This window comes from Teleopsis dalmanni, chromosome X (genome assembly GCF_002237135.1).
Source record: "Teleopsis dalmanni isolate 2A chromosome X, ASM223713v2, whole genome shotgun sequence".
Lineage (NCBI taxonomy): Eukaryota > Metazoa > Arthropoda > Insecta > Diptera > Diopsidae > Teleopsis > Teleopsis dalmanni.
The window spans coordinates 48,593,987-48,666,075 of record NC_051848.1 but is presented as its reverse complement, the minus strand read 5'-3'; the positions used below and the strand labels follow the sequence as shown (position 1 = coordinate 48,666,075).

The 72,089-nt window shown below is 29.1% G+C and overlaps 6 protein-coding genes across 9 annotated transcripts in view; 2 read left to right on the top strand and 4 right to left on the bottom strand.

Annotated features, from left to right (window-relative positions):
- The window catches only part of LOC119690283 (deoxyribonuclease-2-alpha), a 3,086-nt gene extending 1,551 nt beyond the window's left edge, over window positions 1–1,535 (bottom strand). The window contains exon 1 of the mRNA XM_038071283.1: window positions 1–1,535. This exon is cut by the window's left edge and continues 328 nt beyond it. The gene's annotated coding sequence lies outside the window, so the exon portion shown is untranslated.
- A 1,700-nt stretch (window positions 1,536–3,235) lies between these two features.
- On the bottom strand, window positions 3,236–4,772 carry LOC119689140 (UPF0428 protein CG16865). The gene is made up of 4 exons (XM_038103892.1): window positions 4,587–4,772; window positions 3,818–3,966; window positions 3,505–3,759; window positions 3,236–3,435 (listed from the first exon to the last, which is right to left on the bottom strand). Exons 1-4 carry the CDS (start codon window positions 4,705–4,707, stop codon window positions 3,304–3,306), a joined length of 657 nt encoding a protein of 218 aa, XP_037959820.1. The 5' UTR covers window positions 4,708–4,772; the 3' UTR covers window positions 3,236–3,303.
- A 3,370-nt stretch (window positions 4,773–8,142) lies between these two features.
- LOC119687637 (retinal-specific phospholipid-transporting ATPase ABCA4) lies at window positions 8,143–21,215 on the bottom strand. Its single transcript, XM_038102038.1, has 21 exons — window positions 20,980–21,215; window positions 20,752–20,875; window positions 20,495–20,692; window positions 19,359–19,612; window positions 17,442–17,664; window positions 17,222–17,365; window positions 16,977–17,155; window positions 16,704–16,920; window positions 14,946–15,091; window positions 14,724–14,878; window positions 14,346–14,658; window positions 14,128–14,279; window positions 13,886–14,066; window positions 11,896–12,133; window positions 11,615–11,837; window positions 11,495–11,553; window positions 10,881–11,431; window positions 10,656–10,821; window positions 9,125–9,588; window positions 8,942–9,072; window positions 8,143–8,753 (listed from the first exon to the last, which is right to left on the bottom strand). The coding sequence occupies exons 1-21, from the start codon at window positions 21,154–21,156 to the stop codon at window positions 8,333–8,335; spliced, it is 4,716 nt and encodes a 1,571-aa protein (XP_037957966.1). The 5' UTR covers window positions 21,157–21,215; the 3' UTR covers window positions 8,143–8,332.
- Window positions 21,216–22,821: 1,606 nt separating this feature from the next.
- On the top strand, window positions 22,822–24,133 carry LOC119662514 (mitogen-activated protein kinase p38b). Its single transcript, XM_038072146.1, has one exon. It carries the CDS (start codon window positions 22,952–22,954, stop codon window positions 24,035–24,037), a length of 1,086 nt encoding a protein of 361 aa, XP_037928074.1. The 5' UTR covers window positions 22,822–22,951; the 3' UTR covers window positions 24,038–24,133.
- A 3,505-nt stretch (window positions 24,134–27,638) lies between these two features.
- LOC119662516 (protein FRA10AC1) lies at window positions 27,639–29,072 on the bottom strand. 2 transcript variants are annotated; one of them, XM_038072149.1, is made up of 3 exons: window positions 28,975–29,072; window positions 28,739–28,887; window positions 27,639–28,563 (listed from the first exon to the last, which is right to left on the bottom strand). In XM_038072149.1, the coding sequence occupies exon 3, from the start codon at window positions 28,470–28,472 to the stop codon at window positions 27,723–27,725; it is 750 nt and encodes a 249-aa protein (XP_037928077.1). In that variant the 5' UTR covers window positions 28,473–28,563; window positions 28,739–28,887; window positions 28,975–29,072; the 3' UTR covers window positions 27,639–27,722. The 2 variants fall into 2 exon arrangements, with proteins under 2 accessions (XP_037928077.1, XP_037928078.1); XM_038072150.1 differs by having other exon boundaries at window positions 28,778–28,887.
- Window positions 29,073–31,106: 2,034 nt separating this feature from the next.
- LOC119662515 (glucose-6-phosphate 1-epimerase) lies at window positions 31,107–64,412 on the top strand. 3 transcript variants are annotated; one of them, XR_005250795.1, is made up of 9 exons: window positions 31,107–31,907; window positions 46,157–46,208; window positions 60,645–60,703; window positions 60,787–60,943; window positions 61,003–61,183; window positions 61,240–61,396; window positions 62,449–62,600; window positions 64,033–64,134; window positions 64,187–64,412. XR_005250795.1 is itself a non-coding variant. In XM_038072148.1 (8 exons), the coding sequence occupies exons 1-8, from the start codon at window positions 31,832–31,834 to the stop codon at window positions 64,078–64,080; spliced, it is 882 nt and encodes a 293-aa protein (XP_037928076.1). In that variant the 5' UTR covers window positions 31,107–31,831; the 3' UTR covers window positions 64,081–64,410. The 3 variants fall into 3 exon arrangements, 2 of the variants coding, with proteins under 2 accessions (XP_037928076.1, XP_037928075.1); XM_038072148.1 differs by having other exon boundaries at window positions 64,033–64,410; XM_038072147.1 differs by lacking the exons at window positions 64,033–64,134; window positions 64,187–64,412 and adding an exon at window positions 63,789–63,927.
- Window positions 64,413–72,089: the final 7,677 nt, after the last annotated feature.

Genomic DNA, 72,089 nt, shown 5'->3' with positions numbered 1-72,089 from the left:
TACATACATACATACTTATATGTACAAAGTACGGGAACAACAAACATCGACCGAAATAAGTATTGACACACACATTGTTTAAAAAGAAACCGGGTTCGAGATATGATTTGTGAAATGTTTTTTTTTTTTTGTTTAAGATAAAGGACCTAGTACTGGAGAACCTGTATATTTATAAGATACAATAAAGTGTAAAAACATAAATAAGTTGCATACATATATGCGAGTTACATTATAGAAGGTTATACCAACGAACCCACCATGTATTAGTTTTTTCACTTATGACACTGCAAAGCAGTATTTTTTATCTTCTAGGGTCAGGTCACTATTTACATTTTAAACCTAATAATGAAAACATACTAACATGTCGTTGAAAATTACTTTATTGTTTCTCGAAGTATTCTCTTTTATGATTAATACTTGTACATGTTTGCATGCGTTCGAACCATTTGTCAAAGCATTTTTTCTAATCTACTTCAGACACTTTCAAAACATGGTTTTTAAATGCAACAACGGCTTCTGCTTGCTCCGCAGACAAAAATTAACAATCGTTGTCCACGCAATTTATTCTTAACGTTCGGGAACAAGAAGGTTGTTAAAAGTCATTGAGTGCCAAATCGGGACTGTATGTAAATCAGCCGGATGACCCATCAATTCGATTTTTAGAATAATCAAATAGTTGGTTGTTAGATGAAATGTGTGAACACTCGCATTGTATTTATTGAGATTGAGAATGATCTGACGGCGGTAGTTTGTTTTCCGTATTTCACTGAAAACTTCCGTTGAACAAATAATTGCGACCATTTGTTTGGATGTGCTTCGAGCACAAAAAACTTTTGTTGGATTTGGTTCATCTTGAAGCATTCATACAGTCAACTGTTGTTTACGTTCCGGCTCATACACATACGAGTATATCCATGATTCGTCACCTGTTACAATCATATACTCGTATACATCATTTGAAGCACTACCATTGTACTTCTTGAGCATTTGTGTGCTGTGTGTACCAATCGACACGAGCAGTTTTTTGAGATTTTGTCAAATGATCAATGATGGGGGATTCATCGAGAACGAAAACCTTTTTCACGTCAAAATGATTGTGCAATATTTTATATATGCGGATTGAACTAATGCTTTAATCATTCAATCTCACACTATGTCGCGCGACGATATTCCATTATGAGTATCAGCATCAATGTCTAGCACAACAACTGATTTTGGCATAACAACGCCCTTCTCGGATTTTGTCAGTGAGTGAAATACGGTCACGATTAAAATCATTGTACCAGCGTTTCACAGTGACAAAGGATGGAGTTTCATCGTCAATTGTAACAATAAGTTGATCGATGTACTCTTGTCTTGCTAATCCATGTTGAAGGTGTGATAATAATTTTCTCGCGTTAATTCCATTTTTTCGCGAACACACAATTTACAAATCACTGCAAATAACACAAATGACGCACTTTTGACAAAAAGTCTAAAGTATGTTTAATAATGTCAAACTTTCGTATGGAAGCGTTGGATGACACCTGACAACAATCAGTGTTGCCAAGGCTCAAAATATAAGTAGTGACTCTCGTATTTATGAGTCGATGTTACGGTTCAGTTGTACCAGAGGTGCAGTGGGATAAAACACGCTAATGCTATTGTGAGACAGATAGGTAAAGTGCCCATATATTCATATATCCAAATCCTTGCAGTTTATTGTGTTTAGCTATAGTATTACTTTGTTGCACTTTTTATTATAAAGATTATAAAGAAACTCACGTTTATAGCCCTAGATTGAACCGTAGAAACTTTGTTAAGTCTACATAACCCAATAGATTGTGACAATATCGTTTTCCAGGCTAGTGTTCTAATTAAATTGTTTAGCTAGCTTAACCCTTAAATATACAACTTCTTTGGAGCTCTCGACATCTGGTTATACATACTTACTAATAATAATAATTAGCGTATCATATATTGTATTATCAATGGCATTTAACCAGACAACTACAGTTTAACTGGTAGTTTATTGACTATTTGTATACTTAGCTGTGCCAAAAAAATCCAGTTTTGATGACAGCCTCGTATGGCAGTGATTGTAATAGACTCTACTCTACGATTATAACATATTGGACAAAAATTGTAATAATAGTTAAAACAATATCTACCATAGTTTAGTCATAGTCATCTTACTCTGCCAAAGAGTAAGATTATATTTCATTACTTTATAGAAGATCGCATTTCTGAGAGAATTAATTTATCACAGATCTTCAATAAATGAAAAAAGGCGTATTCTCATATTTATAACTAGCAAATAAGTGTTTAGTACATGACTACATCTTTATACATGAGGATGTCGTTTTTTATATCTAGAGATTTCAGTCGAAAGGTAGTTTAAAATTTTTTTGCTATACAGAAATGGTAACGAGGAAGGCATTACTTCGGCATGGTGTTCAGTTAATCCTCGTTTATATTCTACTGCACTCGTGCTGTTTCTAGTGTAATAGGTGCCAATGCATTCATAACACAAAGACAATCTAAAGATTCTTCTGATCGCAGTGCCACTTGGATATATCTGCTTGGCTCGCATAGATATTGCTAGATAGCAGTTGGTATATTCTTTCACGTTAAACATTTTAGACTCAACATGAAGTTGGTCAACATGTGACATGCGATCACAGTCAGTTAAATGTCGTGTGGTTGAGTTTTGATATATTATTTTATTCTTTAATCGGTGTATTTATTGAATCTTTCTAAATAAAAATTGACAATAATTTTGCGAATCTTAAAAAACTAACATGTATGCTATTGAGCTAGGGTGTTCATATTTATCAATGATTTTCTTTTAAGGCGATTTAGTGCAATTGCAGAAGATAAGTGTCGAATATGAGGATTTAGATACGACTTGAGTCTCTCTCGGAATTAAAGTGTATATTGGCGAATTAGTTTTGAAATATGCAATTTAAAATGTTGTGGAAATCTTTTTTAGTGCAGCAAGTACGTACATTAACTAGTTTTGATAGGCTTGCTTTTTTAATGGAAACAATTCAAGTTTTTGAATGTAATGTAATGTAAAACTATTGACTTTTAACCGACCACATTTTCTAATTTTAGTTATTGATAAATGTAATTTGATGAATATTTTAGATTTCATCTTATTTTACCATATGCTAAGTCGCACTGATTAATTACGTATTGATTATTAAGTAGAATTAAATATCTACAAGAATTTAAAATAAGAAATTAATTTTTATATGTTAATATAGTGATTTATTAATGTCAAAGAAGTATAATAATTTTGCTATTCAATTTTATTTCACCTCACAAAAGAGTCCCCCTTGCCTTTTTTGGTGCTGGATATTCTTCTGTTACTGTTTCACTTTTCGCGTGCTTTCGTTGCAGTTGTTTTTCAATAATTCGTGCATTATTCGCATAACTGTCCGCAATTTCACGCTAAAAATATATTAATATTATTGATAAAATATAAATAAAGTTCTAAATGTTAGTGCCATTTGAACTTACCGCTTCAATTTCATCTTCTTCCTCATCGATTGTGGATACTGTCACAGAACTAAATTTACCCATATTTTTTGTATGTTTCGTGACCACTATTTTTTTATTTCCAGCGATACTATTAAACGTAACACCATTTGGATCAGCTTCACCGGTACTTGAAACAGTATCTTTTTTATTTGCGACCAGTGCATCTTCAATAATAAACGTTACGTTCACTTCTTTACTGTGGCGATAAAATAGTGGCAATTCACAGGATTTGCACTTAATGAAAAAATTTTCAGTTACACTTCAAATTAAAACATTAAATAATTTTACCTACATTCAGACGATACTGCCTTTCTATGCCTTCGTCACGTTTAATATAAACAGTGCTACCCTCGTTATATGTAATCTTGTGTGCACGATATTCGCTGTCAATAACGCGAGCACCATCTCGCTGACGTAAGGGCAATTTCTCAATACTGCAGTCTACAAAAAAAAAAAATAACGACTAAGTAACGAAAAAAGTAAGTTTCAATTTTTCGAATGTAAAAACAAACTTTTTAAAAATAAATAATAATTAACTAATGTTATCCAAATGAAGCAGTTGCATGTCCACACTGCATTAACAACAATATTGGATAATCTCTGAAATACCCTTATGAAATCGAATGTCTGATATTTAGAATTCCTTGGATTACGTTTTTGTACAAAGCCATTTTGTAAATAATTTTTAAATGAACTCAACTGTTTATGACAATAATTAAATAATTTTTTTATAAACTAATTTCACACACTCGTTTTTTTTTTATTGTATTCAAATTGTAGACAGTATAATTCAGGCAGTATATCTTTTTCAAGATGGTGTTAAACTTATGTTTGGATAGCGCATTGTGACCAGCAGCAACTGGTCCAGAATCAACCCGTCTGCACTTCGACTCCACTCTTATACCATCACTCCCAACAGGGACTATATCAGCAAATTATCGTGGAATACAATAAAAATTTTAATATTCTATATTTAAATAAGACATCAAACATATGAACAAAAACGATGACTACCACAGAATTTTGGTTTTGAATCGAAAATATGTACATATGTATCATACCTAAAATCAATGACAGTTTCCCGCAAATACAGTAATATATATGCAATGGTTTTTCCTCGTTATATTCTTCTTGGTCTTTTGAATCTGAGCACACAATACTTCGAGATACAACCTTTGGCATTTTTTAATATAATCAATAAAGTATATTATTATAAATATTAAAACTTTTAAAACAACTGGGTTTAAAATCAGAATTTATTTAATATAAAGAAAACGTTAATTCACAATAGCTAACCGGCAGAGAATACATTATAAGAATGGAAAACTTATGATGCAAGAAAATTTCCTTGTTAATAACAATTCACCAGTCAACAGGGGGTCGATTCCACAACTGTGAAAAAAATTGTGTGTACACGCAAACGAAAAATTTATACCTCACCACAGTTTACGCTTTCTTGTAAAATGCTATTCCTCAAGTACTAGTGAGTTTTTCCTGCTGAATCTCAAATAAAGACGTGCTAAATGCGTATTCAATTTACATTGAATAAATTCAGTTATTGAAAATAAATAAGTAAACAAAATGGTATACATTATACTAATGATAATGCAATTTTATTATAATTCTTATATTAAAAATTTTTATTTTATATTTTTATAATTTTTTTACAGTTCTTATATTATAAATTTTAAAATTTTACTATATGCAAAGAATTCTATGTTGATATTTAAGTACAAATTTTTGCTTACTTTTTACATTTTTTCCATTTTTGAAATCTGTAAAAAAATAATAATACAAATTTATATTTAATTTTACACAAAATTTTCTATTTTTTTAAAAACTCACCACCAAATTTACAGTGAAAAAAATTTGACAAAAGTATACACTTTTTGACAGAAAAATTCTCTATTCACAGTTGAGGAATAGTAAAATCAAAATAGGACTGTTCCACGAGTTACTCGTAGTAACTGAGTAACTCTGTGTATATAAAAGTGCCTTCCACCAGTAAATGTTCGTGTAAATGAGATCATCTGAGAGAGCATAACATCCCTGTCAAAACTTGTAAATGCTACACAGACTTTAGTCGTACATTTTATTCCAAGTAAAATTTGTGTGATGTGTGAATCAGCTGTTTTGGTTTGAATTTAAATTTTTGTTTTATTTATTTGCACGACACTTGATGTTCTCACTAGACTTTACCCAAAGCTGTTCCATTAAAATCTGTGTAAAGAGCGAAATTTGGCACTTCCTTTGTGTTACGCTCTCAGTTTGTACTTTACTTCTGTTGTACTTGAACTTTACTACGAATAGCTCGTCGAACAGACCTAATAAACATCATATCATTTATATTTGACTTGATCAAGGATATTAAATGAAGATTTGTTTCTCCTATTTTTTCAATAAAGTTTTTGGTCTAAAATGATTTATTTATTTTTTTTTTTTATTATTTGAAACACAATATGTACAATAATATAAATACATGTTTCATTTGACTACGACTAGTACAAGTACAAAGAACTATCAAGCAGTTTTGTTTTATTTCAGAATACGTTTTAAAATTGTCAAGTTGTCAAAGACTTATAGCATTGACAGACGAGCGCACTAAATTATCATTAAACAGCCTTAAATGATCATTTTAAAAATACCCTGAAAGACGGTATAAATTATCATTAAGAAGTTGCGCCGTCCATGCGTGGCGCTTGAGTTTATTAATTTGAGTCATCTAAAATCAAAAGAAATATAAAATATATAAAAAAATATAAAATATATAAAAAAAATATAAAATATATAAAAAAAATATAAAATATAAAAAAATACATATAAAATATATAAAAATATTACGAGTACTTACATTTACCAATGTTTCCAAATATGTTTTGTTTACATACATAAATGATCATTTAAAACTGCTAAATGAGCAAATAAATTATAATTTAGCCCCTTAATGATAATTTAGCTCCCGTTTGTCAATGTTATTAGCGCTAATAGAGTAGTAATCTAAATTATTATTAGACTACTAATTCGGGAGTAGATCTGTAGGCTTTGTTCGTTTAAGTTTCCTCAGCAGGCCAGATGTATTAGTCAGATGGTTGACTGCCTCGTTTGGATGCTGTTGTAATGATTTATAATTTTATTATCAATTTATATTGTTATCACTACTTAATTAGCAAAGCAATTATTATTTCCAACGGACTCTCATGCTTTGGTCGTAATACCAATGTATTAGGGGCATATAAAACTAAGGGTTTTTTACAAATGATATACGTAATTGTTTTTTTTTCTCTTACAGCTTGCTGAATATTTCTTATTAGAAAAACTCAATCACTTCAGTTTTTCTGGTGACCACTGAGCTTCAGTTGTTATGTATCTTTTTAACATAAAAAGTTGCATAGTATGATTTTCACCTGTACGAGACTGAAAGCTGTTAAATAAATATATTATTATTGTGATTATAAAATGATAGGAAGGGGATAAAAGTTGTAAAAACCTCAGCGATTAAGTTCAAAACATTTCATGAAATTTTTGTTTGAGATTTAACCCATATGTTTGTTTTACTCTTGCACAATGTTGACTGAAAGCTTACTTCATTACTTAGTCATTTACCACTTTTGAGATTGCCACAAATATTGGATTCACACAAGAGTTTTGTTTGTAATTTGAGCTGCCAAAAATGTTCATTTTGCATTGAAAGCAACAATAGTTGACAGCTAAAATTAGAAACAAATCTCTCGTATGAATTCAAATATAAGGCAACTTTGATTTATTGTTTTTACATGCAAATCTCCAACGTGCGGCGAAGATTGTTGCACATTCTTCACATAATATTCATAACTTAATTATTTTTAAGTTATTTTTGTTGTCATTTGAATAACAAATTTGTTCATCCACTTAGCAAATATTGTAATGATTCGGTAATTTGTCTTAATTTTTGATTTAGTTTAGGCCCCAATATAAACATATCCATGCCTATTCGCCTAATCTATCGCTCAATTCAGAAGTATTCAAATATAACACAAAGAAACAAATACTTACTGAATAATTGCAAATATGAATCTAACGGATATGATATTTGTAAATGAGAATCGGACGAGGCTGTAAAGAGTTCCAACATGAGAAAATAGGTGTGAAAATTAAAAACACCATCAAATTTTTGAATTTTTTTTTGTGTTTTTCTTCCAAAATGAGCTTGCAAGTCCACACATAACAAGTTGAGCATGCGGATGAAAATGTAAATTCCAAAAAGAATTTGGATGTGAATTGGAATATTAAAGTTCATCAGTATGATCCGTATTTGAGAATGCGGATGTAAACAATCGGCCCTAACTCCAAATGCAATGTCTGACTTTGTAAACATGAAGTCTAATAAAATAACTAAGAATAACCCGTTGTCTCAATAAAAGAGTTCGACTTAAGAGAACAAATCAACTGTGTAAATACTTATTAAAATCATAATAAACTTAAATAAAATATGTATCCATTACATCTACAATAAAAAATAATATAGCGACTCATTTAAAAATATAAATATATTATTTTATTATAATACTTTGATATAAACTTAATTTATTATATATATGTAATTGTATAAAAATAAATGATTATGACAATACACGCACGTTTATATTAATGAAAACCAATGTACAATATGTAGTGTAAATGTTGCTTTCTGAATAAATATTGAGTAAATATAAAATGAAGATTAATAGTTAGTTTAGATATACATACTAAAAAAATTTAAATAAGGAATTACAATATTCGAGACATTGTATATCTTATAATTTATCCTAACGATAGATCGATAGATGTTTTAAACATCTTCAACATGTGAATGTGATGGTTTTTTACGTTTCGTCGAAGTTTCGAACTTCAAAAAGATGTCTTCCAGCGATGGTTCATTTACAGAATAATCTTCAATTAAATCTTTGCATTCAGTGAAAAATCTCTCCGTACAATCAAAAACATTTGACCAACTAATCTGCTGGATATTCTTAATATAATAGGTCAACATGCCTGCATGGTTTTCCCTTAAGTCACTATCCGGAAATTGATTAGAAATTTTCGTCGTTATTTTTCTTACATTTACTTCGCAATCATCAACTTTCATTTTTATTTTAATCGTAAATCCACTTCCATATCGCACTTTCAAATCAGGAACATATCCTATACATTTAAATCTTCCATCAGCCATTATAGCCAAACGATTGCATAGCTGCTCACATTCATCCATGCTGAAAAAAAACGAAATAATAAAAGAACCACTTCTTGAAATTTTATTTAAGATAGGTGCGTCACAAAGAATAAACTTATACAGATTAACATGAGAGTTCTAAACCATCATCTTAATTTATATAAAACTAGTAACAAATATTTTTGTTATTTGTAGATAAAAAAAAAACAAATTATACACATAACTTACCTATGAGATGTAAGTACAATTGTCTTATCACGCTTTTGAAAATCTTGTATACACTTCCAAAGGAACCGACGCGATACTGGATCTACTCCAGTAGTTGGCTCATCTAATAATACCAATGATGGACTACCAATCTAAAATAAAAATTATTTGAAGACTTTCTAGTTTAGGTTTTACTCTACTTACCATTGCCAATGCTGCATTTAGTTTTCTTTTAGTACCGCCAGAATAGTGCCGTACTTTCACGTTGGTGTATTTATCTAAATCAAGTTGTTCTATCCAGAACATTACTTCATTATGTAAATTCTCCTCGCCACTTATATTGCGTAGCTGCGCCATATACTTAAGTAATTGATATGCAGTCATAAAATTATTTAAGCAATCATTTTGAGGACAATAGCCGAATCGATATTTATATTGAATTTCATTGTCCAAAATGTCGACACCATCGATTTTTATTGTTCCATGGGTTATTGTTGTGTTTGCCGAAATCATTTGGAATGTAGTTGTTTTTCCGGCTCCATTTACACCGAGTAATCCAAAACATTCTTGTTTTCTGACCACAAAATTTAAATCACAGACCGCTGCTTTGCGATCGTAAGATTTGGATAAGTTACAGACTAACAATGGAATATCGCTTTCAACTTTTTCTTAAAAGAAAAAATAATACATTTTTTTAAAAAAATTCATTTAAGATTGGATGTTTACTTATAATTAGCAATAATAACTTTTTTTAATTATCATTATTATTAATTATTATAATATATCTACCCATGGATATATCATCATTGTAACAAAGAAACGGATGATGTATCCATGGGCGACGATTAAAACGCCGCCCAAAACAATATATAATAATTATTTAAACCGATTTGTGATATGCGGTTATTATATTTGTAAGGATCTGACCAAAACAGATTAGTTGTAAACCATTTACCTTGAGCTGATGATAACAAAATATTGATTTTTAAAAGACATTTGAATAATGACGCTTTATACAGTTTTAGCAACCTCATATTTCAAAAATACGATAGATTCAAAGTGCTAACCCTGACACTTTCTGGATATAAAATTATATATAGATTATTAATCCAAAAAACAACTATTGTTAAAGACAACTTTGGATAGGTATTTGGCAACACTCGAAACAGCTGTATGACTATTAAAAAAATTTAACTAATTCAAAGTAACAGTTGTTCCAATTCATCAGTATTTGATTTTGTATCTGATTATTCTATATAGTCCTTATTCGGTAGCACTGATGCAGTGATATTCGGGTGCCGATTTTAACATCGACTTTTCTTTATTGGAAAAAAAAAACACAAGCAACTGTGAAACGACCATTGCATTAACAGAAACGCACTAAATGATATGGATTTTGGTCTGGAGGTGTGACAGACCCGTAATTTTATGGAAAATTAAATGGCGTTAAATTAAAAATGAGGATATTATGTGGTTTCAAAAATATGTGGTTTGTCGCAAACCACACCACATGCCCTGTTTTAATTTAATTATCTTAGAAATTTTTTATATTTATTATTGCACAGTTTGGTGAGATGAATTGATAGATTTGCATAAGTGATTTGTCATCAGTGGACTTTTTCGAAAGTAACAGTATAATATAAATAAATAATATCAGATTATTGCATTCATTGTGCTTTTATAATTTTATTTGCACATAGTAAGGCAAATAAATATATACTTGTATTATAATTACCTTTTAATATATCCTGAACAGTTGCTTTTTCGATTTGTACCAAGTTTTCCTCTTCCTCTGGACATAATGGATTACTCGCTGCTGTTACTTGCCTGCAAGTATAACAGCTAAAAAGCCTCTGTAAGGCTTGTCGTTTTTCCTTGTTTTCAAAAATGATAAATAAAATCTGCAAAATATAATAGAACCACAATGAAATGTATATATAGAATATTTATATTTTTTTACCATCATAATAATAGTTATAAAGATTGCATATGTAAAAAAAGTAGCTATATTAAGATCTGGAACTGAGCCCTGATTGCGACGTTCTATAAAAAACAACTCATTAATTACACGTAACTGATGATTTAGATTGAAGTCCGGTAATATTGAGAGAAAGAATATTTTTGTTTCATGATATTTCATTGATTGTATGTTGCCAGAGGTAATAAGCGGTGCAATAGCTGATATAATGAGCATAAAGAGTAAATAAGTTGAGATTGTTGAAATTGAACGGAAGCTATTGGCAAAGCAATACAGAATGGGTAAATAACTGATGCCATAGAAAAATATTGATGCAACTATTGTGTACTGTTCAGCCGGTGTGTACAGTTGTTGTGGCATGAGCAAAAATTGATATCCAAAGAATAGCAAACAGACGAGCATGTGTAACAGCACATCATATATAAATACTGAAACCCAATATGTTACATGTGGTATGGGTTGCAAGTTCTTAAATCCTGATTTATTTTCTCGAAATGGTAGCGAAACGTAGAAAAACATGCAAAAGAACATACCTAATGGTTAAATAAAAACATGTTTAAGATTAATTTTTTAATAAAACCGATTTTAATACATACCAATTGGTACAATAACAGCATAATATTCCAAACGTGTCGGACTCACATCGGTTATAAAGCTGTAAATGTATATAAATTATAGATTACAATTCAATGCTTTTACATAATGTTCATAAATACCGTTTTATTGGAACATAATTAGTCTCAATTGTACTTTTTTCACTTGTTTGTTGCTTTAGGACAGCATTATCTATTAGATTCATAAGAATCACTGAGCTGTGGTAAATATTACCAGAAAAGAATATGTTAAATTTTAATCCATTTTCATCCGTTTTAAGTTCTATAGCACCGATAACATTTTGCAAAAAATAAGCCAATTCTTTTTGTTGTAAACTTATTAACTCTACAAATAAAATAAATTTGAAACACGTTATTTTTATAATAATAATCAAGTTTAATACCTTCTGCCAGTGAATTGTTTTCTTGCAGTTCAAGTTTGCTTGCTGTTATCCCAAATTCCTCAATATGCTTCGTTAGAAGATTTTCAATAGCTTTGTTAGTGCCAAGTGGATTGCTAATGTATATAAGACCTTCTTTGATTTGCGCTAAATTCAGCGTTAACACATCCTCGCTTTTTAAGAGAGCCATTGAATGCATCAATAACATTGCCAAACTAACAGCAACAAAAGGAAACAAAAGCTGTAAGCAAAAAATTTTTATAAAAAAAAGATTATTCGATAATAATACTATATCATAGATGATTTAAATAGCTTAATAATACGACAAATTCCAATATGTATAGATAGTATAAATACTTTAGAAAAAAAAAATCGACCTTATGGACGCACATTATTAGCAAGCCTTAACCTTGCAAATGTGATTACCAGCGTATCTTGTTTAACGAAATAGCTCAAATATTTATCTCTAACCGTGCAAAATTAGCAGAAAAAGCAAGATTTGTTGATTTTAGAGGTTGAATTTCCAAGGCCGGAACACTCTACCCTAAATCCACACGTTCAAGCACCCAAAGTCATAACATATGCCAATGATTGCACAATCTTGCACACGGGCCAGTATCGCTATTGTGCATATTTTAAACGCAAAAGTCCTTTTACCTAAAACTACACCTACCAACATCAAAATTCTTGGCTATTATCTTAACCTGCAGGAGTAAAGAGTCCACCCATTTTTTATTAGTTGGACTCTACGGTATGAACACCATAGCTTTGCGAAAGGCAACATAATAAAGACCATATATTTCAAAAGTCAACGCTGCTAACACATTCATACAGAGTCTAAAATATTTCTTGTGAAAGAATACAACTTGCTGGTGTCCAAGCAGTTTCTTATTGCTTGACACAAATATGAACATCCCAATCGCGGTACGATGTACGTTACATATGTCGATGCTTTCTGTGTATGATAACAGCGAAGCCAACAAGTAATATCGAATATAAATGAAAGTTAACTGACCTGCATACCGAAGCAGTGTCTCTTCATACTTTCATACATTAATATTGTAACAAAGTTCTCCACAGACCTGCGCGTGAAATCGATAGGAATGAAAGACGCTTTCATGTAGGAAGAACTGTTTTCGCCTTATTGAGGTCAGGATATAACCACGTAAAAATTGGTAACTTGTCATATACCAATATGTCTATTCTCAGTATATACTCGAAAATCCACTCTAGCCCTCATGACGTCGCCCACTCTAACTCTAACTTAAACACTATTGATTTGAGTCCATCCCATTAAAATTGTAAGGACGCAAGCTAGGTAGATACCTACACCATCATCTTTTCCCTTCATCACACACAACCCTTTCCCTTTGTTTTACAATCCTTTCATGTTTTTTGCACTATGGGGTTTCTGGATCCCAACAATAAAATTTTATTTGAAAACAGATTTAATACCGAGTAATTATTCTTTTCTCTCGGGATAGGTCGAAAGTTGTGGCAAAATTTTCTCGATTCTGTTAACAACGTATTTTTTAAGTCGTACTCTGTCTGTAGCAATTGTTGTTGTCGTTGTAGTAACTCGCTGGGACCTGCCTGAGTAGTCCCCTTGGGGGGTGCTGAACGGCACTTGCTCGTCGAGGTCGACAAGTAACTCCGGGACGTAGACCCGACAGTTCTTGCAACCAAGCAATCTGTAATCTTAGTTTTATTCCACTTTTAAGGGTAATAAAAATAAAAAGATTTAAATGTTTTGCCATGTTCATATTCAATTAATGTAAAAGTTAAGTTCCTTTATAAATCATAAAGTAAATAAAATATTTTTCTACAATGGCACCAAACAAATAAATCTATTGATATTGATATGATTAACTAATTATGACTTTTCTTTTTACTGTCTATCTTTAAATATTTTGGTTTTAATTTTGGTTTTGACAGACTATAACACTTAATATATTTTCTTGTTTTATCAAATCCTTTGCTTTTGAAAGCTTACCATAAAAGTAGTATATTTCCATCCACTTTTCAAGAAAATAGATTTTTTGTAAGCAATTGCCTTAAAATGCTGCATCCAATGAATTTGTGTAGTCGGTTCGAGGCATTTGTAAGGTACACGCATTTTCGCATCACCATTACTGGAAACGTGGCAGTCGACTTGATCAATTTCTGGTACACAACTACAAATCAAGTTAAAATTCAGTATATTTTGTAGCTTATACTTTATTATAAAAGAATTACTTCAAAAAGACATCTTCCAACGACGTGTCAGTTACCGAAATCGAATTTATACCCAAGTGTTGTTGTGCTTCTTCTAAATGCCGCAAGAGTTCGCTGTACTTCACTTTATATTCGTAAGACAATCCAATAAGTACAGTGGGTGGCACAATATTCTAAATTAATTTAGCATAAATAATTATTTATAGCATAAATAATTCATAATAAGTGTTTAGTCTTACCAATATTTGTGCGCCAGGTATAAATCGGTGGATTAATTCCATTGTCTGTTGTTCTTTAAATAAACTTTTACGCGTAGATAACTTAAGTATGTAACCACTACCAACTTTTCGTTTTAATTCCAATGGTGAACCAGTACGCTGCAAGCGCCCAGATGATAATATGCAAATGGTATCACCCAAAACTTCAGCTTCTTCCATGTGATGAGTAGTTACTAGAACAGCTTTCGTTTTACGTAATTGCAACAAAATATCCCAAAATTCACGTCGTGACTCTATATCCAAACCTGAAGATGGCTCATCCAAAACAATAACTCTGATAGTGTTAAGATATTATTTAAGTTTGTAAATGGTTAAGTTTTTGAAAAATTGATGACTAACTTTGTATTTCCGGCTATTGCAATACCTAAAGAGAGTCGGCGTTTCATGCCTCCAGAAAGATTTTTGCCATATTCATCAGCTTTATCCTCAAGTTTTAATTGATTAAGTAGACTATTAGATAGAGTTTTTGCTTCCTTGGTAGTCATATCACGTAACTAACAATTAAAAATAAATGTAACATATTTGTTTATATTAACTACAAGAAATGTTTGATAAGCTTACCTGCGCAAAGAACTGCAAGTGTTGTGAACAAGTCATATACTGCATAAACACACTATGTTGTGGACAGAATCCAATCAAATGTCGATAGGATGAAACATCACGCTCGCTACACACTGTTATACTGCCTGCGTCTTTTCGTGCCGAACCTAAGTAAAAACAAAAATTAGTTCACAATTCAAGATCTTTTCTTACATCGATTCATTAATTTGGTTTATGAATTCTTGGTTCAAAAAAAATCTGAATCGGCGGATATAAATGCAATGCCTTTGTCTTTAATAGTAACCGAAACATATAGTGTTTAAAGCCATAACCAATAAAAACTTTAAAATACAAAATGTTAATGTGTTAATAGAATTGAATTACATTGAATTGAAAACATAACTGACACAGTTTGAAACACTGAATATTTAATCGTTTTATAAAACTTTATTATTGTTGTTGTTGTTAATATTTTCTATCTACGGAACTAAAGTGGCTTTGTCACAATAATCCTCAAAGGATGCAGTGATGTGGTGAAAAGTTCTCAACCCGTTTAAAATCTAATCTAATATAATGCTTTCTGTCTCAGTTAGTCATCAGAACACCTTCACTCACTTGGTGAGTGAGAGAATTTGATATCTGAGTCCACCGACAGACAATAGTGTTTTTCAAGTTTTAATCGAATATTATAGTATACGAATGTCTACCAGTAGTGATAGAGTTTGCATTAAGCAAAAAGTGGGTAGTGTTCGGTTATGAGTCATGGTATTATAAAATTCCAGTCTTGTCGCCTATATATATGGATTAGCTCTTACCACGGAAATCTTCTTGTAAGTCTGTTGTACCATTAAGCAATCATGATCTTTTCGTCAGCTTGATATTAGCATTCTAGTTGTCCTTATATGCTATATGAATGTTACAGACCTATAATCTTGGTGAATATTGATTGCATTTCCTAGTGATAAAGATCGCATGTGTTTTATTCTGTTTAATGTATATATTCTACTATATAATCGGACAGAATGCACTAGTGCGTCGATATGATTCTGAAGTGTTTGTTTTTGGCTACGTTTTCCGAGCATAATATGTAAGTACCATTAAAATATTTTATAAACAATGCCGTTTTTATACTGAATATGTCAGACGTGAATGGTGGAAAACGCTGAAAAACATTTACTTCATGTGAAATTTTGTATTTTTGATGAAGATACAAATCATTTATGTATCGGTCGAGTTTTTTTAATTAACATTGCAATGAGACGAAATCTATTCTTAAATTAGATGCCTTTTATATTCTTCTTAAAGTTGTCAGAATCAGAGACTTTTACTAATTGTAGCTAATTGTAAATCAGGAGGATAACTTATAGAACGTTAGTTTTGAAATTATGTGGTTAATTTTTTTAAACGTTCTTTATTGGATATGAATAGTACAATCTTGACTAATTGTGAATTTATTACTATTGCTGAATTGTACTTAATAGATATTAAGTAATACGTGTGCGGGTTTACTGAACCAGTGTCCAGCTCCCATAATTATATGAAATAAATTTTATAAAAACACCATTTATATGAGTTTTTAAGTAATTGCAGAGTATTATTTGATATATTATATCAAAGAATCACTTAATGAATCGATTGAACTACGAATTCAACATTAATATTAAATAATGTGAATAAAGTTTTACTTAATAGTAAAATAATATTACAAAATAACTTTTAAAATAAAAACCTTACTTTTCTTTCGAAAAGAAATTATCAATATATTCTTTATATACTAACCTATGATCATGTTCAATGTTGTGGTTTTACCGACTCCATTATGGCCCAGTAACACAGTAATTTGCTTATTTTTTATTGTCATATTCAAATGATCAGCAATCACTATATCTCGCCTGGGTGTTTGAAATTTTTTGCATAAATCTTGTATAATAATAGCGTCTGTTGTACCGTCAGTTGTAGTATAGACATTTCGATGTGGCTTCTTATAAAACGAACGCTAGATAAAACTTAATTTATTGTCAATTTTTAATCAAATAATACAATTTTGCATACCTTAAATATAAAATTATATGGTTTTTTAATACCTCCTTTGCCAGGAAACACACACGATAAATAGTTGTAAATGAGGGCGTAAAATAGACATTGCATTATTAAGAGAATATAAATGGAAATTATACTAAAAGATGAATCTGTTATGTTAGCAAAAAGATCATGCGCACTGAAGGATCGGTCTATTAACAAATAAAATTAAAAATTATTAATTTTAATATTTATATATACAAATTATGAATACAAACGTTTGTTAGTGAAAGTTTGAAATATTTTTATTCCATCCATAAACGCTTTTGTACTAAATAAGTAAGTAGCAAACGTGCCTTTGACCAAATAAAATATATACGGCATTACAAGTAGAATAAGGCCACCAACTTTAGCGTAGAAAACTGTAAATATGAACAGATATATACGTATATAAATTTGAAATAAATATGTAAATATTGTTTTGCTTATATTTCTTACCCGAATTAAAGCAGACTGATATTAAGTATGTGTAGGACATAGCCGATAACATGTAAAGCACAAAGAGTAATACAATGTAGCACATTGGCCCAATGCCTAAAGCATTGTAGATCCAAGCAGTTATAATAACTGCAGTGAAAAATATTAGATAAATTACCAAACGCAATACAAAGAATGTAACACCATTCAAGAAATTAAGAGGAGTTGCAAGAAGGAGAAATTCCTGAAATAAAAAAGGCAACATTATAAAAAATATATTATATTTGGTCTCCAATTATTTGGTACATCAAATATTGAATTCTTATGAAGAGATCCGTTGGGAATACTAAGAGTATATTTACAAAGCTCTATAGATTCCAATTGAAAAATTTGAAAAATTTTTTTCTAATCGAAAAAATTAGAACAAAATATATTCAGAAGCATATAGCTTTAGTAAACCTCTCAGCCAGAACACCTCTTTACTATAACGACGAAGCAGATTCGGTTAAATATTATTTTTAAAACTAATTGAAAGAATTATGTATTAAATTGCATGTACAAAAATATTTTAAACTAATTTGGTTTATACAACAGGTTTTGTTTTAAATGAAAAAAATGAATATTTTTGACTTCACCAAAAATTTCAATCTGTTAAGTTGGTAAGAGAGATTCAGCAGAGAGTCACACTAGCCAACAGATGTTACGTTAGGTTAAGTAGGCAATTCAAAATAAAGCACTCTCTCAACAAACACAAATCATGCTCTGCAAGTCTCTAATCATATCTGTTCTGCTGTATGATGCCGAAGTTTGAACAATTTCCAACAGTGATGGAAAGGGGTTAAAAGCATTCGAGAGAAAAATACTGCGGAAGATCTATGGTACCTAATGCGTTGGTAACGATAAAATAATGAGCTGTACGAGCTATACTGCGACATTAACATAGTTTAGCGCATAAAAATTCAGCTGATTTGCTGGCTTCATTTCATGCGAATTAAAGAAAGTGCTTTGGCTAGAAAGATTTTTGATTTGATATCCATTGATCAAAACCGCGGTAAAGGATGTCCGCATCTTCGGTAGAAGAACCAAGTGACCAGCGATATGAAGGTACTCAGTACACCATGCCGAATGTATGATAAACAACTACCGATCATTTTTCCCGCTTAAGTTTGGGTATTAACCGCAGCCATTACGATTCTGCTAACCGTCACTTGGCTAGGCCAAAGCTGCAGGCACCTGACACCCGTAGTAAATTCATTAGAATTTCCAATGGGGCGTTTATCGGCGCATTATATTGATACATTTATTTGTAGACACCGTGGTCTTAAGCCTTTATAGCAGGTACCCACACTAAACAACACTGTTACTATTACTGTATTCTGCTTGTGTAGTTTTTTTTTTTGAAAGTGCTAGTGCTAAACGACATGTGGCTTCGGGACGTTCGCAACCTAACTGTTCTAAGAATCTCAAATAACTGATTTTAATTTTAATTTATTAATCAAAGCGTGTGCAAAGGGTAGCACATCTTATCCCTACTTTACAATTGATTTTTTGTTTTCTATATAAGAAAAGCTATAAAAGTTTATTTAATAAAGAAACTAAATGAAACATGCATACAACACTTCATTCCTTTTGAACTCAATAATGAAAATGATAATTTTTCTTGTAATCTTGAACACCGGTAAGAATACCCCATCGGAAAAAGATCATTATTAAAGTATCAAAAGCCTAAAAATACATACTTAAAAACTAAAGCTATTAAGAACAGATCTAATCTGTTCGCAGTGCATCTTGGTTTTTAACAATAATATAATTGTTAAAATTATAGAATATAATCTATAATTCATTAACTGTTACTGTTTTAAATATATAGCTCTTATAAATTACTCTAAATTTATTCTAATACATAGAGTAAAAAAAATGTTTGAAATAATAACATACCTTTAATCCATCCTGTTTCTCTTCAACAAGAGGCACTAAAAACGTACTAAGCAGAAGCACACTGAAAAGTATACTAAAAAGTGAACCGAATAGAATAAGGCGTTGTGAGTCCAGTACTTCTTGAGCAATGGTTGGTATTGAAGATAATTCCATTTCATAGTTTAAATTATTTGTTGTGCTACGTTTTCTTATATAATTTTTGTCAATAATATGTTGTAAGGTGAGAAATCCACTTCGTATATAATCATCATCATCTAAAAAATTGATTAAGAGAAAATAATAGAGTTATTTTCAGTTTCGATTATTTTATATTAAATATATATATATAAATAATATATATTCATATTATTTTAAATACAAATAAATATATTTATAATAATAAAAGATAATGATTTAATGACTTTTTGGTAAAAACAGAGAAAATATATTTATGTAAGTATATGTACAGTGTATGTTTTTTATACCTAAGCAAAAGTGTATTAAATTACGTTTATTTTTATTTTTATATGACTCTACACATATATATGCTCATGTATGGACTTAATAGTACAAACAGTCATACAAATTTGTTAATGGTCTACGATATTATTTTTCATACTGCAGATGGCAAACAAAATAAAAAATGCTGCATTAGCGAATATGCAGAAAAAGCAAACAATAGCGTACAATAGCAAACAGCGATAAAATTAGATTTTTGCAATTTAAGGTATGAATATTTAAATACAATATATGAAACTAAATCCCCTCACGTGTGAGTAAAATTATCTGTTATTCTTTTTTTGCAGACAATATTTAGTTATATTGCTCGCAAAAGTAACGAAATGCAAATACACACATTTCGTGTGAATTGAAAGCATTATTTCTGCCTTGACATAATTAATAGCAAAACCTTATGAATATTAGGAAATTTGCTAGTGGTAAGTAAAATTCTACTGCTTTTGTTTAAATAAATACCACTGAAAAAAATTATCAGCAACCGCTAAAAGAACGTTTTTTCTAATCAGTGTTAATTATATTTACTCAATTCAATATGGTTTGTTTTCGTTAGAAATTTGATAACGTATATCAACAAAATTCTAATTAGAACAAATCAAAAGCGTTCTGAGAACACTTTATTTTTAACAATTTTCTTTTACCTTTAATTCCACTCACTTCTTCATCATTAACATAACGTTTCTTTGGTGATATTTTTAGTGCTGTTGAACTAATGGAATAACTTAAATTTCCATTGACATCGTCACTAATTGTTTTAAATTCTATTGCGAAGCAGTTTCCTTTACATTCCTCCTCTAGTTTAACCCTAAATTCCGATGCATTTGCAATTGGCTTCACAACTGTTAAATAATATGTTTTAATCACTATTCTAAAAAATTTCAATATATGTTATAAATACTTTCATATGAAATTTCCATCTGCTGCCGTACGTCTTCCATAAGGTCGTCAATAAATGGTGTTGTTGGCGAATAATAAAGAAAGTCACCATCATTAGCGTGAAAGTAGTCAGCAACAAGCGATTCCTATAAGAAAACAAATCAATAAAGTTGTAATCGTCACGAAATATATATTAAAGTTGATATTTTCAAGATATGTATTGGAAAATGTATTAGAAAAACAATCTTACTGTGTTCTTCGCAGAATATATGATATTGGGCGTATTTAGATTCTGATACGTCGATTTTAAATAAAGCACCAATATACCATAGCATCCAACTAATATAACAGCTAACGACACGCAATTAAATATTAAAAATAATACATTTTTCCACAAAAAAACGCGAAATAACGACCAAAATTTCATTTTTTATTTAAAATGTATTTCCCTAACCACTTTATTTCTGTCATCAGATAAAAAGCAAACAATACTACAAAGACCTCAACAATCTCGCTAATTTTCCCTGCGAAATAAGCAAAACACAGTGTCGCATTCAAAGTTAATTTTTGTTAAAAGTAGACATAAAACACTAACTAAGCGGAGCAAATGAATTTATGATATTTAGATACTAAGGGCGTGTGCGAGTTCGAGTAAATTGAGGTAAAGTAAATTGAAATTTCCTAGAGAATTTTTACACTGCACTTATGTAAATAATTATTTATTTATTTATTGCACTTATTTTTTATTTTTGATTTAAAAAAAATTTTCACAGTGGTAACACCTAATTTGCTGCCATACCAACATAATTTACTATTTCCCTCAATTTACCATCAATATACTCGAACTCGCTCACAGCCTTAGATACTGTATATTCTGCATTAAAAGAAGCCAATATATATTTTTCTCACATTTGCAATGCCCCAAAATGTATATAATAATTAGAATTTCTATATAAAGCATTTTAATACTACAACGTAGATATATATTCGAAGAAAAAATGGATTCATTAGAAATTATTAACAATTGCAATCATTTATTTATTATACAATAAAAAAAATGCTAGCATTATGCTATTTTTGCTAATTGTCAGAACATGACACTTGATAGGTTGCAACAGTGATACCAATGCCACTCGGAACGAATATAGACCAGCATGCGAGCCACCGAAAAGGCCTACTATAATAGTTTACGTACACTGTTATATGCACACACTTAATGTGAAATATTTATGAAAATTTATTTATCAGCTGTAAAGCTGTCAATAAATTATGCAGCACAAAATCAATGCTCAGCTACTCAAATGCTCAGCTGTAAAACTATAAAGTAAAATCGAAACTTAAAAATATATAAAAAGATATTTGTAAAATTTTTTTATTTTAATCTTAGTTCTTCCATTGTTTTATAAAATTTGGGAATATACACGCACAATCAGCTGTTGTTATTCGGTGAAATTGTCATCTAAATTTATTTAGTTTGTATAAACGAATTTTCATACAAAATTTGACACTTCATTTACCAAGCTAATAAATTTATACGTTTACACGGCATTAAGCAGTTTAAATGAGTACCCCTAATATTTCAGTTCAAAATATTTTAATATTATGAGGTATATATAAACAGAAAATAGATTAACAAGGAACTACTTTATAACATCAATTTATAAAAATATTTATCACTGTCTTCATATCCAGATTCCATAACTACGTCTTTAATGTAGAAACAAATATAATTTTGAGATCTTGTAAAATTTTATTAATATAATATTGAAAGATTTCACTTGTTTTACTGAATTCGAACAGTGATCTAGGGCTAGATAGCGATCTGGAATGGAGTGTACATTTAAATATTGATAACCACTGAATAGTCTTTAAGTTTAATAGGGCTCCTTTCTTTTCTATAATTTTTATGTGTACTATGAAAAAAATGTAGAGCGTATGATCTGATACTCATATCTTGTTATAATCTAGCCAGTGTAAAGGCAGTGTAAAACAATATATTACGCTGACGTAAAAATTAGCAAATTATTAAAATGTACTTTAGTACTTTTTATAATATGGAATATTGATGACATGGTCACCCAGTTTCAGTGTCATTCTATGACTATTTTGCTCAATAACATTTTTTGTTATTTCTTTGAAAAGAAAAGCATTTAAACGAAGAAAGTGTGGAATAAATAATTTGATTTTTACATACAAAAGTGTACCAATATTAATTGATAATTATGTCAACATTTTATAGTTTGGACATCAATCGCACTGAATGGGAAATTCCTGTTACATATCAACAACTTCAACCTGTGGGATCTGGTGCTTATGGGCAAGTGTGTAAAGCTCTAGTGGGAAATTCTGGGAATAAAGTTGCTATTAAGAAATTAGCACGACCGTTTCAATCTGCAGTGCATGCAAAACGCACATATCGCGAGATACGTTTACTAAAACACATGGATCATGATAATGTTATTGGATTATTAGATTGTTTTCATCCTGGACAACCACCTAGCTCATTAGAGAACTTTCAACAAGTTTACCTTGTAACGCATTTAATGGATGCTGATTTAAATAACATAATACGAACACAAAAACTATCTGATGATCATGTACAATTTTTGGTGTATCAAATACTACGCGGACTTAAATACATACACAGTGCTGGTATAATTCATCGCGATTTGAAACCTTCTAATATAGGTGTTAATAAAGATTGTGAACTACGTATATTAGATTTTGGTTTAGCCAGACCTGCTGAAAGTGAAATGACTGGTTATGTGGCGACGCGTTGGTACCGTGCACCTGAAATAATGCTTAATTGGATGCACTACAATCAAACTGTAGACATATGGTCTGTTGGTTGCATTATGGCTGAATTACTAACTGGGCGAACACTTTTCCCTGGAACTGATCACATACATCAACTTAACTTAATAATAGAATTACTTGGCACGCCAGATGATGATTTCATGCAAAAGATATCGTCAGAAAGCGCCCGCAACTATATACGATCACTACCACATACGGTAAGACGAAACTTTATAGATGTATTTCGAGGTGCAAATCCGCTGGCTATAGGTCTACTTGAAAAAATGCTTGAACTTGATGCAGAAAAACGCATTACAGCCGAACAAGCGTTGGCACACCCATATATGGAAACGTATCACGATCTTAGTGATGAGCAAACATCACCACTGTATGATCAAAGTTTTGAGGATATGGATTTGCCTGTTGATAAATGGACACAATTAGTTTTTACCGAAGTACTAAGCTTTAAACCACCACAAGCCTTTGCTGAAATTCTACAACAAAGTAATTAATCTTACGATGGTACTCATTTATATTGGTTGTTTGAACATTTGTAGGTAAAAATTATACATATGTATGACATGTATGATAAAATTTAGTAATATAAAATAAAATAAGTATAAAATAAAAAAATAAAACACAAATGCTTATAAATAATATGGCTATATACACACTTATATAAAGATGTGTTTTGATATATAAGAAATATTGATTAATACCAAATAGATTATTCAGATTAACGTACTTAAATTTCATAAGCATTATAAATAAAATAATTTAAGTTTTTTTTAAATTACTAACAATTTAGAGGTTTTTGGCTTTAAATTTATAAACAAAATGTAACGAATATTTTTAATGCTATTTTTGTACACTTATGCTTTTTATATTAATATTAATATCAGTTAAGCGAATAAAATCCACGAAATTGTTTCCCTCTGGATTCTAAATCTAAGAAGTATGTTAAACAATTCTGTTAGATTAAAATTTTAAAAAGTGCTATTAAATATGTATGTGAAGAAAAAATAAACAAAATTATGTACATTATTTAATGGATAATTTTTTAAACTGTATGTAAATTACTCATTCTTATGTAATAAGAAATTAATACTAAATTAATAAGAAAACTACTTAACATTACAATATTTTAATGGTTATATGAATTAAAATCCGAATAGTTTAGTATAATAAAATTATACTTGCTTTAGTATTAGCGCGCCTTTAAATTTATAATTTATAAAAATATTTCTATTTTTAAATAAACTATAATAAAATAAATTATGCTAATAAAACACTTATTACAAATAAAAAAAACGTATTTTATTGTTGGAAATTCAGATTTTATTGTTTATTCAAACAATATTTATCTATTTATGATCAGCTCCAATATGTAACATATAAAATTGGTATGTTAACAAATTGATATTTAATTTGATTTGTTTGCACTGTTTTCAATAGTGATTTACATTCTGAAACAATGCATTAGGGATTTATACCAACCTAAGCACATTGGAAAAGGGCAAGTAATGACCAGTTTCTCGTTAAAATTCTACTATTGTACTTAATAATTGTGATTTGCCAGACAAATGTACTACCATGACAAAACCTTTCATCATAGGAACGTTGTATATAATTTCGTAAACTAAAAGTTTTACATTAATTTATATTACTTTATTTATAATATATTTTTTATGCTTTTCCACGAATACAAAAAAATTTTATTAATTTCACATTTAATCGGAAGAAAAAATGAATCTAAACAGCGCTTTGAGAAATAAAAATGTACTGAATATATTGAAAGGTGAATTAAATGTTGAAGCAACAGAAGAATATATAAGACTTTGCTTTAAAATATATTCGATCGAGGTATTACATAAAATCCAAAATTAATTATTCAAAAGTATTATTGAATAATATTAATATTAAAATTAATATCAAACTATTAAATTTAAGAATGTACAATTGAAAAAAGTTCAATCCAATTTATATAATATCAAGGGTTTATTATTGTAATAATATTAGTGGTTTATATATAATATACACTTCTGTCAATTTATAAACTTCAATAACACAGACTTGAGACGAACTAAATTTATCCAGAAATAATATAATTCAATGCATTAAAATCGAAATCAGCATTTAACTTTCTGTTGGAAGAATTTATGAACAAAAAATATTTAATTAAATGAGAATTATAATACGAATTATTGTACATTGAACATTGTAAATTGTACATTAATAAATTTTTAATAACTTAAAAATAATAAAAGACACATTAATAAATATTACTAAATTCAATTTACTTTAACAAAAAAGTTATTCGTTGAAAATATGGGTATAACATATGTATGTGCTTTAATATGTGCATCTAAAGTTGGTCATTGAAAGTAGTTGACATATTGAATGTAATAATAAATCTAAAAGAAAATTTGTATATAATAAAATAAAACAAAATAATTTTTCATTTATAAAAATAAACTTAACAGCTCTTATAAATAATGCACATTAATTAAATTGTTAATTATCAGTTTTAATTAGTTTTACAAGCAAATTCATATATTATTTAAAATATCAAATAAATAATAGTTTTACAATCAAATTTATATATTCTTTTAAATATCAATTTAAGCAATATTACTCATAGCGTTTGTATAATAGTCCTTATAAATAATACACATTAATAAAATTGTTGATTATCAGTTTTACTTTATTTTACAAGCTAATTTATGTATTCTTCAAAATACCAATTAAGCAATAGTTTTACAATCAAATTCATATATTCTTTAAAATATCAATTTAAATAATACTACTTGTTACGTTTGTATAATAGTTCTTATAAACAATGTGCATTAATGAAGTTGTTAATTATCAATTTCATTTAATTTTAGAAACAAATTCATATATTATTTAAAATATCAGACAATAGTTTTACAATTAAATATATATATTTTTTAAAACACCAATTAAAAAAATTCTTCTTATTACGTGTGTATAATAATACTTATAAACGTTGCACATTAAAAACATCAAAATAAATAAAAAAACATCAAAATGTTAAATTTTTGTGGTCATAAAAATATTAAACAAAACACTTATAACAGAATTTTCAGGTCTTCGTAATAACATATTTTCGATCTATGTTTCAAATGAAATTGAAAAATCAATTACATCAAAGTTTTGTTGAATAATATTAACAAATTGATATTGTAATGATTGTTTAATTTTTTTTATGTTTTTATTTCATTTTCAATGTTTTATTTCTGTTTATAAATCAATATCTTGTACCGAAGTGTGATTATGTATGTTTGGTTTAGCTGCTCTAAATGCAACCAAATCCGCTTCTGTGTTTTGTGCTACAGAATCCTTAACCTTCTGATGAAACAAGCCATCTGTCACCACACATCTGTGTCGTCACTTATAACATTTTCGCCAAGGGTTAATTTCGTAAATGCTTCAACACTTATTAATAACCCAGTGCCACTAGGGTTGATGTGATTAATAATGCAGAAATCGACTCGCAAGTTATACAGAGGTTTGATCAATGAAACGATTTGCAGGTGTAGTTTTTTCTTCTGTCTACCAATAATTGACCGATTAAAAGAGCGTTATATAATTATGACATGCGGTCCTTGAATTCAGCTCGTATCAGTATTGTCAACACTATTCGTAATGCTCATACAATCATACAATTTTACTTATTGCTCCGATAAATGCCTTAAGATGATTTTTGTAACTAACGTACACTTTTTTAAGAATGATACAGAGCGAATCAAGTAAAAGGGTGAAAAGCATTACTTTCAGGATTCAAATTTTAATTTTGTCACGACATTTAGTTATATTCTCATAATTGTTTTGAAAAAGGTAGTTTTACAACTCTTCCGTAAGGGTTTCATCAGCTGTTATGTGTCATCAGCTGATATTTCTGACTACTGTGTCTGTCGCTACATTGGCTGGTAAAGGGTCTATTAATGTTTTAACAGGATGAAAAACTGAGGTCGAAAAAAATATCAGAAACTAATATATGTCTATAAGATTAATTGCTATTACATAATGGTTAATTTACAAAACTTTTATTGTTTTTACTATTACTATCTACATAACCATACCATTTAAATTTATTAGTTTTTTTTATTGGATATGTGTGCAACACTTTTTTAATTTTTAACACTTTTATAGTAAATCAAATAAATTAACTACAGTTTAGAATATCATATCTTCCAAAAAACGTTCAAATTCAGTTACAAGTGAAGGTTCTTCTAAAATTTCTAGTTTTTTAGACCAAATTTCGTTTCCACTGTCGTTTTCTTCATCCTTTTTGGTTTCCAAATTTGTGTTCTCAACGGTCGCTGAAGTCTTAACACTATGATTTTCTTCATTGATATCATGGTGCCTAACTTTGTGTGATTTAAAGTTCTCATTGTCATGTTTTGAGTTATCTTTGGATTTCTTTTTTTTCTTTTTATGTGATTCGGTACGCTTAAATCGTTTTATTTCTCGCTTTCGCGTTGTGTAATTAAGTTGTGTTGAGTGCTGAGGACACAGGCGAATCTTAATCAATGTGTTTTTCTTCTCACCTCTTTCCAAGTAAGCAAAGTTTACTTCCCAAGTACGCAATTCTGTACGTTCCTCACATTTTACACAGGCGCATTGAAATTGACCCTTTCCAGATATTACCTCAGACTCTGTACGCCAACGCAAACCAATTTTATTATTTTTATAATACGTTAAATCACCAATACAATATTCTTTAAATAATTTGTTGTAATATTTTCGCACCAGTCGCTCTTCCCATGATTGCGGTTTAGACTCGTCATCCCATAGAAAACGGTGACCCTCTCGAATTATATCGATATCACGTTTTTGATTTGAAGTTTGACTATTAAGAATATATTTTTTTAATACATAATCATGTCTTTGTTGATCAGTATAAGTTCTAAGCGTATTCAACATCCTAAGATTTAATTTATCTGTCCAATTTGTTTATATTGACAATTTCGCAACCAGTGTTCATTAGTGCAATATTTTCAACAACGTAAGAAAACTGTATGAAACGTAAGCTTAGTATATATTAGGTCTGTTCCACGAGCTACTCATAGTGAAATATGAGTAAAACAGAAGAAAATTTACACAAAAATACTTGAAAATTTGCTGGTGGAACGCGCTTGTGTATACACAGTGTTTACTCAAAGTTACTATGAGTAGCTCGTGAAACAGACCTATTATGTTATAGTGAGTTCAAATTTTTACGTTCTCACCAAAGAAGAAGTCTTCTTTTGAGAGTAAAATCTAACTCTGAAGATTTTAAGAACATTGTTGGTGCTTCACACGTTTTCTTTGGTAAGTTGCGAGTATTTTTTTTGCTACTCTGAAAGAAAAAATTACAGCTATTATTTCAAATAACACTGAAACACTGGAATACGTTCTAGTTATTGAACAAGAATAGCCACCTTACCCCATATGCAGATTATCTGCACATAATTTTTGCGTGGGATATTATGTTCTAGGATAATAAATATGACTAATTATTTAAATAAAATATGCACTTCTTACCAATTTTAAGCAAAACTTTGCAGATATCAGTATTTGAATATATCTAGAAAATTTTCATATATTAAAATTTAATAAAAATGTGACTGTATTTCAAGTGTCTATTTGATGTTGTCTTTTTGTAACATACTCATAAAATATAGGGACTAATATAGTTATAAATTTATCAATCTGAAATCAGTGTTAATCTAATTTAAATTACTTTGGTTTAATTTTAACTGTTATCATAATCATAAAAATTTAATCAGGGTTTTTTGTTTTTCCTCGATTTTTTCAAAAAACTTTGTAAAATATTATTAAAAAATTAATTTTTTCTAAAATTTGTTTTAAATTCACGTGTAATGGCTTTCAACAAGTCTATAACTTTGTAAATTCACCAGAGTTTCTATTTGCCCACTAATGAGCAGCTCAAACTCATGATCAAGATCCAATTATGACATGAGTACAAAATTTGTTTATGAGCATGAACACATATTTTGCTCATATTGATGTGCTCATTAACGTGATCCTTCAATTTGTTTATATTAAAGAGCTCATGAGATCTCAGAAGCCGAGAGCTCAACTAAAAAGCCAGCATACTGACAATAGTTTTTCATTACATATAAGATATGTAAAATTTATTACACTTATATTTTCAATTCTAAGCAAACTGCTTTACACACTCATGTAAAACTGTGAAATATTTTTATTTTTTAATTCTGCGAAACACATTATAATAAGTTTGTTTCAAGAGTAAAGTACAAACTTAGACCGTAACACAAATAAAGTGCCAAATTATTCACTTTACACAGATTTTCATGGAACAGTTTTGTGTAAAATCTAGTGAAAACACCAGTGCCGCGCAAATAAACAACACAAAAATTTAAATTCAAACCAAAACAGCTGATTCACATATCAACACAAATTTTATTTGAAATAATAGATCTGTTCCACGAGCTACTCATAGTAACTTTGAGTAAACACTGTGTATACACAAGCGCGTTCCACCAGCAAATTTTCAAGTATTTTTGTGTAAATTTTACTTCTGTTTTACTCATGTTTTACTATGAGTAGCTCGTGGAACAGACCTAAAGTGTACGAGTAAAGTCTGTGTAGCCAAAGACAATTTAAATACTCATTGGTGTAGTATTTTCAAATTTCGACAGGCATATTACGCTCTTTCTCATGCTCTCATTTAGTCGAAAATTTGCTGGTGGAACGCACTTGTATATTACGTACTTTCTACAGTTCTAATATAGTTAATATAAAACGACAAATTAAGTAAACACACAAATTTGTCACGTGCCAAATTGGACAACGAAAACCATAACCATTCACAACAGCACAATTGTATAGTGATATTGTAAATAGTTTTTATAAATCAATATAAAACAAAATGAAATATTATTGCGTTTATTATTTTTGTATACGAGTGGAACTACAAAAACAAAAATGACAATCAAAATTAAAATAAAATCATGATATGTTGTGTTAGCGAAGTGTTAACAGAATAACAGAATATTTTTCGTGTTAACAGAATATAACAGAATTGAATGTAAAACGAGAAAAATTTGCATAATTTTAATTTATTAAACAAAATTGGCTCTTACATATTGTATTTACTTACATATTGAATATATTTGTACATATGTTGACCGTATGCTAGTTCGAGTAAATTGGTGGTAAATTGAGGGAAATAGTAAATTATGTCGGTATGGGAGCGAATGTTGGTATTTACCAGAATTTCGAGTAAAGTGAATTTCATAAAAATTTTATAAGATGTTTAATAAATAAATTAATAAATTTGAAAACTTTTAATCAAAAATAATAGATAATTGCAATAAATAAATATTTACATTAGTGTAGTGCAAAAAATCTCTAGGAAATTTCAATTTACTTTATCTCATTCAATATTAACGTGATGCACGTAAAAGAACATGTGTTATGAAACTACGAATGTTACGTTTTTACGTTGTTACGTTAGTACAGTTTTTGTGTTGAAGAGTACATTTTCGGGCAGCCCTCTTTTGTTTTCCTTTGCGTTTGAACATTAGATTGGCAACTGTAAAAGATGTTTGGAAATTTTAATGATTGTCTTGCATGTCATTTCTAATTGGACAATTGAGTAGATTTCTCGTGTCGCGGGTCTTGTTTGTGTGGGTTTCTCGTTTGAACGTGTTTAGTGAAATACGCAAAAATTTTTTTTAATACTAACAGTTGTATAAAAATAGAAAGAGTAAAATAATTGTAAAGATAATAATAACATGATGGAACATATTCAGTAAATTCGAATTCACTTAAAGACAATTGTACGAATAACAAATAAAATATCGTTTAGTTATCTTATGTGAGCTTCATGTACTGTTTTGCGCTATTTGGATTTGAATGCGGGGTACTTACACTTGGCGGCTTACCGCTAAGTAGAATAGACATCAGTCATTGCAGTTAGCAAGAATTGTCAATTTCGTTTCATATAACTTCAAATTTTAATTTAATTTTTTTTTTAACAAATGTTTTCGATTGTTATGTTTGTAAATATAAAAACGGAAAGCAAACGGAATATATTTTTTATTTGAGTGGGGGACGCAACAAATAGTTATTTGGCAAATCTTCAAGGCTAGCAAGTTGTGCCTTAGTTTCTTGCGTTACTGCTGCGTTTAAGAACAAAGTATAACTTTAGTTTGAAGCCAAGCAGCAAATCATAAGCCTGCTCTTCGGGTATATTGGAATTATCATATACAGTTACCTTGCCTCGCCGAAGTCAGTGCGGCGCCTCTACAACCATGGCAGCAGCAGCGGCTACGAGTGTCGTGGTATTGGATCGCGGCAACAACACAACCTGCACGATAAATCTGCATGGTGAGCTTTTTAACAATTAATCATAATTAATGAACATTTTGCAAATTTTAAATTAACTTTTTTCTTTTGCTTTAGAGTGGTTTTTTATTTTTTGTGTTCGCTTCTACTTTTATGTTTTTGTAGTATTTAATTATAAATTAATTTTTTTATCAAATTGCGGGAAAGGCCTTTTGTTAGTACAATGCTTACAAAGTGTTAATAGTCTGCCGCTAACGCTTGTTAGTTAACAAACAAATCGAATTGAGTTGCGCTATTTATTTCGACCAAATAGCCAAATGGTGAAATATCAAAGAACCAAATGGTGAATGGGATATTCTCAATTGTGTAGCTTAGATCACATTATTTATAATTATATTATTCATTTTATTTATATGTATAAATGAAATATAATATATTTATGATTATTGCAGCCATTCTATTTGCAATTACATTTTATTTTTCTACCTATAATACACATAATATTAATATATCCTAAAATATATGTATGAGTTCTAACTCGCTAGGTACTAAGTCTATTTTTTTTTCTCTCTCCCCTGTTTACTGGAATAAAGTTTTCACAATGCTGTGGAAATCTTCTCCATTCATTCTTAAGAAGTGATTTAGTGGATTCAAGTCTTTGTATGAGTTGAGATATATATAGTATTTTACATTATTTATGATTATATTATTCATTTTATTTATATGTATAAATAAAATTTATATAATAATAATTATTGCAGCTACTCTATTTGTAATTATATTTAATTTTTTTATCTATAATACACTTATTATAAATATATCCCAAGATATATGTTTTGAGATATATAATATAATGAAGGAGATTTTCCAAAATCTCTAAATAGTCAAATTTCCATAACAAATACCATTTTGCAAAAAAAAGGTTCGACTTATAGAGAGAGACTTCAAGTTAGAAAATATTTTTATTTTATATTTAAACTAAACTAGAATCACATTTTAAGATATTTATTTATTTATTTATATCAAATACAAATATAAAAATAAAATATTCAAAAATTAGGGTTTGGGATTTCAATTTTTTTCTTCTTATTTTTAATAAAAAGAGATTCCCATTTATTTAAAGCCTTATAGTGATCATCAGTTATAGTATCATTCATTTGCAAAAATAAAAAAATTAAGAATTTTGAATAAGTCCTCTACTTTATTCTTGGAACGCTGATTAACAATTTCATCCGAACCCTCACTTTTCGTTGTACTTAGAATTGGATCCACTCTAATGAGATATATACAAAGCTATAATGCTCAATAATATCGTCATCTGTAGGAAAGCTTGATGAACAAATTTCATTGTCAAGGTCAATATAATATAATTGTTAAGAGTAACATTGAAAGTTATTTTATTTACTTTATTTTTACTTTACTTTTACATCAATTCACGGTCTTCATCAATGTTATTCAAGAAAACTAAAAGAATGTCATCCTGTTCGTCCTATGTTAAAAATTTGCCAAATCCAGTTTTTTTAAAGCAGTCCGCTATCGTTTGAGTAACAATATCTCAATATATCAAGCTTTTGCTACATGATTTATAGAATCCATACTTCTATACGCTTTAGTGCTTACTCCCTGATCAAACAGTTCAATTTAGAGGTCATATTCAGCGGAAGAAATGCCAATTCTATGAACTTGCTCAAAAGCCAGCTACTGGCATTTAGACAAAGGAGCAGTATAAAAAGAAAAAATTAAACATTTGGTTTGGTAAAAGGGACTTTTTCTAACATCAAAAGGATTCATACTTAAAATAAAAGTTCGACTTTCCCATTTATAGAGAAATTCGAGTTATAGAAGTTCGAGTTATATGAGTTTGACTTATTTTATTGAAAATCTAGCTTAACAAATCAATCCATCCATAATTGATTGTCTGTTGTTGTTATTGTAGCCCGCAAGGATCTATAAAGCAGATAACATGAAAGCGGGGGATAGTTGTGGATAGGTATTGGTAGTGTGTGACTAAAGGGGATTTTTTAGAAGTGAGAATGGATTATGGGATGGGTAAAATGTAAGCTTATCTGTGTCTATAACTGTTGTGTTGTTAGAAATAACTGAGACTAAAAATAGATGAATTATAAATAACACATAGAATTATATTTCTGGGAACGGTATCGTTGAATATTTTCATAGAAATAAATCATAGAAAAAAATTTCTTAAAGTAAATTTAGAGAAACATTCCATCCTATTCCAAAACCATAAGGTTAAGGTTCAACAGTTACCTTAAAAATAAACTATTTATGAAAGTACTTAAAACTGCAAATGTTCTATATTATGGGAAATATGTAGTTAATAGCAATCAAATAAGTGGATTCCACAGGTTTCAAGAATGGCCGGGTCTACATACCGGAGCCATTCGTCGACCTCGAAGATCAAGGGCCGTTCAACACTTCCCAAATAAACTACATAAGCAGGTCTCAGTGGGTTACTCTACAACAACAACATTTAAATGTAACTAGTACATTAAAATAGTACTAAGTAATTTCAGAAACATCAATTAATGTTTTTATTTTGTCGCTGTTACCATTAATTGACGTTCTAGAACATGATGCTACTTCAATATTTTTGCAGTAAATTGAAGTATCCGATTAATCGGATAGTAAACAAAGTCTCCGGAGAGGAAAATAAAATCGGATGTTTTTGTAAATCCGGAGTCTTCCAAGTTTCCGGAGTATGTATACAGACCAATCTGATTGTTAAAATGATTGTTCTACTTGATTTTTAAACGATCTTTAACGATTCCAGAGCCTGTATTACATGTTAAAAAAATTATATTTGAAGATCATTCTTAGCTTCCCAGTACTTTTGCATTTATTGCAATCTACAATTTCTCTTGAACATTTGTTTTGGATACTCGTAAACCCACAAATAATAACATAAATAATGCTCGAACGTAAGTCTTTGCGTTTGATATTCTAAACATTATTTAATAAAAAAATACTTGCTTACAGAATAGTTACTATAATGGAACTCTGTTATATTGAAAATAATACCTACTAAAATAGATCCTTTATTGCTGGGGGAAAAAAAATAAACAAAAACGTTCTAATTTATTTTCACTGACTTAATTAATTTAATAATTGAGCATTTTTTTTTAGATGAATTTTTAAATACAATAAGCTCTTTAATTTACATATATCAACAGCTATTAGTAATACTTTATCTCAGTTAATTATTTATTCTTGCATTAAAAAAACTTTTTATTGTATCTTGAGTCTAATAACCTATCAAGTGTTCAGTCAGAGAAAATTTAGTAAAGCGATTGCACATCTATTCCAACTAAATTTATCTTTTTAAAACCAATTTTTAAAATAAATCATTTTTTAAAAAGTGGAATACACATAAGAAATAATTATTGTCATTGCTAAACATTGATAGCAACCATAGATTAATATTTACATTCTCCCAAGAAGGATTGACAATTAACTATCTTCTCAAAAGTAATTAAGTAAGTGATATTCGATACCATTTTATCTTAATACCGCGCGAGACTGAGAGGAAAACTAATATGTATAATATAAATAAAATCTGTGAGATAATAAAAAAATTAATTAAATAATAAAGTATCAGGAATTAACACCTGGAAATTATAAGAGATATATTCCGGTTTTTAAACATAAATATGGGGAAGTGAGTTCATACAAAAAATAGTTGAAAAATTGGAGTAATTTGGACAAAAGCTTTATAAGCGAGAAACTCATATATTGGAATTAAGGAGAAAACTTTGTCTTAACAAAGTGCTTAACTTTTAAAGCTGAGAAAGTTCTTAGAGAAAAATGTTGGGACTCATGCCCAAATCGCTCTTCAACCGATCAAAACGTCGTGCTAAAACAAATGTTATAAATGTGGAGTTGATATTTACTATATATATTGTTTGCCGATTTCTAACAAGTTATCGAAGAGCGTCAACTGAAGTAAAATTCTTGCTGCGTTTGTGACCCTCAGTATCAGCTGTAAACTGGCCGTGCTAACTATAACAATAGAAAGTACATGCTAATTTCTTCTAATTAGTAACGTAGATCATTTAATATAAAAATTGGTTAATATTTATTTTAACATGCTTACAATATATAGTATATCTGACTGCATGTATAATAGCAAGAAATAGGTTGTACTTTACATATCTCAACGTTTTTAATTCAGAACTGTTGTCTTGAAAAATCAAACTCAACGTATATAACATAATTGTTGGACCAACAATCACATATAGCTGTAAAGCTTGAACCAGAATTTAACTCAATTAGAATTTATTGAAATAGGCATGTAGCGAGATAAAACCTATCCATAAGAAACAAAATGCTAATCACACGATAAAAGCTTCTTCCAGGAAAGCGTTGTATTTATGGAGAACGGAGCATGATGTTAAACATTACAGTTGAAAAATCGTTACTCAATTAACATTACTCAATTGTTCATAAAAAACAATCTTACTATAAATTTAAATAAATAAATAATTTGCAACATAAATAAATTTCTTTAACTAGAACGTATAACTTATTTACTTATTTTAGTCATAATAACCCGTTATTGGGTTTCGGCCTAACGCGGCATGTCTCTGCAGGCACCTCTGCTGCGTGCGTACCTGTTCTCGTATCGTACATCAAATTCGGTTAGTGCTCCCTCAACTTGATTACTCCACCGAAAACACGGTCTACTTTCACGTCTTCTTTCTCCAGCTACTGCTTCAAATACGCTTTTCGCTGGAGCGTCTTCATTCAATCTCACGAGATGACCAAACAAGCGAAGCTGTTGGATGTTAATTCGCTAAATTATATCAATATCGTGATAAAGCTGATACAACTCGTTATATATTCGTATGCGGTAGTCGTTGCTAACTTGTAGAGGACCAAGGATCTTACGAAGAACTTTTCTCTCATACACGCCCAGTAGTACTTCATCATTCTGTGATAATGTTTATGCTTCTGTGCCATACACAAGAAGAGCGTAAGTTTTTTTTATCGAGAGAGAGAGAGAGAGAGAGAGAGCTCTACATCCCAACTGCTTACTACTGAACCCATAGTAGCAGCTATTAGGAATGGTGATTCTTCGTCTGATTTCTAGGTTGACATCATTATTGTGTGTTACGGCGGCGCCAATGTAAATGAAATCGTTGACAGATTCAAAAGTATAGTCACTAGTTACTAGCTCGGCGTTCGAGCAACGCACATTTCCAGTAGTCGACATATACTTCGTTTTGCCCGAACGTATAACTACTCAAATAATATATGCTGTTCAGGCTAGATTTTGGCAAGGTTTTTGCATACACTTGCTTTTTTAGTGTCGCAGCCAAAATTCGAAAATAATACGTATTAGCATTCAAACATAAAAATCTTGCCAAAGTCTAGCCAGTGTAAACGCCGAGTAAGATTTTTATGTATATTTACATTTACATACATTATTAAAAGTAGATAAGGCTTTTAATTTTAAACATAGTTAACGTTGTTATTGTAGCCCGCAATGAGTTTCAACAAGGAGTAGTTTCTTTTAGGAGTACAGGTTCTAATATTTCCAATCTTTGTCTGCAATACAAAATTAACATCGCAGTCCTGGAAACGTTTGTATGTCACTAGTCAAAGAATATTTTTTTTTTTGCAGTAGGTGGAAAGCATCGAAACTACAGTGTGAGACGCACTAAAAGCACCTCTTAAGGTCAGCGCACCTTAACCACCTAACCCAAAGCCGTACTTAACTTTTATGTTCGCAATTTTTTCTGCGCTGACTCTGAGCTTTAAATTTGGTAGGACACGAGTTCGATTCCTGATACTTGTAGTCTCAAAAAATTACTTACGAATAATTAAATATAAAAATTATTTCTAAGACCACTGATGATGGATATTTGGCAATACTCGAAACAGCTGTATGGTCAGCCAAAAATTCAGTTAATTAAAATAATATAGAAATTAATTTTTGTTGTTGTGGTTTACTACTTTTCGAAAAAGGCTTTTTATTATTTTTATGGTAATACATATTTTAATTTTTTTTAAACGAGAATATTTTTTTCTAATAATGTTTTATGGATAGATCATGGATCAAATAGATCAATCTTACTTTGCTCGTTAGGGATTAAAAACGGATTGCTGTTTTTTGCCTCGTTTAAAACATATAAATTATTATTTCTTTCACTTTGGAATGTTAAAACCTAATCCATCACTTTAAAAGAAGTTGATCAAAAGTCAACTCCATTCCTATTTGTCCAAATTTCATCCAATTTTAACAAAAGGTTCTATTGTTGAAAGGTTCTACCGTATGTAATTATCAATACAACTAATTGTGTACATTTTTTTTTTTTTTTTTTTTTTTTTTTTTTTTTTTTTTAAAGTTAAATGAAATTAAATAATAACGATGGCCTTATAGCAAATACATAATTTTAAAAATTTCTATTTCCTTGGGAACCTGATTTGCATTAACAAATTGAAAAAGGCTTAAATTGTCTGAATAATCTAGGATATGTTAAATTCAGGACTAGTTGCCTGAAGTGCTGTGTTAATATTTAAATATTTCTATATCGCAAACACTGCTTTTTTAATATACATAATTTAAATAATAAAAAATGTAATTATCTATTATATGGGTACTTACAGTTGCTATCTAATCAATAAAAACGTATATTCCTTCTTCTTTGCTTGATGAAACGTGAATTAGTATTTAAAGTACTTTTTACTCAATAGTGTTTGCGACCGCTTGGGTGATCCACTGTAGAAAGTGCTCCATTGAATTAAGAAGATAAGTTATTCAGGCGATTTTATAGAAATATACTTTGAAGTTTATTAATTTTCCTAATGGTATATATGTATATTGCTTTTATTTTAAGTGAGTGCAGTTCTGAAGAAGTGTGAGCATGCTTAGAATCAAACGACTTTAACGCTCTGTCTTTAATTCGACCACGAATTTTTATGTATATCTTCATTTCTGATATACTATGGTGCTTTTAGCACATGTCTCAATGCAATATTTTGATAAGTAAAAATTTCTAATTGTGTATAAGGAGCAACATTGTCATAAGAAACACAACCATAATGTAGTTTAAGTCTAATTACTTGCATATAAAGTAGTTTAAAAAATAGTTTTAGAGTATTCAGAGTTGTATTACAAATTAGTTGTTTGGCCACTCTCTACCCAAGTTTATTCTCTATTTACTGTTAGACTTAAGTATTTTACATGATCTTACTATTCTATTTTCACATTATCTTACGATACTTACCATTTCATTCGGCTGTGACCGCCGATGGGCGCTCTCCGATCGTTTTCATTGAGTCTGGTGACAAAATCAATACTATTTATTATTGAGAAAATGTTTTGGAAGTTACTTTAGAACCGTGGCCACGCATCATTTCGGTCATAGACCATGTACGTTCCAAGAAGACTTGGCACCGTCTCCTAAAGTTCGAGTGAACCAAGATTGATTAAAAAATCATGTTCTACATTGCATTTCGTTTACATAATGCTTTGGAGTTCGCCAGATAAAAGATAAAGACTTACAAATATGCCAGTATGTATGAAGAAAGGTATTGAACAGAAATAGGTCAAAATGCTGGAAGATCACATTCGTGAAGCATGCAACTTATTTTTTTAGCCGTTTAAAGGTTATCGTCAAGGCAAAAGGTGGCCACATCGAACTAGAATGAATGGATTCTGTAATTTTAATTATTTCCACAAATTGTTGTAATTTGAATCAATTAAAAAATAAATTCACACAAAAAAGATATGGTCACTTGAATAAGTAACATTTCAATCGCCTAATAAAAACATTAATAAAAACATAGTTATTAAAATCTTTTAAGCAAGCTATTAGAAATTTAAATTTAAAAGAGTGTTATTTAAGATTCAAATTGAAACATTGTATTGTTTATGGTAGGTAGGTAAGTAGGTTGGCGTGGTGGCCTTGTTTCCAAAAAACCCACTTGAGCTCAATTAATGGCCCATTGCAGTACCACAGGAATAGCATTGGTACGTACAAAGATTTAAATCAGTATACAGCCAACGCCGAAAAAGGTGCAACTCCTTCATTAGGTAAAGAAAAACCAACCTGACAGTTCTATAAACTTGGCCAGGTTCCTAACATTACAGGATGACAGCTCAGTCAGATCGGTGAGAAAAGGGTATCCGAAGATTTTTGTCTATGATAATATCTTAAGCAGTTGTCGAAATGATTAAAATTAGTTACTTTTTTTTTTTGAACTGCCGTATATACTTTGTAAATAGAAAATATATTTTTTATATTTTTATATAAAGACATACAATACTTCTACAATATTTGTTTTATTCCATTAAGACCTGAATATAGTAGGAATAAATGCTTGTCTATATTATTTATATAAGTTTTTATGTTGAAACTTTTGATTTGAATTTAAATTGACTATATTAAATATTTATGCAGAAAAAGAAAATCATAGGTTCAACCGCATAAGATTTCTATATAGATCTACTTATATATGAAATAAAATAAACGGATATACACTTTTGTGTGTTTGAAGGCTATGAAAGATTTCCAAAGCCAAGCCGTACTCATTTCTATCTTATGTACATTCAAGTGTGTGGCTACTGAATATACAAAGTATAATTGAATTTTACAATTCTTTTACAATAATTCCAAATTGACGTAGTCTACTTAGGAAATTCTGCGCTTGAACGTTTACACTTTATTTTTTGATTTTTTTTTGTGTTGATATGCGTCAATAGATGTGATATTATTATGAGCAGTTATAATTATTACAACAAAAAAAACCAACAACTACAGTCACAATAACAATATAAGTACAACTTCAATATATTTACCCACATACTCGACGTACGAGTACATAAGCTTGCTTTTTTATTTTGATTAATTTTCTAGTTGCGAAGTTATCTGCTATGAAATCGGCATCATTTTTAATAATTTGGGTTCAGCTTAATTGCGCTACACACATTCCTATAGACTTGTGCTTTAAGTATAAACCGAACTGTTTGAAAAGTCGAGCATTTTTTATGTTCGAGTATGTTCGTGTTTGAGAATTTGGTTCAATGAGCCGCTCAAATATGTTCGAACATGTTGTGGACACGAACATGTTTCTATAGACTTGTGCTTTAAGTATTAATCGAACTTTTTGGGACGTCTTACATTTTTTATATTCGAGTATGTTCGTGTTTGAGAATTTGGTTGAATGAGCCGCTCAAATATGTTCGAACATGTAATGATGTTTGAGAATGAAACACAATGAAATTCCTGTACGAATATTTCGAATATGTTGGAATATTTAAAATTTTCGAATTTGAGTATAGTTAACCTGCGCGAACAGTGTAATGCTTCAACACTTTGAAGCTTATATAACTAAACTTGTAACTATATAAAGAGTTTATAGTATATACAATTTAAAATAGACTATATAGTTTCAACGTCCGCTACTCAACCTTCTTTACGGAGGCCAAGGTTCACACTGGAGTGTAGTGCTAAATAATATAGATGATATAGATTTCACTTCAAATATAGTTTTTCGATGAGGAAGTTTTTACAAAATTAGTTAATTACATATCATATAATTAAGCAAACTTTTGAAACTTCATTTAAATTATTAATTTATTTCCTTTATATGTACATAATTACGTTATTAATTCACTCATGCAATACTTTTTTTAATTTATATATATTTTTAATTGAGGAGAGATAACAGTAATGTAGAATTAAATCTGGTTGTCAAAGAAATTTTTGATGTATTTTAAAATAAATGATTTTTATATATTGAATATTATTACTACCAAACACTTGTATATTGTTTAAAAAAAATAATTCCTTTTTTGGTTTATGTACTAAAAATATTATTAAGTTTTAAGAAAATGATCAGTAAATGAAACATCGTTCTTTTGACAGACATCGCCACTTCTCGATTTCCGACTGAATGTTGTACAGTTTGAGAATGATCAGATTAAAAAACGGTATCTGTTACAATTATAGTTTCTTAGTCTACTGATTTTGGTTAAATCGATTATTCTGAGTAACTTTTCCTCACTACGCTTTATATCGATTTACTTTAATTTTCAAGACGTAAGGCTCTAAAGTTTCATATTTGTTATATGAAACATACCAACAATAAACACAAACGATTATTTTTAACTATTTCTTGCATAATTAATGTAAAATTTCCATATGCTGATTACCGCTACATGACTTGATTATTTTTTGATTGTGTAATCAAATCTATATATTGTCAACCTCAAACTCCGATATCTGGACAATCTATATAGTATGTACTTTAGTTAATTAATTTATTAATCTCAACAATCGATATCTGGTGAATCGTCATGGAAGAAGTTGAACTGAATTCCTTGTTTTACCATATTTGTCATAAAATTGTGACACTTAGAACACTTCAATATTGCCAAGTATCTCATTAAAAAATGATGATTTTAATTCTATTTAGTTTTCATAATATTGCATGTGTTTTTGCTACTACTAAACTGTATAGAACTAATATATACTATAGAATATAGAACAATATATTCTATTTTTTCCATTAATAAAAATCTAATGTCAAAATATAAATACTGTGTAGAACTAATACATACTATAGAATATAGAACAATATATTCTATATTTTCCATTAATAAAAATCTAATGTCAACATATAAATACTGTGTAGAACTAATATATACTATAGAATATAGAACACTATATTCTATATTTTCCATTAATAAAAATCTAATGTCAAAATATAAATACTGTGTAGAACTAATATAAACTATAGAATATATAACAATATGTTCTATATTTTCCATTCGTAAAAATTTGTCAAAAAATAAATACTATATATAACTAATATAAACTATAGAACTATATTATTAATCTCAGTTATCTCAGTTATGGTTTCATAGTTTCTAACATTTTAAATTTGGGTCTACATCATGATCTTCCACTATTTCAAAATAAGCTTTTACAGGTAAATATTGATGTATCAATGCTAGATATTAGGACAATAGTATGAAAGGGATTTTAAGAACGATCTATTATAGAAAGGTGTTTAGACACTTTTTTACAGGTTTTGAGTTAGATGTAAGACCAGTCATTTGTGCTATAGTTATTCTAGTTATAGTTATTATATATAAGCTTTACATATAACTTTCAATCTTAAATTCGTGTATGAATGAGTGTAGAGTGAAATTGTTAGCTTTGCAATTATATGGAAACATATATTAATATATTTTTAAATTTTGTACATACTTTTTACATATCTTTTTCCATTTTTACTTTATTTTTGCAATAAAAAATTAACTCAAAACTTGTCCGTTGTTGTCATTAAAATTACCTACTCGGATTTAAACGTGGGACGAAATTTACACATTTATGTGTCTGTAATTGTTCGAATCTTGTTCTTTGTTTGTCAAACCCTTATTTTTGCCAAAAGTATCTGTTGCAAATAGTCTTCAAAATCTTATATCATATGAGAATCGACTGTAGAAAGAAAAAAATGAGTGTCTAAAATTTGCACTTATAATATTTATTTACAGAGCATTTCAATTGAAAAAATAAATTTTTTTATATGTGTATATATGCTTATTTCTTTTTCGTTTTACGTTACAAATTGCGTCGGTCTAAAAATCATTATTCTCATAAGTTTTCATACAATCTATTAAACAGGTCAAGTGGCAATAGCGTCATCAAAATAATTTATTTTTAAATACATTAAGTTATATAGTTTATAAATATTTACTTATACTACTCCTATTGTATATTGTTTTTCTAAATGTTTTCACAAATTCATAATATCAACTTTATAAAATATAACTGCTTGTTGGTTGCACAGAGACTTTTTCGAATAATAGACTTTCCAAACAAACAAAGTCAATAAATGGCTGAAATTCACTGATCATAATCTGTGTAGTCCATACAAAATAACTGCCAAAAAAAAAATTAAACATTATTAATTATTAATTTATGAAAGTTATTAGAGATAATCACGCGTCTTAGTCAGAGGTAAGTGTTTTGGACAATTAGAAGCCATTGCATATAAAAACGAGTACATATATCGTGATTCCGATTTAATGCTGATCCGAGTAATACTGATCTGAATCAGTGACTTACATATGTATGTCAAACAGAACTGTTTTCCTAAGACATAGAAAAAAATTAAAATGATTGAAAATTTAACATAAAAAGATTGATTATATTTAAGGTTTCTTTAGTTGTGAGGATATGTCGTTTAGTGGATATGTCGTTTAATGAATATGTCATTTAGTGAATATGTCGTTTAGTAGATGTATCGTTTAATGGATATGTCGTTTAATGGATATGTCATTTAGTGAATATGTCGTTTAGTTGATATCTAGTTTAGTTGATATGTGGTTTAGTAGATATGTCGTTTAGTGGATATGTCTTATAAGTAAAACTTATAAGTAACTATTAAAAGACCACAAAAGTCGCTGTATGTTGTGGCACTATTTTGAAAATGACGAAGGTGTGACATAAATCGTCAATAGTTATAATCTGATCACTGAGTTATATGATACCCAATATTTTGTTAATTGAATATATGTAGATATTAAATTTTCGTGATTTCAACAGTATAGTCTTGTTTTGACTTTATTGGATAATACATTTTCTTAACGTGCAATTTCAGTATTTGATGATGTGAATTTATCTCCAAGATTATGTGATTTGTCAGTATTGAACATGTGTTTGTAAGGTTACGAAGTCCACAAACTCGACGGTGTAAGATATTTCAACATCCGTCATGAGATGATCTACCTATTACCTGCTATGTGCCGAAAAGTCACATACGATAACCCGTGGAAAACATTCTAATAATATATTTTTCATCTTATGGCTAGGTTCAAGGAATATACTGAAATGAAAATGAGATCAAAATCTCAATCATAAGTGTATTTTTTAATTACGTTAACTTCCGGAATCATAACATAAAATCAGTGTTGGGATATTATCGTTTGTCCTATCTAGAGTGAATATCTGTTCAAAATATTAAAAGTTTTTGTTTAAAATTTGCTAATATAATACTGATTAATGCTAACCATAATTATCTGATTTATTATGCTACAAATTTTTCAAAATTTTACACACCTATTATAGTGGCAATTTCACCCTGGATCCTCTTTTTGTTATGAAATATTACTACCAGCACACTTAGGTGGTAAAGCACAGTCTCATTTTTCCTCTAGATTCGTCTAATGTCATTTGCGTCATTTAAGACAACATTTGAATAACATGAGCATTAAAGTAAATGACGAACTAATAAACAACATAAGATTTGCTGACGATTATAATATAATCGGATAACATATATGAACTCTAATAATTCATTGGATTAGTAAGCGCTGAAAGCCTCTAATATAATCTGCATATCAATAAGTACATGATTGTTGTAATATAAAAAAAAAACATATTTGCGTTATATTAATAACGCAATTAAAATATTTTTGCATTTCAAGTATTACATATGTATATGTGTAAACCCGAGTGTTTTGTTTATATAATAGTATCGGTATATTAAAACTTATGACGTTTGCGTGTGTCGTCAACAGTAAACGGTTTCCTTATCCGAGACTGACTCTTCGTTTTCATTGGAAAGGTGTTTTTAGATGGTGGGTTCCAAGTATAACTCATAACCTTATATATCCATGAGGAGGATTTCGCTGCACACATTAGTTCACTACGAATGGATGATTGTAGCTATCCAGAGGGGGTCAAGTAGAGGCTGTGTTAACTTATAGAGAACACTGATAAGGATCGCGCTGGTATTTACCAAGTTAAATGCAATCAGATACTTTACCATATTTGTTCATTCCCTCCCTTCTTGATCGGGCTGGCTACTCGACGCGGCCGAAGACGACTCACATCTGTAATGGTCAACTAAGAAAAAGAAGCTTTTACAGCTTGTACAAGCAGTCCAAAACGAGGGGACTACTCCAATATGGTTTTAAAGACAAGCAATCTATATATAATGAAAAGGATACAATTAATTAATTGTGTAAATAATATTTCTTTTATAAAGTTATTTAATATGTGTTCACTAATATCCAGTTAAAATAATAGTCAAATAACAAAAAAGAATATAGATAGTAAATTTTTATATTATTTTTATAATTTATCAACTTATTGGATGGATAATTACTTAATATGAAATTATTTGTATGATGAAATATATCGTGTAAAAGTCATTTTTGAAAGTTATATAAAAATAATGTTACTAGAATGTTACTAGCAAAAATATTATATACAATTATTTTCAATTTTTTAATTGCAAATTTTTTTCATTTTAAGGTGCTACTGTGGTATCTTGGCGTGTAAACAATCAGGAACAGCTTTTTGTAAGGTAAGTTATAATAACCAATTAAACTATAGTATTAATAGTAACTATTAATACGATAACTACTACAGTGTTGTAAAAAAAATATATTGTTATTATTAAATATTATCTATCTATCTATTAAACAATTGTAATTCTAAAATAAAAGCCAATAATTAAAAACTATGTTAGATTATTTAGTTGTAGTGTTTTTCCGACTAAACTGACGTAGATAACATGAAGAGATTTTCACTTAATTTGAAGTGGGATGCACTCATATTTCTTTCATATATTTTTGTAATTAATAACAACCTTCAAAATATTTAAAATATTACTTGTTTACTTGGACTTACTTAAATGTCCATAACAACCCCCTACCGGGTTTCGGCATGATGTAGCATGTCCCTTCAGGTGCCTCTGCTAAATACACATCTTCTTTAGTATCGTTCATCAAGTACGTTTACAGCTTTCTTAACTTGTTCACTTCACCGAAAACACGATCTACCTCTACACATTCTTCTTTCAATTACATCGTCATCCATTCTCACATAGTTAATACAATGAAGCCGCTGGATGTTAATTTGCTGAATTATATCAATGTTGTAATAAAGCTCGTATAGCTTGTGGATCATTTGGATGTGGTAATCGTTGCCAACCCGTATAGGACCACAGAGCTTACGAGGAACTTTTCCATAGAAAATTCTAAGTGCTACGTCATTATTCTGTGATAACATTCTATGCAACTACTTACTGAGCTCATCTAGCACGTATTAGCAATTGTAATTCTTCGTTTGATCATCAGGCTAATATTGTTGTTTTTAGTTCTGACGATGCCAAAATAGGTGAGATGCTTGACAAATTGGAAATCATTGTAGTGTGGTACCAGCTCGACGTCCCAATGACGCACATTTCTACTATTAGCCGATATATACTTCGTTTTGCTCTCATTTGCACCGCCAGGTATCGTATATTCTTTTTCGATAGCAGAATAAACAGCTGGTACATCACTCAATGAGATGTCGCTGTCTTAGGCGTGAGCAAGGAGTTGGACTCATTTAAACTTAATTATTACTAATGCCTTTCTTTAAAAAGTTTTTGAACGCATCAGATAACAGAAATTTTGGTCGTTCGTAGACTTTTGTATAACTGACCCCAAAAAAAGTAAACTTTAATATGCATTTTTAACCCTGTAATAAAAAAAAAGTGACGCGTCTTTATGATGAATAGAAACAATTTAAAAGTTGTACTGATTCGAATAGCAAAGAAAAGACAAGGACAAAAATTTTTATTTAATTTATTGAAATTTAGCTGACCATACAATGCTGTTTCAAGTATTGCCGAGTACTCATCAGCAGTTGTCTTAGGAAATATTCGAATTTCCTTTTAATTAGTCTATAGTTCGTATATAATTTGTTTGGACTGCTAGTGTCAGGCTTTAAATAAATTGGTTAATATATTTTTAACTTCATGTATAAAAAAAATTACAATCTAAAGTTGCAAATTAAAATGTATAAAAACTAATACTATGTTCAGACACACCTTAATTTCGCAAAAATCTTATTTACATCTTTGTTTAGGTGAAATTAATTTTTTTTTTCCATACAAAATTCAATTTTAAGGTTAGAACGAAATTAAAGATTACGACCTTAATTTCGTTGAAACGAAGGTTGAAATTAAGGGACATTTCAAATGCAATGCGTAAGATAAATTTTAACCAACAGATAAAGTTGAGATAACGAAAAAGTGACATGTTTTTTAAATGAATGTCAATGACAGTAGACTTTAATAAAACCGGGAAAATATTTTGAAAGTAATGCAAATTTTTAAATTTGAATATAGAGAAAAATTTTAACTGTTATTAATTTAAAATAAAATTATATAGGTTTAGTAAGTTATAATAATAAACTTTTAAAATTTTCCGGATACAAATGGTGTTTGGAGCATATAATTTTTAAGATTCGATTTGTAAAAAAAAAAACAAACGATTTCCTTAATTTGGGGCAGTATGAACACCTTCGAAATTAACTTAATTTCATTTTTACGAAATTAAGGAAATTTGACGGTCTGAACATAGTATAATAACTTCAATGTATTTTAATTCTACATACATACATATATACCTCAAAAATATCTAGTGTAAATGAAGCTAACTGATTGTTTTCCAAAACCATAAATTTATATTTAATCAATATGATGGAATAAATTATTTAGAATAGGACGCACACATTTGAAAATGTTCAGTTGCATTGAAAATTGATAGAACACTTATAATATTTTTTGTTTCGGTAAAATGTTTTCCATCGAACCAACCAATAACAATAAATAAGAATAAATTAACAAAAATATTAGGTAAAAACTAAAATTAATGTACAGATAACGAAATAAAATGAATTTTTTAAATGCAAGGACTTCCCAACGAAAGAAAGAATTTGTGGAAACCGGCAGGTTATGATAAATATAATGTGCAAACTAACAACCCACCAATAATAAAAAACAAACATAGCTCTTTCGCTACCTTGCTTTGCTGTTACTCATTACAACTTATAAGCTTTTGGAAAAAACATCATTATCATCAAGTTTGCTATCATTATTTATGCGCCACCTCCTAGCACCTCGTAGAGGACAGAGGACCCAACTTTTGTGCCGGCATCATCGTGTTCTTTGCTTCTTTACTGCTTTGCTGCTTTCGTTTGTGTGTGTCAATGTGTTTTTTTTCGCTGCTGTTATTTGCGCTTTTGTTTTTTGTGTTTTTGTGTTTTTGTTTTTTGTTTTCTGTTTTAGTTTTTCTTTCTTCCATTAAAACAATGTGAACGTTTTTATGAATGGAGTTACACACAAGCTTTAAGGAATCGATAAATCCTGCAATATCCAAAACTAAGTCACTCATTTCTTCATGTTCGGTGGTTCTACAGTAGTGAACGTGTAGACATTTTTCCCGCTCTAAGCGATTTTAGCTTTTTTTCTCGCACAATGTGTTTGGTACTGTACACTTTGTTGTTGTTGGAAGTATTTCGTTTGCTTCGTCGAGCTTCCATACTTTAATGCTTACTGCTTACTGCTTACTTCTACAATTCTTACATTGTTTTTCTTCCTCTTATATATGTATGTATGTTTGTATCAATGATTATATATAACATACATACAAATAGTTTTTTGCACATTTTGTTATTGCGAGTTTGGTTGTTTTCAGTTATTTTCAGTTTTTTTCATTTTTGTTCAGTTTTTTTTCTTCATTACACATTTCATAGTTTTCTATAATGTTGCAACACACTACTAACGGCAAATCGTTGGTGGTAGTATTGCTGTTTTTAGTTTTGAACGCGTAAAAACAAGTCGCTTTTGTTGCAAAAGCAAGAACAACAATTCAACAAAGTGAAAATAAAAAGCAACAAAACACTGCAACAAAAAGCGTACAACAACAACTTGGAGCAGTAGCAAAAACTAAAACTTCAATAGCATAAAAGGACTTTGGCGGCAAAAACGATATTTACTTATGTATGTATGTATGTATATGCATTTGCGTTGTATTTTATATTTTAAGCAATGCCTGCGGTTTGCTTCATCAGTAAATATGTGTAAATCAAGAAATTGTGTTTTTATAGTCCATACTTTCCATCTATGTACACCGCCATACACATACATATGTATGTACATATATTTTCATATTTGAACAATGATTAGCCCTACTCAGTGCCGTTAATGTTGCTTGTTTTGGCAAAGAGTTTAAGTCTACCAAGAATAATATCCAGTCCTATTGTCTAAATATTGTATTTTGAAAACTCTTTCCTTCTATCATTGTGTGTTCCGTCTGTCATACTGTGTCGCCAAACTTAACTCGGTATTTGTACTCTGATGTTCTCGGTTTAAGCTAATGCAAAAGAGGATAATTCAATTATGGTCGCACTGGAATTCAGCGTATATTAATCTTGGCTGAATAGTAAAATTTGTTAAGGGAATATATTCAAATATATTATACATACTTAAATACATGTATAGTTGTATAGTCTCGAGAAGTAGCACCTAGTTTAAGTGTTAGTTCGTAGGCGTACAATATCGCAAGTTTGACATATGCAAGAGCATCGTACTTGCGTAAAGCCGAGAAAGGGTGATAGCGAACAGTATGAATCGGGCATACTTTTACAGCATCTTTAGAAGATTCCACTTCTAATGGAAAAAATGTATAGTTATATATAGTAGATTCTATGAGATTCAAAACTACAATTTTCATTTACATACATAAGAATAGGAATAAACGGGGTACTAGTTCTTAACGGAGCAGAACACTACGATCATGATTGATCTTTTGTGCTGCAATCGATTCTAACCGAACAGAAGACATTCCGCCTTCCGAATGAAAGCCATTGAGGACCTTCTAATTTCAAAAGAGGAGAGTACAATTACATGCATATATTACTATGTTTTTACATACATACGAAATAAAAAATTTAATCAGAGATTTTTAGTAGTAATTAAATATTACTATATACATGCATATTTTATACTCTACGTCAGTATTTCAGAATCCAAAACGGACTATGGTTTGAAAAAAAATTCAGTGTGTTTGTTTTATAAAGAGACCGGTACCAACAGCTTCCCAGAATATACATATATATAATAAAAAAGGCGAAAATATAAGATTTTACGAACCAGTAGTGCTGTGCTAATGGCATTGTCGTCTGCGCTTGGGAAACCCTGCTCTGTATAACAAAAAAGTAATCTCAGGCAGATTTTGCTTCAAAAACATAATTTTAGGTAATGACATTCTCTGCGGATGAGAAACGTTGCTTTATATATCAAAATTTTACTTTGAGGCAAATTTTGTTTAAAATAATAGAAAACGTAATTTGAGGTAATGACACTGCATTTAGGTGAGCACCACCCTATCTCTACATAACAAAAAAAGTACTTTGAGGTAAATTTAGTTTAAATGAATGGAAGACATAATTACAATTTAGTTGCCATAAATATATTACAATTTTTCTCATTAATATCAGTAGCGACAGTAGGTTGTAATGTATGGGACTGTTCTTCTAATATTTGTTGTATATTTTTTTCGTGACTCATTTGTAATGCATATAAAATAAAAAATTATCTTAAACGTAATAATTTTAATTACATTCACAACTTAACATTAAACAATTGATTTTTTTTATTTAAATCTGTAGATAATCTTAATTTTCAGGTAAGATGTTAGTAGCGTAGCCAAAGAGTATCAATCAAAAATCTCTGAAAGTACCGAAATCTATCATAATTATATGTCATATATGATTTTAATTGTCATTAGAAAATTAAAAAGTTTTTAATAATTATTTTTAAAAGGGTCTATTCAGAATATAATAGTAAAAAGCGGATTTTTCAATTGGTTATTTTTCTACTACATAACTTTTACTACATTGTGACCGAAAAGTTTCCGGTCACAATGTACAAACGCAAAATTCTTAATCTTCATCAATATTTATTTTATCTCCTTCAAAATATGCTCCATTAGAAGCGATACACAAATGCCAACGTTTCTTCCAATCATCAAAACATTTTTTATTGGCGCTTTCCGGTATGGCTTTGAGTTCCCTCTGCGAATTCTGTTTTTCGTCTTCTATGGATTCAAAACGCGTTCCTCTGAGTGGTAATTTGAGTTTGGGAAACAGGAAAAAGTCACACGGTGCAAGATCAGGTGAATACGGTGGCTGTTTGATGGTATTTATTGAATGTTTGGCCTTAAAATCGTTGATAATGTTGGCTCGGTGCGAGGGAGCATTATCGTCATGAAAAATCCATGAATTATCCTTCCACAATTGAGGCCGTTTACGGCGGATAGCTCTCACGACCGATGCCTAGCTCTCGTGCTATCTCTCTAACACTCACATGAGGATTTTGGAACACGATTTCCTTTGCCTTTTCAATGTTTTCGTCGGTGGTAGAGGCCGAAGGTCGTCCAGAACGCGGCATGTCTTCGACGGTCGTACGACCGTCCTGAAAGGCTTTGTACCACTCATAAACTTGAGTTTTCGATAAAACTGATTACCCATAAGCCTTTTGTAGCATTCGCAACGATTCTGCACACGAAATTTCGTTCGAAACACAAAATTTGATGCAAACTCTTTGTTCAATATTTTTTTCCATTGTTTTTTCGCAACGCACTACTGAGGGGAACTGGTTTCAACAGCTGCCGTAAACGAACTGTCTGACAGATCGCGCTCATTTTTGGCATAGTAATTAAGGAAAGTGCTGCCAAACTACATAAACTTAAAATATCGAAAAATATACAGCGCGCGAATTTTAAATGAGAACTTCCGAAAACCTTTCGGTCACAATGTATGTTGATATCGAGATTCCTTACAATATGAAGACAACAGAATAATTAATGTTTTCTTTGTATTTGCATAAAAAACTTTTATAAATATTCAATTTAATTTAGTTTTCCTAAAAACCTCGGTATTATATAAATTTTGTTTATAATAGTTCTTTAAGTTCAAATAGTTCAGGTTCCAGGTAGATTTTCACATATTGTAGAAATTTTCTCATGTCTCTTATTTTCTCATATAACAGCAGTCAAACAGACCAAGTATCTTTTGTATAGCCTCCTAAAGTCAAAATAATGTTCTTTTCGTAAATTACATCGTTAACATTAAAACAACTATGTAAAAATTAAAATTTTGTTAAACAGGAAAAATATTTTTAAATTTAATGATGACAATTAGATATATTTTGTAAATTTTTTAAAATACTTCTGTTATGTATTGAACTGATTTCAGTTTGTAACTACAGCTTATAGGATACCAGGAGTCTTCTATTAAGTAATTGGGCAATGCAAGAAGAGTCTAACTTAATATATTATTTGGATATTTAGATTAATGTTAACAGAAATTTTAATAATTAATAAATTAAATTATTTTGTTATTTTAGCATATAGCGAAAATATCGCATTTTCTCTAATATTTTTCAGAAATAAACTTATCGCATATTCGATAATATTTTTGTCAAAAAAAGTTCGTTACCACCTTTAACAAAAAGTTTCAGGAATTTATTCAGAAAATTGAAAACAGAAGTTTAATTATGATAATCAATATTATCTTCTACAGAGTACTGTAATCTATAGTCCACTGAAACGTACTTTTGCCAACAATTCCTCCAATTCTCGAAATGATTTTTATGATTGGGTTTTTGTATAACTACGCGAGTCGTCTTCAATTTTTTTATTATCTTTTCACGGCTGCTAAAAAATGTGCCCAGAAGTGATTTCTTGTCATTCAAACAGAAAGAAATCGAAGGTGGCAAATCAGTGGAATTCGATGGCTACTCGAAGATATTCATCGGAAACTCACAATATAAGATGGCAGTCTGTGAAGGTGCGTTGTCGTGGCACTAAATCCATTAGTCTAGAAATGTTTAATTGTTTTACACGCAAATAATAACCTATGTTGACTGTCTGATTTTCTGGCACAACACAGTTGTAATCTATGAAAACCGTGAGCATTAACTTTTTTTTCGATTGAAAGCGATATAGTTCCTTCAGTTTTGACTCATTTGACAATTTCGCGATGTTAACATGATAATTATTTAAGTCAGCCATTTTCAAGCTAAAAATATTTATTCTTTTTTCTAAAAAAAGCACCTTCAAAATTTGTTCTTTCAGTAACAATGTTAAAACTTAATTAATCAGTTCGATACAATTTCATTCGTAAAGATCCAACTGCGAGAAAAAAGTAAGGTAAAAATTATACTTATTTAAAAAATATATTTATATTTATTTAAAAATTTGTTTTTTTTTATCTTTAACGTTTAATGTCAACCCCTTTGAAGAAGCTGACTTTTAATATTAAGCACATTAGTTTCCACCTTGAGAAACACTGTCGTTAAAATTGTTTCGTATGAGCCGTATAACATTCCTGTTTATCAATAAGCTTTCTAGTACCATGTTCCCATTGCAGCTAAATCAATTTATATTAATCAAATTTCCACTGACATAAGTTGATTTATCCATGTGAAAGAGCTGTTATGTGTCTGTAAAAGTTCTAGGAGAGCTTTTGTTTGTTGACATTTCAATTGTTAGTAGATAACATTTAGTTTTGTATAGCTAGCAGAAATGAATTAATTGATCATGGAAAACGCAGAAAGTGCAAAAAAACATTGTATATAATATTTTTTTATAAAAAACACTTTCTGGTCTTTTGTTTGTTTTTTGTTTATTTACATTTTGTTTTATTGGTCACATATGTTAAATTTCGATCATTTCCCTTTAGGAAAATTTTGTTTTGGTGTGATTTTCTTCAATTTATCCTTAACTAAGTTGGAAAGCAAAAAAACTCTTTGTATACGGTTTGATTTATTAGCGACTTAAATCAAATAAACTGGTTTAATGAAGGCAATGGGAACATAGTATAAAGGTGATTTTTCAATTGCCAACCCAATTTACACTTAGCTGCCTGATAGTTAATACGTACGTACCAGCAGCGCAACCAATACACAAAGTAAATATCAAAAATAAAAACAAAAATAAAAAATAAAATAAAAATAAAACATATTTGCATACAAAGAAGCAAAAATTTACCTTTTGCTTCTGATAGAATTAATGAAGACTATAAAAAATTGATCAATTTAAATTAAGTTATTATTTAATTTATAATAAATTAAATTTCCAAATAATAAACAAAATATAATTTTATTATGTTTAAATTAAAATTTAAAATTTTTATAAATATTAATTTTAGACTTTTTTTTGGTAGATTATTACACAATAAATTAGCGTTTTAATTTTAATAAAAAAGAATCATGCGATGTAAACAGTTGTTTAATAGAACACTGTATTCTGGATAGATAATAAAAGGCTTTGCCAAACTACTTTTGTCTTAGTAAATTGAAATGTTTACATATTTAAGGTTTTCACTAAGACTAAAAAATTTTTTCTTCTTCTTATTATTTAATATAATATTCATTGGCAAATTTTAATAAATTTCTACATAAATTATTTTTCAAAATTTATTTCTGTCACTGCTCTTACTCGAATATTGGCGTATCGTGCGTACTTCCGTCTGTCAATAATCAGGCTGGTTCCTTGTTATAATTTATAATTAAAAATAAAGGCATTCTTAATGAAAGATGAAGCTTAAGGAAAGAAAATATACTCAAAAGTCAATTAATTAATTCATTTTTGTTATTATAGTATAGTAGACCTAAGCCTTTTTAAAATACTTTTTTTTTAAATAATGGTAAAATGCAAATCTTCACAACATTTGAAAAAGGTTTGTGTATTGACTACCAAACATAAAATCCTCAACAACAATCGCATTGTATTGAAATTATCTGATGTACTGGAAAAAATATTGCCACACATCACTAAAAATTTCAATGCTTCAATGATGTATTACACCGTGTGTGAGTTGATCTAATTTGCGTTCTAATTGAGGGAAATTCTAAATTGTACCGATAATGCAGTAAAATGTTCGTATTTAGAATATTTTACACGGGACTAAATCGAACCTAAATAAAAAAATCAATAAAAAATTTTAATATTTTCATATAATGTTTAATTAATAAAAAAGTGAATTTAAGTGAATCAAGATATAGAAAATAATAATAAAAAATAATATTATTAAAACGTTTTGTTTTATTAGTTCACCACATTCCGAAACATCTCTACCAAATAAATAGTTTCTATTAAGTTCCGAAAATTTTAATAATTTTTTCTTTTAGTTCGAAGAGTACTTCTAAAACTGAAGTACAAATGATTTTAAACCGCATATAAAAATTTGAATCTTTTCAAAAAAAAATCTATAAAATAAAAAAGTTATAAAAGCCTTCGGCAATAAACAGAGACAGTTTGCTATCACATATATATTAAAATATTGAAAAAATGATCATATTTTTGATTAGAAACAAGGTTTGAATTATTTTTTGCAGTACTTTCTACTCAGCTGTCTGAGTAGAAAATTTTCTCACATAAAATTTCTTCTATCAGAAGAGTGTGTTCACATATCGATGAACAAGTTTTAAAAAATGTATTATTGATCAATTTAAATTACATTTTTATCAATGGAAATATTTGTTTTGTTTTACTAATCAATGGTTAAAATCGTATCCTCAAACCACTCATCTGAATCACATCAAAAATGTTTGTGATTTAAATTCCTAATATTATATCTAGGGCCTTTATGGTTGGTTATCAATAATATTTATAAATAAATTAAAAACCTATTTTACATTAACGAAGATATTACATAATTTTGAGAAGGATGTATTTAAAATATTAATTACATTAACTATGTACAGAGGTTTTTGAACAGTAATGAACTACAACAACAAAAATTCATTTTTTTTTATTTTAATTAATTGAATTTTTGACTGTCCTGTTTCGAGTATTGCCAAATACCCATCATCAGTGGTATCGGAAATAATTCTTATATTTAATTATTCGTAAATAATTTTTTTTTTTTTGTTTTTGAGGCTGCAATTACAAAGTATTGAACTCGTGCCCTGCCAAATTTTAAGCTCAGAGTTAACGCACTTTACCCAACTGACCCAAAGCCGTATTTGACTTTTATGTTCGCACATTTTTGTGCCGATTTTGTTACTAGGCTGTGGAAATTTTCTTAACAAATTCACTTGCTGTGTTTATATTGGAACGAAATCATAAATCAGCTGTAGAATAATTGAATTAATTATTTATAATTTTTTATTTTTTATTTTTAAATTTCAATGCTATTCTGTTTGTAGAATTATGTAGTAATTATGTGCCAAATTTTGCTAAAGGTTTTATTATTTTTCTGCTAATTAAAAATTATTCTGGAAAACATTTGGGAGACAATAATGACTTGAAATCGAAATGACAGAAGTTTGTGACATTTTCAATATTAACTTTTGTTTTGATAGCACATCAAGCTGTGAACGTCATTAGATAATATTACGTTCTCGTATATTCACCATAGCAACAGAAATCACAGTGGCTACTTTTTCAACGCAGAATGCACAAGTGGCAACTCCTAATTCATTTTTCAGTGCTACTGTTTGTTGATGGAGTTAACTTCATCCAGAAAAAAAATGAGTTTAGTGATAGCAACTTACATGTATTCTTATTCGCTTTAACGATTATGTTCCCCTCGAAAAAAAAGTAGCACTAAATGCAAGTTTAAATTTGCTTTAAATAGTTGCAAAAACGCATGGAAACCTTATTGTTCTCGATAATGGCAACGATAATACAATGATTATGATAATAATAATTATATTTACTTCTTAGTTTTTCTGGTCTCGTTTTCATATGAGTATTGCTCAATGCATTTGCGTTACTCGTTATTCCTTTTTTTATGCTTCGTAAAGAACAATGTTTTATGAGAGACTGCCATTGTTGTCATCATCATCATCATCATCATCATCATCATCATCATCATCATTACCGTCTTCATCATCACAGCTGTTGTTGTTGTTGCAAAGAAAAGTAAATTTTTCTCAGCTATTGCGCTTTTTGTTGGTTGCTCTTCCTATTACTACTTCAAAAAACTTGAAATTTCTTAACGTCTGCAACAGTTTTTCTATAATTTTTTATTTAATTTTTGTGCAGGATTTATTTTATTTTCTTTTATATTTATATACATATACATACATACATATGTATATATTGTATATAAATGTTGGTTGATGCAAGTATGAGCTTTAGAGAAGAGCTCACATAAAATTATGTTCTTGTAGGTTTTGCAAAGCCCAAGTTTTTTTGAAGGTTATTTTTTTTTTAATGTAAATGATCGGATTTCTGTTATTATATATGTACATACATATGTGAATATATACATTTATATGACATTTTAACTTTGTACATACCTATATACTGATTAGACATTTTATGACCCATCATTCAATGTACAAGAACTATTGTCAGCACATTGCGAAAATACACTGCAATCGAAAATATGGTAGTCGTTCAAGTTAACGAAAGGATTTGTAGTAAATCGAATTGCAAATATGGCAGTCGTTCAATTTAACGAAAGGTATTTTGTGAAATCGAATAAATACTTTAAAAAAAAATAGGCATTTTATTAGTTTATAGTTAACTTCTTTTGAAAGTACTTAAATTCGTCTAATTGTTCTCTTTCATTAATTTATATGTTTTTGTAGATATTGTAAGATGATTTTTTGTGATGTACATTAATTTCTGTACGCTGCCATAGTATAGTAGCCTTATTCCTACTGCTTACTTAGTAAGTTCGTTAAGTGACTAAGATTTTACTTATTTCATGTGAAAGAGATTTTTTGTGTCAGTGTCAGAAAGTTCTTTGAGAGTTCTAAGAGAGCTTTTGTTTGTTTTAATAAACTTTACTTAATAATATAATTACTTGATAATTAATATAATTAATAATATAATTACATATTTGCCGTCGTTATATTTTGCGATTTTGAAATCTAACATTACCACGAAGTTTTTTTTATATAAAATACGCAAACTATTACACAAATCTATCTGCGATAAAAGCTGTTGTACCTCAAGGGAGTGTACTCGGTCCAGTACTATACCTGCTTTACACTATGGATTTGCCTATAACAACACCTGTAAGTAAAATTTTAACATTTGCAGATGATATTGCAATTTTTTCGATTGCTGACTCCGTTGAAGAATCAATAGCCAAATTACAAACAGTTAAAGATCGTTAGACAATTGGACAAAAAGATGGCATATGAAACTGAATTCTGCTAAATCTGTTCATGTTGATTTTATAAATAAAAAAAATACAATACATAAAAAATCCTATTTCTGAGATACCATATGCCAACACTGCAAAATATCTTGGCATAACGTTGGACGCAAAATTTAGATAGAACGAACATATAAAAAAGAAACGAGATGAGATTGATATGCAGTTGTGAAAAATGGAATGACTGATTGGCCACAAATCCACAATATCTATGCAAAACAAGATTTTATTATATAATCAAATTTTAAAACCTGTATGATCATATGGCGCTGAATTAGTGGGGAGCGCTAACCAAAGTACAGTCGAAATACTTCAACGTTTCTCCAGAACAAGGTTCTAGGGAACATTTTAAAAGCACCATCGTACATTAGGAACAGCGATATACATAGCGATCTAAAATTGTCCACAGTCGCTGAAGAAATTAAAAAGAAAGCAACATATCAAAAACTGAGGTTCTGTGTATGTAAGAAGCCATTAACATCATAACCTCATATGGACAACCAAGACGACTAAAACGGCGAAATGTCGCTGACATGGCATCGAATTAGATTGTAGAGTAATTTGTTAAGAAAATTGCTTATTTATGTACTTATATTATTAATCAGATACAAGTTACTCGTTTATAATGTAAATAAAAAACGAGTAACGAGTAGTTAATAAAAAATAAAAATAAAAACTTAATAATATATCACACAAAAAATTAAATATATAATTGAGATATTAAATCATTTATATATGTAAATATTTTATATATCCATTACATTATTATTTATTATTTAAGTCATAGGCTATCAAAGCACCCCGACCTAAAAGATCTATTGTGCGCCTAAAGGCCCAACTAGGACAATTTTAGACTATTTATAAATCTTGTAATTGCTGTGGGCTTAATTTTACCTATTTGACTTGGGACTAAGATCTCGCTTCCAAGGTAGTCGAGTCTACGTCTTGCCACCGCTGGAAATTAATTTTTAATGGCTACATTCGACATTTTGCCTTAAATGAGCTAATTTATTGATAATGACCTCATTTATATGAAAGAATTTTGTATGGTAAATTATTCTCATTAGTGGCTATAATGAGCAAAACCACCTAAATGAGACATTGTGAATGCACGGAAAAGCATTCACAAAAAGCACGGAAGATCTTTGTATGGTTAATGACATTTATTTAATAAGTTAAACTTATTAAGTAAACAGTAAAAATATAATATTAAGGGTTAAACAGAATTCTTTCGGGCTATTTTTTTCTTATACTAGTTTTTTAATTTTTGAGTATTATATATAACAATTGCATTATCCGTTGTAAAAAATAGTCAATGATAGAATTTTATTGATTGAATAATTCTTCACTATGTCAATACCCAATACCCAAAACATCGAGTGAATGGATTATCGACAATACAGTCCTGATTTTCTACCCAATGGTTGTTTATTCTCACACATCAGAGACCAACCATTTTTATCACCAAAAGAATCTAATTGATGTGTTTAAAACTAATATTGTTGAACGTCTCAAACGGTATGTAGAAAATAATATGATAAACTAAGCGAACGCAGGTAGTACTGAGTAGATCATTACGAAGATTATGTCAAACAATTTTTTAATATGTTTAGAGTATACTATATATAGTGGTGACATTGGCATGTCTTTTCTGTCTTAGAAAGACAATTTTTGCAATAAAATTCAAGTAATAATTTTGATTAATAATATTATTTATATATAGAATAAGAAATATAAAATTTCTTAGATTTAATTAATTAATTTCTTAATTTTGTAAATATTTTAGCAAACTTGCGTCGTTTGATGGTAAGAAGGCTATACGTGGTGGTATTCCATTTGTGTTCCGTAAGTATTAAATAAAATTTATTTTTTAATTGAATTTTCTTAATACACATATTGAAATATTTTTAACTTTTTATTAAATATAGCGATGTTTGGTCCATGGTCCTTTGGCCCACAACACGGATTCGCACGTATCACTCGTTGGCAACTAGAAAGACCGCCAGAACGTTTACACAATGGTGACATAGAAGCTATTTTTTCGTTATCGGATAACGAATTTACACGTTCTATGTGGAACTATCAGTTAGTTGTTATGGCATAAAATTTTAATTTACAATTGAAAATATGTGTCTTATTTGTAGATTTCAAATAACTTATCGTTTAATTTTACGAGAAAAAGAATTACATTTTCATATTGGGGTCTATAATCCTAGTAAGGACTTGTCTTTTTCATTTAATATGTTACTACATACTTACTTGAAAGTTCCTGATGTTCGTCGATGCCAAATTACTGGATTGCACGGCTGCACTTTTATTGACAAAGTTATAACTTTAAAAATATATATATATTTCATAAAATTAATATTTCAACCTTTTAGACGAGAGACGGTACTGTATATCAGGAAGGCCGAGAAGTTGTTACAGTAGGTGAATGGACTGATCGTGTGTACCATAATACACCACAAGAACATATTATTACAAATGTTGTTTCTGGTAGAAAAATGAGATTACAAAAGTATAATTTACCTGATACTGGTAAGTGATAAAACAACGAGTAATATAAGTAAATATATTAAGTAAATTATATGGAGTTTTTTTTTAAATGAAGCAGACATTAAATACTCAGCAAAAGTTAAGAAAGTTTCACTAAATCAAATTTATGAATTATAAATACAAATAAAAATTAAGCTTAACTAATTAAATAAGAATTGATTCATTGCTCCTAAAAGCAAGCAAAACATGTACCATACGGAAATTCTTACAAACTCCGTCTTATTGTAGGGTGCATGCCTGCAATGGACAACAATAGAATACACACACAAAGTTTCTTGCTATTGCTTGCAATCTTGCTATACCTAAACGCATGTATGTCAATATACTTGCAACGAAACAAAAAAAAAAAGACAACAGTTGTTTTACATGTGTTGCTTCTCATGTGGATGTGGTATGTTGTAAAAACAGCTGTTTCGTATGGATGTTGCAATTCTTTAACACAGGTGTTCTCGGACTCTTGCACTTTTAGTAAAACGTTCTTGCATTTCATTCACCTTGCAATTATTTTGCAAGACAGACTGGATACTCCTCATGAGTATTCTTTTATTTTTAATTTTTTCTTGAGTAAATATAGCAAATATCATATTGAATAGTAATTTGCTATGCTACAGTTAATCACAGAAGAAGGTTACAAACTTACCTCCACGATCTCGTGGTCCAATGTAAATCCACATAAATTTTTAAAATCATTACTAAAACTTCGCAAATTAAGATTGTTTATAATTATGTTATGTGGTAGACATATAACAATGATATTCGTTATTTATTCTCTATCATAACTAATCAAATTGTTTAGTCCGTCATTAGCATGCACATCTCTGTCTTAACCCAATTTACGTAAATAATAAATTTTGTATTTAGGTGAATATTAGTGTTTGCTTCAGGTAAAATGCCACATATATAAATATAATTTAGTATTATAAAATTACATATAGTTTCGTATTATAAAATTATATATAATTTCGTTTTATTAAATTATATATAATTTTGTATTATTAAAGTTGTATAAGTAAAAAACGTGCATGTTTTTGTAGTCATTTGGAATCCGTGGATAGATCAAGCCAGAGAAATCAATGATTTTGGAGATGACGAGTTTCCCAATATGCTCTGCGTAGAGTCAGGACATGTTTCAACGCCAGTTATTTTATTACCAGGAACAGTATATGAAGCCAGTCAAATATTGCAAGTATGTTGCGTATTTATAAAAATTATTTTTGTTATAAAATTATAATTTTATTCTAAAAATAATAGGATAAAATATATTTAATATATGGAGCTAAATTCATATCTAGTATACTAGTATATGACTTAGCGTTTTTAAATGATTATAATTTAAAAATCTAGTGCTATAGTAATATAAAAGTTATTATTACTATATTAAACTTATACATTTAGTCATATATATATATATATATATATATAGGACGTTTTAAAAATTGTTACTAAAGACGACATGATGTCTTAGGAATCGTGTGCTATAGTCATCTCTTTTCCTCATGTACTTTCAAAATTTTATGCATGTGCAAAATAAAGGTGGAGCTATTGAGTCTAAAGTTACGTCGAATAAATATTAGTAATAACTTTTATTTTAAACTTGTTAGAAATTATATCAAAATATTTTAATGCATAAACTAAGTTTATGGCAATCAATTTTTTTCCTTGACAGATTTAAAAGCGGAGGATATAAATATTGAGCAATATATATGCTAATAAGTATTTTAATAAGTACATTTCGTGATCATTTTTGATCACTTCAGATTCCTCCAGAACTATGCATGAATTCATCAAAGACCAGCCAACATTTTTAGTGAAATTCTTATAATTATGATTAAGTACCATTAAAAATTACTTTATCATACTCTAAATAAGCATTTGGTTACCGAAAAGTGTGTACAAGGTTTCTGCACAAGTTAACTGAAGACTAAAAATTAAAAATCAAAAAATTATCTATGGAAGGTTTTGGGACTAAAAACCATATGTTACTGTCAACCACTCTCCATATTTACCTTATTAGGCACTGTGCGGCTTTTACTTTTTAAAAAAAAAAATGTGCATATATGCTGGTAAAAGGAAAGTAATTTCTGTTCGTAGGTACAATCCAAAAGACTTATACCGATATCCTGAGTAACGATGACTTTAGACACAATTATAGTGCTTCTATTCGTCCATGAAATTTCGAGAGTACTTCAGTAAGGGATCGTTTTAGCGACGCGTTTGAATTGTCTTCACGTTTAGTAACATTTCTAAAAAGTCTTGTAATTGGATCTGTTACCCTTAAATTTTGTATATTACGAGTATATTAAATTTTATTTATTTTAATTTTAATCTATAATGAATATATAATTGTAATATTATTTTTATTCTTTTGTGGCAGTTTAACTACCTTAACGCCGAAGAGCAATCGATTTACGATAGAAGTTTTCCTACTATAATTGCCCAATTTTGTCAAGAATATAAATTACGACTACTTTAATAACTCAAGAACGAAAAATTTCAAGAAAGTTCAAAAATGTTTTTATTTTGTAATTTCTTTAATAAAATAAAATATTAAAATAATAAAAAAAACATTCTTGATAATTATAAAAACTTATTAAAACTTATTTTTTATAATTCGATAGATAATCATCGAGGGAAATGTTAGCAGAAAAACAAAGCGAAGTCGCTAGCGCCTAAAGAATCGGAACCCAATGAGGTAAACCGATTCTTTTACATACTCTAAAGTAAGAAGGAAAATATTATCCATAACGAAGTGAAACTGAACACAATTTTAAGGTTTACTTTTAAGCGAACAGCAATAACTTACGCAATGTAAGCAGATCCGAGTACATTATAAGATCTGTAAGCAGATCTTGACATTATTGAGCAATGAAACTGTTGATAAATATTTTTAAAATGTGATGTCTATCAGAAAACATTCCTCTACTACCAATAGGTATATTTTCAATTTAAGCACAAAACTAGAGTATGTAAAATTATTTTGATATTAATTTTAATTATTTTTATAATTTGTACTCAAACAAGATTTTATTTCCAAGGTCTTATAAACTATATTACGTATATGTATTATATAATGATGTATGTATGTATATAATCAGTTTTAGTTAATTGTATAGGTTTTGTCTTTTTTATTTTGGCTACTGATTATGGTGCTAGTTTTATTTTCTATTATTTTTTCGATTACTGTTGTTTGGCATATTTGACGATAAGTAGGCTGGTTGAGGTAATTCCAAAGTTGGCATGTATAGGTTCTGTAGCGATATTGAAACCGATAGTGAAACAGGAAACTTAAAGTTGCAATAAATTCGTGCTAGGCTATATATTCTATATTGGAGCACAGGAATATTATACGTTCTTATACATTCTGATCTGCCCATAGGACTCGCTCTATAATTTTTTATTTGATGTTTATTGCATTTGCAGCTTTTATTTTCCTCTGTTAGAACTATTTCTTTCGCTTTAAGCAAACATAGACGTGTTGAAATTCTCAAAATATCATCATTAAACTCTCTTTATAAGAAGTCAATGTATTTTTAATCGAAAGAGCTACAGCAACTTTTAATACCTTGTGCGCTTTATAATTCCTTTATGTTGTTGATGTTGTTGTAGCTTATAGAAATCTATTAGCAGGAAACATAAGTGGATTTATAAGACGAGTATTTGATTAAGTTAGGTGTCAGTAATGGCGAGGAAAACTAAACGATCGTGTGGGACGAGGTAGGCATTAGAGTAATAAATACTAAAACTATTCTTGGTCAATGTTTAATGACCCCAATAATTTCTTTATTGTTTGTTTTATTAAAGCAGATCTCTACATTGTCATATAAATATACATTTGATAAATATGGTAAGATAGTCAATCTCTTTATTACATTTAACATATTTTAGCTCTGAACCAAAAACACAAAGCTTCATTTTGTTATGTTTTAAACACGTAAATAATTATGTGCAATCTAGTTATGCTCAAAGCTAACTTTGTTGCAAAGATATTTTTAGCTTGTTAGACTTGCAATTCTTAATTTTACATACAAATTAAAAAACTATAAATATGAAATAGTTTTATAGTTGTTATGTCATGTTCCCACGTGTCTGATTTAGGCAGTTTTGGTTATTAAGGGCGCTACTGAGGATAATTTACCATACAAAAAGCTTTCATATAAATGAGCTCATTATAAATAAATCAACTGAATTAAGGCCAAAAATGTCGAATGCAAACCTTAAAAATACATTTCCAACAAGGGAAATGATCAAAATTTGAAATATTTGTCATATGTTTTATATATTAAATGTAAACAAACAAACGATTTCACATGCATAAATCAACTTATGCCAATGGAAACGACCAAATCTTAATTTCATCAACACAAGTAGTTTTAGCTGCAGTGGAAACATGATGACCGGCACTGTTGTGTGAAAAGACGAGTAGTTACTAAACATAGATTTGACCGCTTCTGAAGTCTGAAGGTAAAGCATTAAGAAATTTGAACAGTATACAGATCAGCAAATCATTATGTTTTCGAACGACTTAAACAGATTTAATTTTTACATACATTTATTTAATATTTACATACATCTATTTAACCATTTAATGGAGAAGAGTTGGCCCAGTAATTGCTTTAAACCCTTATGCTGCAACACAGGTGAGAAATATACAAGTCAGTAGGCAGTTTTTTGCTTTTGCTTGATTTCGATAGATATGAAATATTTGCACAACTTTAGTTATTTAAAAGAAAACTCATGCCACAAAATAATTTAGCTTTTTGTTTCACTTCAATTATTCCATATTTTCTCCACAAATGTTAGTAGTTGGTTCTCAGTGCATACAATTCTTGATTAATTTTTTAGTCACTTGCCTAATAATGCTTCTATCGAGCATTAATTAATGCTTCTATCGAGCATTAATTAATGCTTCTATTTGCATCTTTTATCCTTTCAATTATAGATAGTCTGTCGAAATATTATTTTGTCTAGATAGCAGTCTTTGTCTTTGTTAGCTGTGAAAACGTCGATAATAGAACTTTTTCTCTTCCTTGATATTAGAGTGCAAAATTATTTGATAGAACATATTTGATTCTGGCACCTTTGAAGTGCATTAAGAACTTTCTATTGTGTTGTGAATGAGCACCAACTCGCTTCTCCTATTATAGACGAATCAGTTTTTATAAGTATTTCGCAATATTTTATTACTTTTGTGAATTATTTGTTGTTGTTTGATGATAGCTAAGACAATACTAAATAAAACTATGTATTTAAGTTTTTAAATAAAAAGTAAAAAGTAGACAAATAAATTTTTTATTTGATGTGCTCATATTGGTTGCTTTTGTTATGCACAACACTGTATATGCGTTACTACACATAAAACTCGGTTTAAATTTTATAACACATAAAATACTAGTTGAGTATTTTAGTGGTCAAAAGTAATCGGTTCAATATTTTTTTCCCTTACCATGAGCTCAAAATGAAAAACTTTGATCTAGTCTAATATGCTGACCCGGTAATAATCTAGGTGCTTACACTTACACTTAAGGCAAGCCAAAAGTTTTGTTTATTTATGTATGTTCTTTTAATAAAACATTACCATTTTAATCAAAAAGATTACCGTAAAATTTACACTAGCGCACAAAATACAAGCTTGTCAATGTATAAATATTTTAAATCGGATACTGACAAAATAAATGTGATAATTTATAAAATATTAAAAAAAATTGTTGATAATTATTTTATACTGTTTGTGCTTTTGAAATTTTTAGTTAATAAAATAATCAAACTTATATATTAGCATTGCTATTGATTCAAATCACACTTTTGTACTATATTCTTCTTCACCTAAAGTTATTTGTTTGTATAATATTTTCCAGATTTTTAACTTTATCCATTTATTATAATAATAGAAATACTAAAAATAAATAAATGAAAATGTAAAACTTAACGAATTCTCAATGAAATAGGTAAAATATATACATATATAAAAAAATCAAAAACTTTAATCAATTTTTTTTAGTAATATTAATTATTATACTTTAACCGTATATAAGTAAAAAGTTAATAGTATTTAATATATATACAAATATGTACATATATATATGTTTTAAATATATGTAATATATACATACTATATATATATATATATATATATATAATTATATATATTATATATATATTATATATTATATTTATATATATATATATTATTATATAATAATATAATATATATATATATAAATGTATATACACATAGCAAGAAAAGTGTACGGACACCCACAAAATTTTTCTTAAATTTCACATAACTTATTTAATTTTTACTCAAATTAATTTTTGTTTTCTGATTTATTTTAAACAAAGAAAGAACAATGAAGTCCAAACATAAAAATTAACAATTATTATTTAAAAAAATATTAAACACAATTATATGCAAAACCAACAATTTTTGAAGCAGAAAAAAGTCTACGGACACTTCTTAATATTTATATTAAAACAAAAAAATTTTTTCACAAAAATCTACAATTTAATAGCATGTGGGATAATCTCTGCGTTTAATAACCTCTTTTAGACGTCTTTACATGGACTCAACCAGCTGGCAGTATCCTGTGCGTTTATTTTTAGCCATTCTTCCTTGATGACGTTTCTTAACATATCCTTCCTGGAAATCGTGTGCTGGTGAATCTTATTTTCCAAACAAACCCACAGATATTCTATGGGATTAAGGTCTGGTGATTCTGGTAGTGTTTAAAGTTATCTGGGGGTATGGTTCAATAGCCAAATCCGTACGATCGCTACTGTATGCTTAGAGTCGTTGTCCTGCTGAAACCAAAAGGTTTCTTCAAGCCCTAACATTTTGTCATTTTCTTTCAAATTTCTTTTTATTTGTCCATTGTATTTTGTATAAATTCAAGTTTCCCAGCACCAATACTTGCTATATACCCCCAAACCATAACGCCTTTACAACCATATATCACCGTTGAAATTGCGTTTTATTTATCATTGACCGTACATGGTTTTCTTCACACAAGTTTTCTACCTTTGATTCTAAATATGCAGAATTAACTCTCTTGGAGAAAATAACTCATTTTCGGAACCCTGATCATTTTATTCTATTACATTTGGATATGTATGCCTTCTTTCTTGCAACCCGGGTATAATACATGCTTTTCTTTAAAATTTTCCGCACAGTATCAGGACATAATTTTGCATATAATTGTGTTAAATTTTTTTTTTAAGAAGAACTGTTAATTTTTTTTGTTTGGACTTTATTGTTGTTTCTTTGGTTAAAATTAAAATTAATTAAAAATTAATTAGAGTAAAAATTAAATAAGTTATGTGAAATTTAAGAAATATTTTGTGGGTGACCGCAGACTTTTTCTGCTGTGTGTATATATAATATTTATATGCGTGCGTAGAATGAAAAATAATATTGACAATTAAACATTTTACAAAAGCGCGAGTTTAACTTGAATTAAAATGTATTAAAATACAAAAATTTAAAAAAAAGGAAACTTCATTGAAAATACGCAATAATTTTATTTTAGCAAATAAGTCCAAAAAATATGTATACGATTTGCATAAGTAATTTTTACTAATTGATAGTTAATTTATATACATTTATATACAATTATAAATATAACTATATGTATTAAATTTGTGTTTATATTATTCAAAAATTAAAAAAGACATGAAAAAAAATCAAAAAAAAAAAGAATATTATTGAATCTAAAAATTTATATAAATAATTTTTGTTGAGCACATGCAAAACAATATTATTGTCAAAGCTGCTGGAATATGAATATACTGTGTGATATTTCTCAGAAAGACCACTTCCCCTGAGCCAAGAATTTTTCTAGCCTAACTGTTAAATTATTATTTAATATTATTTAGTTGATTCGAGAAATCCGGATTTCCAAACTGCAAGCCTACCCCTCACAACTTCGTCCTAGTGTTCAATTGTCTTATGGCAGGCATAAATGTGATCACAATTGATAGTAAAATCTTTGTCCCATAGAAATGTCAAAATTCATAATCTTTAATAATACAAGTTAGACTAACACTTTCTATATACCCTCTTGGCACTTCTCTATTTACCATTTTCATAATTTTTCAACACAATTCCAACCTTATTCACTCCATCTCAAAATCTCTTTTTCGCTCCATCTTTCTCTCTCATTTCTTTCGTAAATGTTACACAGGTGCTCACCTCCTTCAACTTGCTGGAGATTCGGAACTAGTGGGAGGATCCATATGATGGGTTACAACATCAATAAGTAAATGTTGTTGTTATTAAAATGCTAATTAATGTACCAATACCATTACAACAATCCGTTTGAGATAAATGTGGTGAACTTTGTGGTGAAAAGATTAGTGGATTCACAATAAAAAATATCAAACACCTTAGAATGTATCTTAGAAAAACAGAAACAATAATTACTTATACACCAGCTGACCCATTTTAATGTATGGACAAAATTATATTAAATTTTTGGAAAACCGTTAAATATGGAAAAACGTATTGTTAAATTTGTTGAATTTTGATGATTCCAAAATTTACTTTTAACCTTTAGGGGAACATGCGGAAACATTAGCTCAACTTACAACATATTTGTACTCGACCATATATTCTTGAAAAAAAAAAAAAATAAAATAATAATTCACCAGAGTGATAAAAAGAAAAGACGTGATTTTTTATATTGGTATTACATCCCTTTTTTTTGATAATTGGATTGCGCCAAAGATAAACAAAATCAAATATTAGCATATTACATTTATTTTAATACTTAAAAACATATTTAGTTGCCTATGACGATATACATGTATAATAAATGAATAGGGGTAAAATGGTAATGGTAATGGAAATATGGTAAAAACAAATAAAAAAATTAAAATTTAAATAAAATTTTTTCTTTTATTTAGTTTTTTATTTCTACAAAAATTTCTTTATTTATTATTTTTCTACTGGATAAATATGGGATAAAAATTGACCCCTCTCAGTTGCCCAAATTGTCTTCGATGACATTGTCCGCAATGCATTGCTCATGTCTTTGTTAATGATATGAGCTGTGCTGTACAGTGTACGCTACATGTTTCGTTCCATGAACCTACAAAATCAGGATGGTTACAAAACTTCATAATATTATTATTTGCTTTGTTGTTCGATTATTTCTATTTGAAGCCAAATAAAAGAGCCGACAGACGAATTAGTTGCTATGTATGAAGTTTTGTGTTTATTAAATGTAAATTTTGTGTAGTAATATTTTAATAATTAAATAACAATTGATAATATTTTAGTATTTTTTCAGTAAAGAAAAGAAATTTATAAGAAAGGAAAAGAAAAAACAAAAATAACGAAGAACAGTTATACTAGAAGCTCACATTCAAATTTGCATGGGGACGCCTTGCAAGACAGTGTACCTATTCGGTCATTAATGACATTTTACTTATTTGTTCGAAAATGTCTTCAAACACCGACATACATTTGGATCAATTCGCAGTTATGTTTGTATCCTTGATTTGTAAATGGCTTCGATGTCGGATGTATCTGTTTCTAACTTGGTTGCTGATGCCTTGGATTTATGTATATTTTGTATATATGTATATATTTAAAAAATAAAATACATATGCATTGAACAAAAGCTTTGAAGAAAAATTAAAAATTTTGATTATACGAGTATATAAAATGTTACTGGTTATATACATTACTATAATTATAAAAATATTATAAATTATTTTGGTGAATAAAAGTAAAAAATTTAATAATAACGAATTTCAAGTATTTTTCTTAGAAAAGAGATTTGTTTAGTTTATCGGTTTATCAGTTATAATTTAGATGTGATATTTCCATTGCTTATCTGAAACAGAGAATTGTTGGTTTAGACGAAATACAATGAAAAATTATGAAAAAGCGTTTAATGGCAGCATTTAAATGGCAAAGAGATCGTGCATTAGAAGTAAGAACATTATACGAACTACGAGAGCTATAGGAGACTTAGCCGGAGAGGAGTCTTAGCTGTTTATTGTGAAGTAAAATAACACATCAACATATTACAATGAAGTAAAAATCAAGAGCAAAAACAAGCAAGATTGGCTTATATGCAATGACGATGAGCTTGGAAATAGTTATAATTCTTGCGAAGAAGTGGAGTATCTAATGTTCATCTTAAGAATTATAGAGAATTTGTGAAGAGACTTGAAAAGAAACAATAAGTAAAAGATATTCTTAATAGCAATAAAGTTAACAAAATAGAAGAATTATTGTGGGTAAAGCTCTCTCTATTGATCTCTATAATCAAAATATAATATCAATGCATTATGTTCACATCACATTTTAACAGACAATATTTCCGTTCTACTTTAAAACAGTTCTACTTTCTATAGTAATATAGAAAAAAAATAATGTTTAATATAATAAAAAATAAATATATGTTGATTTATTTAGTTTAATTAATAAAATTATTTTTAGTATTCCTAATAATGTCACTTCAAAATGTTAAGTGTACATATAAATACGTTTATGTATATTGCCGCATATATATCTTAACGCATAATGGTTCCGATTTTACTTAAAATTATCTTATTTAAATTCATTTGAAATATATTTTTAAACAGCATCTCCAGGAATAAAATAGTATTTGGAGCAATAACAGATTAATTAAATGGTGAACTAATAAAAAAATTGATAGCCTTTCAGTCT

Coding starts and splice junctions, on each gene's coding strand:
- LOC119662514 (XM_038072146.1), top strand. CDS start 22,952: ATGTCAACATTTTATAGTTTGGACATCAATCGCACTGAATGGGAAATT.
- LOC119689140 (XM_038103892.1), bottom strand. CDS start 4,707: ATGCCAAAGGTTGTATCTCGAAGTATTGTGTGCTCAGATTCAAAAGAC. Junction 3,967..4,586: donor GAAACTGTCATTGATTTTAG/GTATGATACATA, acceptor TTTTTTTTGTAG/ACTGCAGTATTGAGAAATTG. Junction 3,436..3,504: donor AAGAAGATGAAATTGAAGCG/GTAAGTTCAAAT, acceptor ATATATTTTTAG/CGTGAAATTGCGGACAGTTA.
- LOC119687637 (XM_038102038.1), bottom strand. CDS start 21,156: ATGAAATTTTGGTCGTTATTTCGCGTTTTTTTGTGGAAAAATGTATTA. Junction 14,659..14,723: donor GCAATAGCCGGAAATACAAA/GTTAGTCATCAA, acceptor TAACACTATCAG/AGTTATTGTTTTGGATGAGC. Junction 14,280..14,345: donor TACCTGGCGCACAAATATTG/GTAAGACTAAAC, acceptor AAATTAATTTAG/AATATTGTGCCACCCACTGT.
- LOC119662515 (XM_038072147.1), top strand. CDS start 31,832: ATGGCAGCAGCAGCGGCTACGAGTGTCGTGGTATTGGATCGCGGCAAC. Junction 61,184..61,239: donor GCTGCACTTTTATTGACAAA/GTTATAACTTTA, acceptor TCAACCTTTTAG/ACGAGAGACGGTACTGTATA. Junction 61,397..62,448: donor GTATAATTTACCTGATACTG/GTAAGTGATAAA, acceptor ATGTTTTTGTAG/TCATTTGGAATCCGTGGATA.
- LOC119662516 (XM_038072149.1), bottom strand. CDS start 28,472: ATGTTGAATACGCTTAGAACTTATACTGATCAACAAAGACATGATTAT.